This window comes from Apium graveolens, chromosome 9 (genome assembly GCF_009905375.1).
Source record: "Apium graveolens cultivar Ventura chromosome 9, ASM990537v1, whole genome shotgun sequence".
Taxonomy (NCBI): domain Eukaryota; kingdom Viridiplantae; phylum Streptophyta; class Magnoliopsida; order Apiales; family Apiaceae; genus Apium; species Apium graveolens.
The window spans coordinates 261864173-261927813 of record NC_133655.1 but is presented as its reverse complement, the minus strand read 5'-3'; the positions used below and the strand labels follow the sequence as shown (position 1 = coordinate 261927813).

Below are 63641 nucleotides of genomic sequence, written 5' to 3'. Positions count from 1 at the left end.
AATACACGCAAGTATACGAGTTCGCAAGTAGTATAGAATCTTTTCTAGTTCGTTCCCACATACACTGACTTTGGTTAACTAATTAATTCACGCACTTAAGCAACAATGTATGGTTATTATTCAATGATAAGATGATAGCAAATTGAGGTTGTTTATAACTAAGAATTAAACTAACAATTATAACTAAGAGAATAAGATTGACTGAATTAATATATATGATAAACATGTGATTCTAACTTTATTAAATAGTTCATTCAATAGCCTTATTGTTCTTAACCTTAACATGCAATGGTGATGACACTAATCAGATAACACGAAACTGCTAAACGCCAACTTTCGTTGCACGAATAACATACCACCAGACATCCACAAAAGAGATAGAAGTTGAATAGACACCAATTATATTGAGACCCTATGGCTATATGTCTATAGAATTTTACAACATAATGATTTAAGCACAAGTTATCTATCTTGATTACATAGGGCAAGTAAGATGGTTAAAATTACCTACGAATCATGCAGAACAAATACATGAACCTATGCTAGCATGGCAAGTTCTAAATCCTTAAATTCACTTTCGCTTTATTAAGAATTAATATATTATCTTATAAGTTCGCGACGCTCATAAGGCGAATAAGCACAACCAACCAATACTCGGTTATCATACAATCACCACATACTAAGGCATCGAAATAAATTAACTAAAGAAATCCATAAATAAATCTGTTAGAACCCCACGATAACGATTAGGCCATAATCGGACTCATCATCAACGTGAGTTCCGATGAAAGCATGGTATAATAAACGTAGTCTTTATAACGAATAAATAAAACCAAGTACGAAACAAAAGTAAGGTTCACAAATAAAAAAACTAGTATCCAAGTTACAACTTAGAACAAAGATTCACAAGTAAAAATAAGATCTTCTTCTTCTTCGTTGAACGGTGCTAACACGTTCTTACAGCTCTCCTTGATAAGTCTATGGCTTAATATCTTATTAAAAATGACCTAAAGTTATTTATATAGTAGCCCTGATCAGCAGAGAAGTCCAGAAATCACCCTTCTATTCAAAACAGGATTCTTGAAACCCGACCTGGCGTGGCCGCGCGCGCGCTGGCTCTCTGAAGTTCGAGCGCGGCTGCGCGCTTGATCAGCGCGGGCGCGCCGGGCTTCTGCCAAAACTTGACTTCTTTCTTTTTCTTACAGATTTGAGCCGGTCTTCACGAGCTTTATTCCTTAGACACCAACCTAACACCATATTAGCATCAAATCAATGCTAATTCACCTGATTCTCAGATTAATGCCTGAAATGCAAAAATACTATAAAATACATTAAAACACCAATAACTTGACTATAAATACACCAATTCAAAGCTTATTAGAGCATTATAAAGTGTCATAAATGCCACTCAACATACCCCCAAACTTGAATCGATGCTTGTCCTCAAGCATAAACAAACTCAAAAATAAAACAAGAAATAAAAATGCATGAATGCAACTAAATGAATGCAACGATCCCCATAGAATAACTAAACCAATCAACAAGCAACACTTCAGCAAATGCAGTTATTCACATAAATATAAATCAAATCTCACAAATCAACCTACAAACCAGAGACGTGCGTGTCTGTAACTGCTTACAGATATACTATCGCAACTAGATCAACAATTATGACTCTCTACTTATCAAAATAATTGCAAATTTATAAATAGAATAAAAAGCTAGACTAAAAATAACTTATAACACTTCAATTCTTATATCGGAGTTTAACATGGATTCACGCATTTATTCACAACAAAACAACACAAGTATGCTTATTTGATCGTGCAATGAGTGAGGTCCACAAAAAAATTATACAATAGTACTCATGTAGCGAGCGTTAGGTTAGAGGATCCCAAACTATAAAAGCCTTAGGTCACTAGGCACAAAGTCCCCTAAGAACTTAATAACTCGAGTACTAAAGAGCCCACTCGTGATCAATTATACATAACACTTATTCTTTTTTTTCTTTTTTTCCTTTTTTTTCAAATTTCTGAACGAGTGCGTTTCGCTCCATCTCGCTCAACCCTAGACTACTCATATAAATATGAGCCGGCTACTAGCCATTTGACACCTAGCCACACAACTAGCAATGAAATCCAATTTTCTTCAATTTCTAAATATCCATGTCTTTTATTATTAAGAGAATATCCTAAATTCTAAATATAAATAAACGATTAAACCACGACAAACCAACAAACCATGATCATGATCTAGCACTCTAGCAACCTATAAGACTTAGTGAAATACAATCGTCTCTAGGAAGAAAATTAATTCGATAAGACTTAACATCACTAAATACGACATCATTACACTAGCATCAATATCACAAGTCAACAGGAAAAATCATCTAAGGGATCATGTTATAATGCACATGCATGAAACTAAATGAACAAAATATCATAAAACTACCAAAAAAAAACTACATGGAAAAATATGCAAACTATATGTACTAAACTATCATGAATATGCAACTATATGTGACTCACACAAAATATATTCCTTCAACTACTACCTCCAAACTTAAAATATTCACTGTCCTCGGTGAAGATAATAGTAAGGAATTCAAGCATACCTACTGCGAATCAGAATCCTCACCCTCAACGGGTGGAGTGTCAGGCGTGTCTGGAGGCGGATACACGGAATCCTCACCAAATACTGATCACTGAATCTCAACACCGTTGGCTCTGAAAGCTGTCCCAGGTGCCTGGGTGAGATCATGTGCAAATCAACTATGGATGTCGTACATCACATCCATTCTCCTCGCTAGACGCCTATACTGCGTCGAACTCAAACTAGCTCCAATATCTGCTCCTGCTGCCTCCTGCTGCTGCGACGAACCAGCTTCTTCTCCTAACTGAGCTCTCCAAGCTGGCTTACTCGCTTGTTGCGTTCCACCCGCATACATCTGATCACGAGGCCTCCCACCTGGTAGATGGTCAAAAGAGTAACCAAACCCCTTCAAATCAGGATTACCTCATCCCCACTCCTGCATACTCAACAGTACAGAACTGTCAATAGGAGCATTGGGAAGCTGCAACTGCTCATGTGTGGGCCAATGAACACCAACTGTCACGCACAACTTCGTCACAACGGACGCATACGGAATAGCACATGTAGTACCTCCTCTCAAGAATCTAAAAATCCCCTGATAAATAATCATCCCCAAATCAATGTAATCACCCTGAAGAATACCCCGTAGCAGACGAGCACGCTCCACAGTAATTTCATGCATATGCGAAGATGGTATGATGTTAGCACAAATAAACGAGTTCCAAGCCCGTGCAAACCTGTTCATGCACGACGCAGGGAATGTGGAGTAATCATTAGTGCCCCTCTTGAATTTCCAGTGAGTCTCAGGCACATAGAGAGTCACAACGATCAGAACCAAGTTGAAGTCCTCGGGAGTCTTATCGTTCCAAGTGTCCTGACCGGGCTTTCTCGCGGGCTGCTCAATCACCCTCATAATCGCATCAGCACTGTACTCTACAGTCATCCCCCTAACCACCGTGAAACCATTTTTCTCCGCCTTAGCGTTAGCATAGAACTCCCGCACAACACTCATGGGCACAGCAGCAGGAGCCTCACAAAAAGGAACCCAACCCATCTCAAGAATCATCTCCAATAGCTTACCATCCTCCCTGATGGAAGAATACCCCGCTCTTTAGCAATAAGCTTCGAGAGAAGCCTCGTGTACTCCTCTTCAGCCTCAGGAGTAGAAAACCTCGGCCTCACACCACCCGCAGATGAAGAATCGGTGGTGCTGCTGCCTACTTGCATTCTTTGTCTCTTCGGTGCCGTTGGGATTGCATAAGAGAAAATAAAAACTAAGTGTTTGAGAGAGATTTGTGTTTGAGAATTTGTGAAGTGGTGGAGAAGTTGTGTATAAGTGTGTGTATTTATAGGTGGAGAGGTGAGAATTTGATATGGAACAGAAGTGGGAATTAATTATGGAAATCTTGGGAATACTGGTTTTGATTGGGAGAAGGAGTTATGGGATGTGGAAGAGTAAAAATCGGGTTGGAATTGATTTTGGTGTAAAAGTCCTGATTTTTCTCTTTTTTCTGTTGTTACTATTTTTTTCGAAGAGGGACCCGGCGCGCGCGCGCGCTTGGACAGCGCGGGCGGGCTCACTCTCTGGAAAACCGGCGCGGGCGCGCGCTAGATCAGCGCGGGCGCGCGCTAGATCAGCGCGGGCGCGCTTGATTACTGGAAAAACAGAGCGGCCGCGCGTCTGATCAGCGCGGGCGTGCTTTGCTACTGAAGTTGTCCCCTGAATTTTTTTTTCTTTTTCTGATTTTTTTATATTTTTCTCCTTTCTTCTTGCTTCCTCTACCTACTAATGTACAACAAACTTGGGTTGCCTCCCAATAAGTGCTTCTTTTACGTCGCTAGCTCGACGTAGAACCTCGAGCTCAAATGGACAATAGAACGACACTAACCACCTCACGGTTTGCCGTGTCACTATAGTAATGCTTCAACCTCTGACCATTTACCTTGAATTCTTGGTCCGGATCATTCTCAAAAATTTCCACCGCTCCATGTGGGAACACAGTTTTGATTATGAAGGGCCCTGACCACCTTAACTTCAACTTTCCAGGAAAAAGACGGAGACGAGAGTTGAAAAAAAGAACTTCTTGCCCTGGCATAAATGATTTGAGCACTATACCCCGATCATGCCACCTCTTAACTTTCTCCTTGTACATTTTGTTGTTCTCATAAGCTTGAAGTCGAAACTCGTCGAGTTCATTCAATTGAAACATCATCTTCTATCCAGCCGCATCCAAGTCAAGATTCAATTTCTTCAAAGCCCAATATGCCTTATGTTTGAGCTCCAAAGGCAAATGACACCCCTTACCATAAACCAACTGAAACGGCGACATTCCCAATGGAGTATTAAATGTTGTTCTATACGCCCAAACAGCTTTATCAAGCTTTAAAGACCAATGTTTCCTCGATGGACATACAACTTTCTCTAAAATATGCTTGATCTCTCTGTTAGACACCTTAGCTTGACCATTTGTCTGAAGATGATAAGTCGTGGCAATGTGATGATTCACATTATACCTTCGCATCATAGCAGTGAACTTGCGATTGCAAAACTGCGACCCCTCATCACTGATTATGACTCTTGGAGTTCCAAACCTTGTGAATATCTGCTTGTGAAGAAAATTAAGTACCACTTTCACATCGTTCGTTGGAAACGCCTTAACTTCAACTCATTTTGACACCTAATCAACCGTCAACAAGATATACTGATTGTTACATGATGAGACAAATGGCCCCATGAAGTCAATTCCCCAAACATTGAAGACCTCAACCTCTAGAAGCACATTAAAAGGCATCTCATCCCTCTTAGACATATTACCCACACGTTGACATCGATCACATTTTAAAACGAACTGGTGAGCATCTTTAAACAAGGTTGGCCAAAAGAAACCTGCTCCAAGAATACGAGATGTTGTCTTTTCTCCACCATAATGTCTTCCATAAGCCGTTGAGTGAAAATCTCGCAAGATTCCCCCGTTTCGCTGTAAGGAATACATCTCCTGATGATTTGGTCAGCTCCTTGTCGAAAAAGAAATGGCTCATCCCACATATAGCACTTTACTTCATGTAGAAACTTCTTCATTTGAGCATAAGATAAGTTGGGAGGCATGATATTACTCACAAGGTAGTTCACAATGTCTATAAACCACGGTTCTTCTTCTTCCACTCCAAATAGCTGCTTGTCGGAAAAAGGCTCATTTATCAATGTCTTATCCAATGAAGTAGTATTAGGATTCTCTAAACACGAGAGATGATCAGCGACTTAATTTTCAGTTCCTTTTCTGTCCTTGATCTCTAGTTCAAATTCTTGAAGCAAAAGGACCCATATAATCAATCTAGGCTTCGAGTCCATCTTTGAGACGAGATATCAAATTGCAGCGTGATCAGTGAAAACTGTCACCTTAGTCCCAAGTAGAAAAGATCGAAATTTCTCAAAACCATCTTTCTCCGTAGTAGTATAATTTAGTTGAGCACCATTTAGGGTCTTGCTAGCATAGCAGACCATATGAAATATGATGTTCTTCCTCTGCCCTAGAACTGCTCCAACTGTATAGTCACTTGCATTACACATCATCTCAAAATGTTCATTCCAATCAAGTACAGTTATGACCGGTGCCGAGATTAAACTCTTTTTCAATGTCTCAAAAGCTGCAAGGCACTCATCATCAAACTTGAAAGGGACATCTTTCTCTAGCAAACTGCACAATGGCTTTGAAATCTTAGAGAAGTCTTTGATGAAACGCCTATAGAAACCCGCATGACCAAGAAAACTGTGAATTCCCTTAACAGAAATAGGTGGAGGAAGATTCTCAATGACCCCCACCTTGGCTTTGTCCACCTCAAGACCCTTACTAGAAAACTTGTGCCCGAGAATAATGTCCTGTCACACCATAAAGTGGCATTTCTCCCAATTGAGAACTAGATTGGTCTCAACACACCTTTTGAGAACGTGTCCAAGATTTTGCAAACATTCATCAAAAGAATCGCCAAATACAGAGAAGTCGTCCATGAACACCTCCATATTCTGGCCAATCATATCAGAAAAGATAGCCATCATACATCTCTGAAATGTGGTTGGCGCACCACACATACCAAAAAAAATCGTCTAAAGGCGAAAGTACCAAATGGACAAGTGAAGGTAGTCTTTTCCTGATCTTCTGGAGCAATACAAATCTGATTATAACCCGAATAACCGTCCAAAAGACAGTAGTACTCATGACCGGCCAATCTGTCAATCATCTGATCAATGAAGGGCAAAGGGAAGTGATCCTTCCTAGTGGCTGTGTTCAACTTCCTGTAGTCTATGCAAACTCTCCACCGCGTGACTGTTCTTGTAGGAATAAGCTCATTCTTATCATTTTCTACCACAGTAATTCCACCTTTCTTTGGCACACATTGAACTGCGCTTACCCATGAACTGTCAGAAATAGGATAGATGATCCCTGCATCTAGCCACTTAAGAATTTCCTTCTTCACTATTTCCTTCATGATTGGATTAAGTCTTTTCTGTTGCTCGACTGTAGGCTTGCTACCTTCCTCTAGCAGAATTTTATGCATGCAGTAAGAAGGGTTGATTCTCTTGATATCTGCTATAGTCCAACCATTTGTCGATTTAAACTCTATCAGAATCCTCAGAAGTTTTTCCTTGTCACTACCTGAAAGTTCAGATGCAATAATAACAGGCAAAGTAGATGCATCACCTAAAAATGCATACCTCAAATGCTCAGGTAAAGGCTTAAGCTCAAGAGTGGGAGCTTCCTCAATGGATGGCTTGAGGCGTTTAGGAGCTTTGTTCAATTCCTCCATTCTAAATTATTCAAAAGGCATATTAATCTTCCTATTTTAGGGAGAAGCATTTAAATATTACAATTATTCTTCACCTTCGTCATCTTCACTCTCTGAATTTCCAAATAAGGCTTTTTCTAAGGCATCAGACCTTAGCAATTGATCAAGTTCTGAAGTAACCACAGAATCGACCAACTCCACCTTTAAGCACTCCTCATTTTCCGTAGGAAATTTCATAGCATTGAACACATTAAAAGTTATATCCTGATCCAACACGCGCATTGTGAGCTCACCCTTCTACACATCTATCAACGTTCAGCCAGTTTCCAAGAAAGGTCTTCCCAAGATAATGGGAATCTTCTTATCCTCCTCAAAATCAAGAATTACAAAATCAGCAGAGAAGATGAGTTTATCAACCTTGACCAAGACATCCTCCACAATACCTCGCGGATATGTAATAAAACGGTCGGCCAACTGCAAGGTCATATAAGTCGGTTTTGGATCAGGTAAGTCCAACTGCTTGAATATTGACAAGGGCATCAGATTGATGTTAGCTCCCAAGTCACATAAGAATCTGTCAAAAGATATTTTTCCAATAGTACACGAAATAGTGAAACTTCCTGGATCTTTAAGCTTCGAAGGCAACTTCTGTTGCAGCACATCACTGTATTTCTCCGTGAGAGCGACAATCTCTAGATCATCTAGCTTCACTTTCCGAGAGAGAATACCTTTCATAAACTTTGCATAACTAGGCATCTACTTAAGAGCCTCAGCGAAAGGTATGTTGATATGAAGTTTCTTGAACACCTCCAGAAACTTCTCAAATTGCTTGTCCAGCTTTTTCTTCTGTAGCCGCTTAAGAAATGAAGGTGGAGGATAGATCTGTTTCTCCCTGTATTACCCTCAGGAGGAGTGTGCTCAACAATAGTCTTCCTTGGTTCCACTTCTACTTCCTGTTGCTCTACTTCTTTCTCAGTCCCAGCTTCTTCAGTCAACGCTTGAGTTTGTTTGGGATTCACAACCTTTCCAGACCTCAAAGTGATTGCCTTTACATGCTCCTTAGCTTCCCTCTTTCCTGGAACTTCAGTGTCACTAGGTAGTGTACCAGGCTGACGATTTAGCAAGGTATTGGCAATTTTCCCGATTTGATTTTCCAAGGTCTTGATAGAAACATCTTGACTTTTACAATAAGCTTCAACTCCTATAATTCAGATTTTTCATTAGCTTGTTGTAGTTGGAGTTGTTGTCTTGGTGCATACTGCGGTTGCTGAAAACCAGGGGGTTGTACTACTTAGCGGGATACTGCTGATAAGTCTGTTGAACCGCATTCTGCGCGTTGCTCCAACTAAAATTAGGATGATTGCGGTTGTTGGGATGATAAGTGGCTGGCACGGGTTGCTGCGAACGCTGAAAGTTGTTCACGAACTGAGCTGATTCACTAGAAATTGTGCACTGATCAGTCTCGTGGGCACCAACACAAAGCTCACAGACACTAGTGATTTGATTAACTCCATAATTAGCCAAAGTGTCCACCTTCATCGTCAAAGCCTTAAGTTGGGCAGCTATAGCAGTTGCTGCATCCAACTCCAGAATTCCTGCTACCTTTCCCTGAGTCAATCTTTGGGAAGGATTCTGGTACTCATTAGCAGCCATCAGTTCAATAAGTTCATAAGCTTCATTGTAGCTTTTAGCCCACAAGATTCTTCCTGATGTTGCATCAAGCATGGGTATAGAAGTAGCACCCAATCCATTGTAGAAACAGTTAATAATCATCCAATCAGGCATGCCATGGTTTGGGCACTTCCTTAGCATCTCCTTATATCGATCCCAAGCCTCACACAGAGATTCTCCAGTTTGCTGAGCAAATTGAGTAAGAGCATTCCTGATTGCAGCAGTCTTTGTCATAGGGAAGAATTTAGTGAGAAAATTTTAAGCAAGATCTTCCCAAGTGGTGATAGACCCTGCTGGTAGAGAATGTAACCAACACTTAGCTTTGTCCCTCAGAGAGAACGGGAAGAGTCGCAGCTTGATAGCATCTTCAGTCACATCATTGAACTTGAAAGTGTCACAGATCTCGATGAAATCCCTGATGTGCATGTAGGGGTCTTCTGTAGGATAACCCCCAAACTGAACTGAGTTCTGTATCATCTGAATCGTACTTGACTTGATCTCAAAAGTGTTAGCCCTGATGGCTGGCCGGATGATGCTAGACTGAATGTCATTTATCTTAAGCTGAGAATAGTCCATCAAAGCCTTAGGATTTTCTGCTTGATCACCTATCTCTATTAAAGCTGGTTCCTCGGCTTTCTAATCTTCTTCTACCTTCTTTTCTTATTCAAAAACTTCCTTTCGAACTACCACAACTTCTTCCTCGACTTTATCCAGTGTTCTCGTACGAGTACGCGAACGCGTATGCATACACCCTCGCTAGAGTACCTTAAATAAGCAAGGAAATGAATAAGTAACAATATCCGAGTCAATGAACTTTAACGACCACTGATGGAAAGCACATAAACTAAAAATTAACAGTGGAGTCCCCAACAACGACGCCAAAAACTTGTTAGTCGCTAAACACGTGTTAATAATACACGCAAGTATACGAGTTCACAAGTAGTATAAAATCTTTTCTAGTTCGTTCCCACATAGACTGAATTTGGTTAACTAATTAATTTACGCACTTAAGCAACAATGTATGGTTATTATTCAATGTTAAGATGATAACAAATTGGGGTTGTTTATAACTAAGAATTAAACTAACAATTATAACTAAGAGAATAAGATTGACTGAATTAATATATATGATAAACATGGGATTCTAACTTTATTAAATACTTCATTCAATAGCCTTTTTGTTCTTAACCTTAGCATGCAATGGTGATGACACTAATCAGATAATACAAAACTACTAAACGCCAATTTTTGTTACACGAATAACATACTACCAGACATCCACAAAAGAGATAGAAGCTGAATAAACACCAATTATATTGAGACCCTATGACTATATGTCTATAGAATTTTACAACATAATGATTTAAGCACAAGTTATCTATCTTGATTACATAGGGCAAGTAAGATGGTTAAAATTACCTACGAATCATGCAGAACAAATACATGAACCTATGCTAGCATGGCAAGTTCTAACTTCTTAAATTCACTTTCGCTTCATTAAGAATTACCACACTATCTTATAAGTTCGCGACGCTCATAAGACGAATAAGAACAACCAACCAATACTAGGTTATCATACAATCACCACATAGTAAGGCATCGAAATAAATTAACTAAAGAAATCCATATATAAATCCGCTAGAATCCCACGATAATGATTAGGCCATAATCGGACTCATCATCAACGTAGGTTCTGATGAAAGCATGTATAATAAACCTAGTCTTTATAACGAATAAATAAAATCAAGTACAAAACAAAAGTAAGGTTCACAAATAAGAAAACTAGCATCCAAGTTACAACTTAGAACAAAGATTCACAAGTAAAAATAAGATCTTCTTCGTCTTCATTGAATCGTGCTAACACATTCTTACAGCTCTCCTTTATAAGTCTCTGGCTTGATATCTAATTAAAAACGACCTAACGTTATTTATATAGCAGCCCTCATCAACAGAGAAGTCCAGAAATCAACCTTCTATTCAAATAGGATTCCTGAAACCCGACCTGGCGCGGGCGCGCGCTTGATCAGCGCGGGCGCGCTGGCTCTCTGAAGTTCGGGCGCAGCCGCGTGCTTGATCAGCGCGGGCGCGCTGGGCTTCTGCCAGAACTTGACTTCTTTCTTTTTCTTACAGATTTGAGCCGGTCTTTATGAGCTTTATTCCTTAGACACCAGCCTAACACTATATTAGCATCAAATCAATGCTAATTCACCTGATTCTCAGATTAATGCCTGAAATACAAAAACACTAGGAAACATATTAAAATACCAATAACTTGAGTACAAATACACCAATTCAAAGATTAATAGAGCATTATAAAGTATCATAAATTCCACTCAACATACCCCCAAACTTGAATCGATGCTCTTCCTCAAGCATAAACAGACTTAAAAACAAAACAAGAAATAAAAATGCATGAATGCAACTAATGAATGCAACGATCCCCATAGAATAACTAAACCAATCAACAAGCAACACCTCATCAAATGCAGTTATTCACATAAAGATCAATCAAATCTCACAAATCAACCTACAAACCAGAGACGTGCGTGTGTGTAGCTGCTTACAGATATACTATCGCAACTAGATCAACAATCATGACTCTCTACTTATCAAAACAATCACAAATTTATAAATAAAATAAAAGCTAGACTCAAAATAACTTATAACACTTCAATTCTTATATCGGAGTTTAACATGGATTCACGCATTTATTCACAACAAAACAATACAAGTACGCTTATTTGATCGTGCAATGAGTGAGGTCCATAAAAGACTTATACAATAGTACCCATGTAGCGAGAGTTAGGTTAGCGGATCCCAGACTATAAAAGCCTTAGGTCACTAGGCACAACGTCCCCTAAGAACTTAATAAATTGAGTACTAAAGAGCCCACTCGTGATCAATTATACATAACACTTATTTTTTTTTTCTTTTTTTTTCAAATTTCTGAACGAGTGCGTTTCGCTCCATCTCGCTCAACCCTAGACTACTCAGGTGTATTGGGTTCCCGCTTTTGATGAATTATGATGGGTTACCAGTCCCATGCCCAACATCAACTTAAGGACTACAGCATGCTCAAGCCCCTTAATCAGCGAATCAACTATATTATCTTGAGTTCCTATGAACTATATAGCAATAATCCTATCAGACACAAGACTCCTTATAGACTTAAGTCTAACTTGGATGTGTCTCTTTGTTTTAGCATTATACTTAACACTTCTGATCTTATCGATAGTAGTACGGCTATCACAATGAACAGAAATGGCAGGAAGTGGCTTGCTTACTACAGGTAACATTCTCATAAGTCCATGTAACCATTCAATCTCTGTCCCCGTGGCATCAAGTGCACAGAACTCAGCCTCAAAAGTAGACCGAGTAATCAAAGTCTGTCTAGAAAACTTCCAGGACACTGTTCCACCCGCAAGGGTAAACATATATCCAGTCACTCAATTGGAACCAGATTTCTTAGCTATCCAACTTGCATAACTGTACCCCTCGAGTACCCCCTGGAAATCTCCGGTAATGCAAGTCAAGGGAAATAGTTCCCTTGAGATATCTAAGAACTCTATCCAGTGCCTTCCAATGAGTCTTGTTTGGACAGCTTGTATATCTAGCTAACTTAGACACATAATAAGAAATATCCAGTCTAGTCACATTAGTAAGATATTGCAAACTCCCAATAATCTGAGAATACCTTAACTGAGACACATGAATTCCTGAACTATTCTTGACTATGGCAACTTTTGAATCATATGGTGTACTAGCGATTCTATAATTTGAATGATCGTACTTCTCAAGTATAGATTTCTTTATATAATAAGATTGTGAATAGGGCTGCACATGGGTTGAGCAAACCGACCAACCCGACCCAACCCAACCCTTTTTAACCCGAAAAACCCGACCCAACGTAAACTGAATGATAGATTGGTTGTTTATTGATCAACCCGACCTAAATGGGTTGGGTACAGGTTATAAATATTATTACCCTAACCCAACCCAACCCGATTCATTAAGATATTTTTACACCTCTTCTCGTATGTTTTCACGTAACTACTATAATATCTTAATTTTTTAAGTTTGATATGTGTCATATATTTTTACGTAACTACTACAATATCTTAAATGATTTGTGTATTTTTTTCCATCTCCAATATCAAATTAAGATTTCTAAGTAATATGATAGAATTTTATTTGTTCAATTTATATTTGCATATTCATTTTCGTTTATAAATGTATGGTTAATTTATTTGGGGATGCATGTGATTTATGATATGATATACATTACTAAAACTATGATGTTAATCAAATTTTAATATTAGCACTATAATTATAAGTTATATCCATTTTATTTTTATTTAAATTTTCAAAATGAGAGATAATAAATAGTATTGAAACTTTTTGTATCAGATCATTCAACCCATCCAAATCGACACAACCCAACCCAATCCGATGTACGACGGGTAGGGTTGGGTTACAAATTTATATTTTATGGGTTGGGTTAAAAAATTTCAAACCGATTTAATTGTGTCGGGTTGTAAATCGCCTCTAACCCGGCCAACCCGACCCATGTGCAGCCCTAATTGTGACAATGTTATTCCATCAATTGACTAAGTCAACTTAATCCCAAGAATCGCACTAGCCTCACCCATATCCTTCATTTTAAATTGCCTCTTCAAGAAACTTTTTGTCTCGATAATAATCTCAATATTGGTTCCAAAAAATAGGATATCATCTACATACAAGCACACAATCACACAATCATTACCTCTAACCTTATAGTAGAAACACTTGTCACTTTCATTAACTAAAAACTCGAACTCTAAAACAGTTTTATCAAACTTTTTATGCCTGTCTATAGAAGCTTGTTTAAGGCCATAGATGGACTTGTCTAGTCTACATACATTCATCTCATTACCAGAGGCAACAAATCCCTTAGGCTGATCCATATAAATCTCTTATTCAAGGCCACCATGAAAAAAGCTGTCTTTACATCCATTTGATGGATGATAAGACCATGTACAGAAGCTAATGCAATCTACATTCTGATTGTTGTCATTGGGGTAACAGGAGAGTATGTATCAAAATAGTCAATTCTTTCCCTCTGCCTAAAGCTCTTAGCAACTAGTCTAGTCTTGTACTTATCTATTGAGCCATCAAGGTTTACTTTCCTCTTGAAGATCCATTTACATCCAATAGTAGAACACCCAGGAGGGAGATCAACTAACTCCCATGTTCTGTTAGAAACAATTGAGTCAATTTCACTCTTCACAGCCTTGACTCCGAAGAATCCATGGTTTGACTAAAAGTTAAAGGCTCATCCTCGACATTGTAAGTAATGAAATCACTTCCACAGTCTATGACTACCTTTCCACGCTTATTCCTTCTAGGTTCCTCTACTTCATTAGGAATAGAGCTACTACCAGGATCCACCCCCACATTTGTCATCTTTTCCATATGATCAGGAATAGAACTCGATGTGTGAGTGGGATCATCCTCAGAATTACCCACAGGTATACCAATCTTCATAAGGAATATTTCCTCAAAAAAAGTTTCATCACGAAACTCAACTATTGTATTCACCACAATACCATCTATGTCAGATTTTAATATTAAAAATCTCATAGCAGTACTGATTTCAAGATAGCCCCGAAAGATACAATCAACAGTTTTTGGACCTAGTTTCTTTCTCTTGTGTTCAGGGACAAGCACCTTAGCAAGGCACCCGCACACACGAAGATAACTCAAACTTGTCTTACGCTTTTTCCATAATTCATATGGTATCTTGTCCATATGTTTCAGAGGGACTCTATTCAGAATATGGCAAGCCACATTCAGAGCCTCTCCCCACATGTACTTAGGCAACCCAAAATTAATTAGCATATTTTTAATCATATCTTTAAAAGTTCTGTTTTTTCGTTCTGCCACCCCATTAGACTCGGGTGTGTATGGTGGAGTAATCTCATGAACTATACCATTGTTTGCGCAAAGTTCATTAAACAAGGTACTCGTATACTCACCACCTCTATCAGACCTCAAATGTTTAAGTACCTTTTCATTTTGTGTTTCAGCTTCATTTTTATACATAATGAATTTATTTAGTGCTTCATCCTTATGTTTAAGCAAATATACATAACAATATCTACTACAATCATCTATAAAAGTAATAAAATATCTACAATGATCATTAGTCAACACACCACCGAATTCACATATGTCCGAGTGAACTAAATCTAACAAGTCTGAATCCCTAACAATATTATGAAAAGGTTTCCTTGTTTGTTTAGCAGTTACACACACTTGACACTTAGATTTATTATCAATGACATGCTTTGGAATCAACTCTAAATTCATCATATTTTTTAGAGCACCAAAATTTAAATGATCAAGTCGTAAGTGCCACAAGTCAGATGATTCTACACAATTAACAGAAGGTGCAACACTAGCATTAATAAAACCACCTAAAACGGGTTCAATATTTATTAAAAGTAAACCATCAGGCAAATAACCCTTGCCAAAAAATGTACCAGTATGTGTAATAACTACTTTATTATATTTCAAAGAAAGTTCAAAGCCGTTTTTATTATATTTCTACGAATAGAGGGAACATGATGTACTCTAGTGAGAGATAGAATCCGCTCGGAAGCAAACTTCAGGTCCACGTTTCCTATTCCAAACACTTATGCAGCACCAGCATTCCCCATCATCACTGTCACTCCATGACTCTGTTAATAAGATATAAATAAACTAATATCAACACAAATATGCACATTAGCTCCGGTATTAATCAACCACTCATGTGACATATAAGTGGAAAGTAGTATAGGGTCGTAAGTAACATACCCGTCATCAGTTCCAGAGACAACAACCTCACCAGTGGCCATGTTAGCTACATGTCCACTAGTGGTTCCAAGTCAAAGCACAGTATTTGTTTGAGCTACCACTCCAGCTTTCTTACTTGGACAATCCTTACTCCAATGACCAACCTGTCCACAAGACCAACATGGTTTATTTGCCTTTGGTTTCTTAGCCTTGTTCTTGTCAAGATTAGTGTTAGCTTTCTTAGTGACTGCCTTTCTTTTTTGTCCTACAGTTATTACATTCACCTTCAATCTCCCATGTTCCGCAAGCATCACATGTCCTTATTTGGACTTGTGCTGCTCATGCACAGAGATGTCCAACATCAAGCTAGTCCAAGTGATCTCTCATTTCTGTCTTTTCAGGGAAAGAGAAAACTCTTCCCAAGACTTAGGGAACTTTTCAATCACAGACATCACTCGAAACTTCTCAGGAAAGACCATACCGGACTCACCCAAAACATGAACTAATGTCTCAAACTCATGAACCCGTTCAGTCATGGATTTTCCATCCACCAGCTTGAAATCAAGAAACCCAGCCACATAATACTTCTCAAGTCCTTGAGAATCAATATTATGGGTTTGGTCCAACTTATCCCATAAAACCTTAGAAGTATATACATCTGATGAATAAACATCGAATAAGGTGTTCTCCAAGGCTGCCAAAAATGGTTGCTTTAGCCACCCCATCCTTCTCAGCCCATAAAGCATAAGTCTTAATAAATTTAGCCTTCTCTTGATCCAACACATGAGGATCAAAGTGTACCACTGGCCATAGACTCTTAACCGTTAACCAGAGCTTCATCTTTTTCTGCTAACGAGAAAAAGAAACTCCACCACTGAATTTATCAGGCATACCCGATAAATCAATTGGCCGGGAAAAACGGTACGAAGTCCAATCAATGGAAATAGTACCACCAGAACCAGAACCCGTTTCAACAGTCTTAGGAACATCTTCAGTTTCGTTAACCATCTTGCTAATTACAATATAACACATATAATCTCTTCAAGATTGTTGGGTATTATTATACACTACGCGTAACAATGAGACATTTATATAATCATGTATAGCAAGAACAAACAATTAAACCAAATAACGAAATAAAGCACGAAGACAAAAAAACAAGATAAATTAGTAACTTAATTGACAAAGATCGAATAAAACACTTAGCTCTCACATAAGCTTTATGAAGTCTGAAAGAACTATGAACAGTTGAGGCGCCTAACCTTCGAGAAGTCTAGACTGTTCTTGAAGAGATTATTACGCCTTCGAGAAGTCTAGACTGTTCTTGAAGAGATTATTATCCCACTTACGCTGTGTTGGGTTGCGGCAATATCACTTGCAGGACACAACAACTCAGAGTACTTCGTCCACAGATACGTAGCACTCAACAATGACCTGTACCTCAGTTTGCCCAGAAAACCTATGCAATATTTTGTATATTATGGAGGTGAGAAATAGAGATATGTAGCAGTTAGGGTTTCACGATTCTGCGTTTTCAATATTAGTCCGACTAATTACATACGTTTTGTTTAGTACATATATAACCCAAAACGTAACTGAATATATTAAAATAAATATTCAGACTTAAATTGCAGCCCATCAGGATTTGAACTCAGCATCAACGAATAATGCACTCAGCAAATCCTAATCCAGCGGTGTTAGGATCAGTCATCAACGGATAAACAGTTCAGTGCATCAACGAATAATGCACACTGTCCATCAACGGATACTCAGTTCAGTGCATCAACAGATAATGCATAACTAATCCTTATTGTTATACAGATTCAATATTAATATTGAACAATATAATAAGTCAATAAATATTTTAATTAAATATTAAATAAAATTCCTCGTCCAGGTCATCTCGCGTACGCGAAACGCCGAGACATTCGCCCTTCGACCTGACCCGACCAGTGGCGTGGGGTGGCGAGGCTGCAGCGCATGTGCGGCGCACGAGGCACATAATAATATCATGCACAACCACGTGCCTTAGCAGTGGGTATACTACTCTTACATATGATACTATATAAAATATTACACCCTTAATTACTTAATCAATGTGAGACAAATCCACACTACCATTTTCAAGCTACTAACTTCAACTCAATTTTTTTATGAATTACACAAAGAAAACAAATTAGATCCAAACATGAAAGATTAAGTTCTAATTATAAGGAATAACCTCCAACAATTAGTTTTAAGAAATTACATCAAGAACATGTGTAAAATATAGCTCAAATTTTTCAATTTCTAACGGTAATAAAATTGAGTATCAAAATATATGCAGCGAACACCAAATTTCTAATATTTTGTACAGAGAGAATGCGCGACGACATAAGAGCTTGTTTTTCATATATACAATTTTGTTATAAAAAATATTTTTAAGAATAATTGTTTCTATAAATGTAAGATGGTAACATATATTTTTCATATTTTCGTCGTGCATCCGAAAAAATTCACCACCCTACCAACTAAGAATAACTGAATCCTATAATCATAAGAATAATCCTCGACCCTACCAATTAAGAGTTTCATTTAAAAACGTGAATTAAAAATATTAATATAAACAAGTATAAATATAAAAAATTTGTTTATGCATAACTAATAATTAATTAATGACCATTCTCGTTCTCTTAATGAGTGGAAACACCGGGCTGCTGTAACTTGATCCACCACTCAATCTTTATCAATCAACTAATTTAATATTGGCGAGGGTTCCTTGATGGTTAATTGTGTCACGTGTATTCACTAATTTTTAGTGGAGTATATTATATTTCCATGGTTCGTGTTCACTGATACATTGAGTATATATTATTGACGTCTGCGCATGTATTGATAGATATCGTTGCACATGAAATTAGCAATTTTTAAATTTACACAAAAAACAGTTAAACAAGAATAAATAATTTTCAGAGTATTGGTATATATTAAAAAGTTATCTAACACAAAAAAATAAATAATATTTTTTCAGTACATTACAAGGATTAACTATCATACAAATCATACTCTTTCGTATATTATATGCATTATATATATTTATTTATTTCCGGAAATATTTGAGCTGTGTGAGCTTGGATATCCGGTAAAATAGAAGAAAAAAACGTTCAAACTAGTAAACTAATTTTTTTTTTATTTTTTTGCCTAAATATTTAATAACTACACTTCCCTTTTCTTAATTTAACATAATAATATTAGCTCCGTCCCACCGAATTATATACGTTTACTATTTACGCGTATTTCGAGTCTTTTATAAAGTATAATTTCATAATATTTTTTTTGAATAAAAGTTTAAATATAACATTTTTATTCAAAAAAAAATTATTTTTTTTAAAAAAACAGAATTATATTTTAAAAAAGTATTGAAAAGCGTGATTAAAAGTAAAGTATATAATATAACGAGATAGAGGGAGTTCCACGACTCGTACTACGTCGACAACATAATCCGTACAGGAAAAAGAAGAAAAGTAGTAGTAAAGAATAGGCGGCACGGCAGATTTTAATTTTCGTTTATTTAATATTTGATCTCATAACAATAATTCATATTTAACCCGCGAAAACAAGTGAAGAGATGACAAAAGAGGAGAATTGAAATATTATTGACAGAAATTGATAAAATAATTCGATTTCAAGTGAATGTGGCAACTTAAATTGGAGTGCGATGCCGTACCGTAGAAATTGACAAAAAAATGTGACATTGTGCCTATAAATATCTGTCATTGCACACATGGAGCTTTTGCTACACTGATTGGTTCTCAACTCATCTTTCCTCTTATAGTTTCCTTTCTCCTCCTCTCACAAACACTGTAAATTGCTGCTACAGTGCTAGTGAAACATATAAAGTTAGAAAAGTTATTCAGTTAATAAAATTTTATGGGGTATTTCAAGAACCAGCTGCTAGTATGTGCCACATTAGAAAGTGAAAGCATTGAAGAAATGGTTTCATCAATGGAGAAAGCTAAAGCAGAAGGAGCTGATCTTGTTGAGCTTTCTATTCATTCTTTGAATTTCTCACACATTTCTCAGCTTCAACACCTCTTGCAACACAGACCCCTTCCTGCCATTGTCTCTTTCAGGTCTGTGTACAAACATCTCATTTCATTTTTACTGTCAACAGTAAAAAGTTTATACAATGCATTTGCCTTGTTACCCAACTGTTGAAAAGATCATTTAGTTAGGTGGATCATTTCAAATCAAGCTTGCCAAAGTCAAGTAGAATTTTACCATTAGTATATTAGTCACCATTTTCCGTGCATGCATTCATCACAGTGTCAAAACCAGTATTTTACTATTTTGAATAAATCACCAGTAGTATATTTAAAATACAATACTATTCATAGTACAAATAAACTTCTATATTATTTTTTGCATTATATTGGAATTGGTATTTTACTGTATTTTGGAAGAGTAGCTAGGGCCTGGACTCATTTTGGTTGCTCCCCCCATTTTTTCACCTACTCAACCAAGGAATTGCCCACCAAACACAAACGAGTATGTGTGGTGGTCATTGATAAATGTAAATGTAGATATGTCTCTGGCTTATCTTTTCTTTACTTATTCAAAGCGTCGAAGAATATTAGATTCTGTCTGGGCTTTTCTATACGACCTTCAGGTTTTGGAGCGGCCAATTACTTAAAAACTTAAAATATGTTAAGACCTTTCTCCGACACCTTTAAGATTTTATAGCGATTGTACCAAGTAGAACCAGAAGATGCATATATAGAATTGTAGAACTGCACGGGGGTGTACATTGACTGGTAGAGTGGTAGGTGGCCAGCCAATACATTTTCCTATCCAAATAGTACTTTCTTTCTTTATCAGCATCTTATCATGCATTAAATTTGGTGTAGAAAAACAACATAATTGGTAAAGGGCTAAAATCGAAATAATAAATGTTGTAAGCGCAACTTACAAATTATAATTTCGATGAATTTGTATTAACAAATTTTACATAATTTGTGTTTATGAAAGGTCTAGTGCAGTGAATAATTCGAAAACTGAAGACTCGAAGAAGACATGCTTGCAAGTTTTGAGACTGGCCGTTGAGTTAGATGTGGAATTTGTTGAGATTGAGCTTGAGGTTGGTTACTTGTCTGTTTTATGGCTCATCCGTTTGACATGTCACATAAGGAGCTTAATTGTAACATATACGTAACCTTTTATGGTGACTTGATGATACATGTGGATTTTGGTTGTGTTCTGATTTTCAGTTGTACAATGACACTTGTAGGTGGCTTCTGATACTTTGATAAGTGAACTTATGGACAAAAGGTCCAACACCAAGATCATTGTATCGAGCTATGTGAACGGTGGGCATCCATCACTAGAGAAACTTGGCAATCTAATTGCATTCATGCAATGTACAGGGGCAGATATCATCAAAATTGTCATCGATGTTGTTTACATTACTGACGTTGCACCGATTCTCCATATTATTACTCATTGTCAGGTTTGCCATTGCCTGATCGAGGAGAAGGCCTTAATTGTTCGGCTATAAAAAAAATTTGATTAATTTCTTCAAATGTATCCTTACTAAGAAATCCCAGTTTTGACCGATATCTAAAAACTTGTAACTCTAAATTCTTTAAGCCTTCATATGGTTATTATTTACATGTGTTTGCCTTTTTATGTGCCTACAGGTTCCAGTAATTGCAAGAGCTGCTGGCGACAGAGGTCTTATAAGCCAATTATTGGGGCCAAAATATGGGTCTTTCCTAGTGTTTGGTTCTTTGGGAGGCAAATCCATACCTGGATTACCATTTGTAAAAAGCATTAAACAAACTTATAAGTTAGAAAATGTGAATGCTGATACAAAAGTATTTGGTGTGGTCTCAAATCCTGTTGGTCACAGCAAAGGACCTCTCTTGCACAACCCTGCATTCCGACATTTAGGATATAATGGAATTTATGCTCCCTTGCTTGTCGACAATATCAAAGAGTTCTTTCGTGTATATTCTGGGAATGACTATGCGGGTTTCAGGTAGGTGCTCAGTTCTAACAAGAAAAAAAACAGGATTTTCCCCTTCTCTGAACATAATAATTTTGTTATTTGCTATGTTTCATTGTGATAGTTAACTATGATCTATTAGCTGTCAAGTGCGTCTTTCTAATATGCATTTGTTTTCCCCATTGTGTACCTGCAGTGTCGGACTCCCACATAAAGAAGATGCAGTGTACTGTTGTGATGAAGTCGACCCCCTTGCAAAGGTATTAAAAGAAGTATTGAAAAAGTAAAACAAAATAATTTACATATAAATAATATCGTGTAATAAGGACTAAGATTTAAATTTCTAATCTTTTATTTCATTTCTGAATCAGTCCATAGGAGCTGTAAATACCATTGTGAGGCGGCCTACTGATGGTAAACTGGTTGGCTATAACACCGACTGTGAGGCTTGTATAACTGCTATTGAAGATGGGCTCAGAGGTAGAATATATAGTTCATTCTGCCACTAGTACATCATATATACTTCTTATTATGCTTGGAAGTCAGACAGATGAAGTTCCACCTGATTGTAAATGTATAATACTAGCACGACGAAGGGATCTTAATATTTGGGAGGACATAATTCGATATATGATGAGGTTAAAAGTCGAAACTTAAGGGAATGAGGTATCATTACTTATATATAGTGCATTTAATTATTCAAAGTTAACGATTCTGTTATGGTGTGAACAGAAAGGCAAATTGCAAACGGGGAAGCATCACATGCTTCTCCATTAGCTGGACGAGTGTTTGTGCTAGTTGGTGCTGGAGGTGCTGGAAGAGCACTGGCATTTGGTGCAAAAAGCAGAGGGGCACGGGTTGTCATTTTCAACCGCAGATTTGGTAACTATCTTTAACTATCCAGTTTAAGTTATGGTGTCTTTGCTCTTCTTCTGACTTGGATCAAATTTTATGAAGAGAGGGCAAAGGCTCTTGCGCAAGCAGTTTCTGGTGAAGCTTTTCCAATTGAGTGTTTGGACACGTACTGCCCTACGAATGGAATGATTCTTGCAAATGCTTCAGCCATCGGCATGGAACCAAATATAGATGCAACTCCTTTACCCAAGGTGGTTTTTGAGTGCATTTTGTAGATTTGTTTCTTGTTTTTCCTTGTTCACAGAAAGAAAGACGCACTAATCAATATTTTTTTGGATTTTAGGAGGCATTGAAATCATATGATCTGATTTTTGATGCTGTTTACACACCTAGAAACACCCGGCTTATGCAAGAGGCTACGGAGGTTGGTGCCATGGTGGTGAGTGGCGTTGAGATGTTCATCAGGCAGGCAATGGGCCAGTTCAAGTTGTTCACGGGTGGATTAGGTACTCGTTGTCTTTCCTGTTACATTAGTGATTTTTTTCTCTGAAGTCTGTGTTTTCTTGATTAAGAATATCTTAGTTTTCTATATGTTTGCCAGTGCCAGAGGAATTCATGAGAAGGACTGTGATGGAACATTTCTAACGGATCCTTTCAGCAGAAGTAAAATTATTCACGGGTTCTGTGACGTTAGTACTACACAAAATGACCAAACCAAGAAGTGTTTCAGCCTTTTATTTCATTGCTTAGGTTGCAAACTCATATACACATCAAGGTATCTGCTTGTTTAGCTATGTTAATGACGCGACAGACTATTGGATCTGGATGAAGAGAAGGTGTGCTCCAGACCAGGCTTTGCTGCTTTGATTTGCGGAAAGAGGAGCAACTCACCTGCTGCTTCATGTTGACGAAAGATGATGAAGAATAATGTAAAATGTTATGTATTCCACTGCCAGTGTTTTTGTGTAAGATTTAAATTAAATGATTGTAAATAGTACATTTCATTGTGTGGAAACTCACTGTTAGCATAACGCATTCTTTCCTGTATTTGCACCATGGAATGCTCATAAGTTATAATGAAGTGATTGTATGAATGTCATCCTTCCAAGTTCTATCAATTTTCAATTATCAGTTCTCCAACTAGCAAGATAGTAAACATAACCATTAACTCTTTCAAAAGGAAAAAAGAGCCAAATTTAGCACTAAAAAAATATAAAAGAAAAATAAGGGGCATTCCGAGAATTGAACTCGGGACCTCTCGCACCCTAAGCGAGAATCATACCACTAGACCAAATGCCCAGTTGAATATAATTTCACAAATTTGGTTTAAATATAATAAAACAAGAAACTAAATTTTCCCTCCAAAACAAAATTTTGTGTTTCCCCCTCTATTAATCTCCCCCAATTTCAATAGAGGCTACTACATTGAACGTAATTAATCTGTGCTAGTATGATGACTAATCGAATTTCAAGTTTCTAATTTGTTTTAATCATTATAATTATTTATTATGCTAATTGATTACTCTTTTATTTATTTATGCAGCTGATGATATTAGCTAGTTGTTGTGACTCAGTTCCAGAAGCTTCGATGCCAGGTACATCGCAATTTCTCTGCAATTACATGTATATATGATACATGATGTTGATGCTTTTAATTTGATTTGTGAGTAGTATAGGCATTTTCGTGTCAAAATTGATCGTCATATGCTTGAATGTTTACGGAGTTGATGAAATTAGTGTTATCGTGTTTCGGATTAATTCTTGTTGATGTATATGTTTTAATTAACTTAGGGTTTGGGAAATTTTGCATTGTGCATTTTTGTGTGTAATGTAGGATGTTGAGATGAAATGTTATGCGATTCCGTCTAATTATTAAAACTATTGTTATAAAGTTTAAGTTGAATTGAATGGAATGGAATGGAATTTACATTCGAGTGGAGTCAAGTGGTTGGATAGCTTATAAGCATGATTCCGCCTCTAAATGGCAGACGTTGTATTGCTTGTTGAACTCGATTATTGACGCTTTTGAATCGTGCAGCGTACACTTTGTTATTACGGTAAAAGAGCTCGAATGTTTTTTACTAGTTAAATTGGACTAGTTGGTGTATAAATATTTTATTTCCGAGTTCAAACTGTGCTTTACGATTATCTATGTGATGTGTTCTTGTTTTGAAATAGGCATGACGGAGGAAATGACAGACGGGGACGAATATCAAGACACTGTACCTTTTGATGACATTATTATTGCGGATAGTCCGTTGTCAGAAACCGAACTGGAAAGTATTCATGTTGATACCGAGGTTTTAGATATTGATATTGATAAAGAAGTTGTGCTGGACAGTGATGATGAAGAAATACAAAGGAACGAGGCGCTGTGTTTGACGAATAAGCTTCCTTCTGGAAAAATAGATACAAGCCTGGAAGGGGGGAAAGGAATTACAGGAAAGAAACAGCTCCGTCCAGCTACTAATCAATCTTATGTAGGTTCGTACCTATTACTACCGTTGAACATGATTGTTGATTTAGTCTGACCTCAATTAATATCTATGTATGTATTTATTCTTTCTTATCTTCTTTATTTATCCATTCACTTCATTGGCATTCACAGCTTATAATCTAAACACAATTTAAAAAATTTTAAGCCTTAGTATCTTCATAGTAAACTTGTTTTAGTATTAACTATATCGATTCAACAACTTTTTAATCATCCTCTTATTTTCATATTGGTATTTCCATCGAAATATCAAGAATATGTATTTCCATATTTTGGTCATGTATTAGTAGCAGTACTATTTGTGGAATGTATAATAGGTGCTTCTTCGTGGTGCGAACTGTAAAATTCCTACAGAATATGTGAAATGAGCCAAGAGATGATTAGAGTGCTTTAGGAAAAACATTAAGGACTACCTCGGTTTAAGAACTTAGTTACTTACTAAGAGCGGCAAATTGGTAAACTGGTAATAAGTTGATAAAATGAAGACTCTATTTTACCTGGGTTAAACACTCTTTCTTATTTTACACAAATTCTCAGAGTTCGGGGTAGTTAAACTGACTTGGGTATTATAATTTCTGTTTATCTTAGGATATTTCAGGAGACGAGGTAGCAAAATACAATGCTGTTCAATATTTAAAGGAAGTGATACTGGGCCTGAATCCATCTATGCAGAGGCCACCTGGAAGAAACAACATAATATTAAGGGTAATGAAAATGGAGGAGAGAGTCAAGCAGCAATGAATGGAAATGTAAAGGACGGTGCAGTAGGTAATAGAAACCGGGATTGTGATGGTAAAATAGCTTCCTCTGTTGATGATAGGAGGAACAACGATGTGGACATGAACATTTCCAAGGCAGATGTTCAGGCTGAAATGGAGGTGCCTGTAAGTAATTGTGAGGCTGCTGATGGGAGAAAAGCTACTTTATTGATAACTGATCATGATCATTCAACCCTAAGTTACATCGACTCTCAAGAACCTGGAGAGCACTCACAGGCTAATGCATTGAGTGTTGTGGATCACTATCTATCAGGTATTGATGTAAGCCTGTCTCCTGATGTTGAAAGAGGAAAAGTTACTAGGATGGTGTCGGCCCCTACTTCTTTTGGAAAGGGGTCTCAAGCTTTGGCAAGGCAAGCTAACCTTAGAAACACCCATGGAGAGTTTGGAAGGTTTGATTGGTCTGGAAACAAAGCTGAAGATTCACCGGGTTTTCATGTGAAAAAAAGAAAGGAAGGTTTTTCGGGTCGCAAGGACGACAGACAGGAACCTGTTTCACCATTTCAGCATTTTAGCAATCTGAAATTTCAGAAAGACATTGATTTTGGTAGAAAAAAGTTGCAGATGACAATAGCAAATAATGAACATAAAGATTCAACAGAAATGGCAGTCAACATTGATGAAACTTCTGAAATGCTGCAAGCTACTGAATTGAAAAGTGATACAAATTTGGCTAACCAGTTGGATAAAAAAGTTGATTTAGAATCCTTCGAGCAGCTGCAGGAAATGGATGTGATAGATAGGCATGAACGTGATCTATTTGATATTGGCTTTGACACTCAGTTGGCTGCTGAGGCTATGGAAGCTTTAATGTTTGTCTCACCACCGAGTATGAATATTAGTTCCCTTCCAACTATGCAAAACTTGCCTGAAGATCCATCAAGAGGTGAAATGTTGAATGGAGCATTAAAATGTAGTGCCTTTCGCATGGGGAATGGTTCAGAAGTCATTTCCAAGAATACAAAGAGAACGGTCCGGTCTCTAGAAAAATCGAAGAAGATTAATTTTTCTCCATCAGAAATTGAAGCAAATGAAAAGAAGTTTGGTCCTAAGTTAACAAGAAGGAAGAATTTAACGAGTCAAATTTTTCCAGTAAGAGGGAATAAAATCAAGAAACCTGGGTCTTCAAAATCCGCTAAACGTGACTCACACGTAGTAAAACGTAGAGGGAAGGTCAACGGTTCTTCTCCTTTTACCCCCTCTACCAGGCAGGCTTTGTCAGTGTCATCAAAACAGAATGTCGAGGGTCCACTATGTGATTCTAGAGAAAGGTTGAACTTGAACTGCATCGTTAAAGAGGTGGATTGCCTTGCAGGAGGAACAAAGAGGAGGAAGCTAGATTCTGTTGATTTAAAAGCTGTGGGTCTGAAGAATAAATTACCAAAGACAAATTCTAACACCCATTGCGGAGCTACAAATTGCAATGTGAAAAAACAAATGCCAACTGATTCATCTGTAGCTGTCACTAACAGCCACTTAAAGCTAGATACCTGGACCTATCCAAAAAGGAAAAGAACACATCCCAAGGTACTAAACCACTTACGAAAGGCTAGTAATCATTTAGCTTCATCTGAGGCAGTGCATGCTAACAATGGCATTACGCAGTCATTTGAAATTCCTCAAAAGTCAGAAGCAAATTTGGGTGCCAATCATTTCATCTTACAAGCAGTCAGGAAACCACGATCAATTTGTCAAGTTCAGCCGTTGTCAGAGAAGAAAAGTGTAGAAGCCTTTTCCAGGGATGATTCAGGTGAGCATCTGATAAATTTTAACTGTAACTCTCCTCTAAATCTTAAACATATTGTAATCCAATCCAGTAATTTAGATGAGGAATTCTCATGTATCAACTGTTAATGCAATGAAGACTCTAATACCTGATGTGTTATCAGTTGCTGAATACGCTCATGGGGGTGCTGGTGTTGGCAACCAATTGATCAAGAAAATCTCCTCAAGATCGCCTCTTATGAAAGAGCTTAGTCGACTAGGGTTTTCAGAATCGCTTCCGGACTTTGTGTCCAAAGATTTGAGAAGGCGAAGGAACATGGCAAATGTTCAAGTCTTGTTCAGCCAAGGCTTAAATGACGATATTAGAGAAAAACAAACAAAGGTTCTTGATTTTCCTTTAAATTTCTTTGTCTCTAATTATATTTTGTTTAGGGTCAAATATTATTACTCTCTTTAATTTACAGATCCTGGCACGACTAGGGATCTCTGTTGCTTCTTGCTGTTCGGAGGCTACACATTTCATAACTAACAAGTTTGTCCGGACAAGGAACATGTTGGAAGCCATTGCTCTTGGTAAACCAGTGGTAACACCTTTATGGTTAGAGAACTGTGCAGAAGCTGCTTGTTTAGTTGATGAGGAAAAGTATATCCTGAGGGATACAGAGAAGGAGAAGGAAATTGGGTTTGATTTATCTACTTCACTGACTCGTGCTAGACACCATCCCCTTCTTAAGGTACATGCTTGTTTCTTGTTGCTTGCATCTTAGTCACTATCAGTATTCGAATGTTTATATCTGGTTTAGAGTCATGCTATGACACTCTAATTTCCATCTCCCGACAATCTTTTGCTACTGATCACCAGGATCAAAGAGTCTTAATCACTCAAAATGTCAAACCTTGCAAAGAAATGATTGAAAGCTTGGTCAAGTCAGTTAATGGTCAGGTAAGGTACACTGTTTACTTTTTACAATTTAATTAATGGTAGTTCAGCTAATTCTGAAGTTCTTTAAGGTGACACTTGTCAGTTATGACTTCTAAGGCAGCATACAATACATAGTATGAAAGAACATAATTTAATGTGAATGCAGCTACATTCATAATTGGAAGTTAGCTTTAATTATGAGCACATTCAGTCCCATCTGTTGACTGCCCGAATTTGATGAATTCTACTATCTAGCTTATTGGTTGCAATGTTGCTTGCATGAATTAAATATCAATCTAATATGAGGCTCTAATAATTTATTCCTCAGCCAGTGGAGAATATTCTGGTAGCTGCAAGGGATAAATTTATTCGAGAAGATTTATTGATCCTTTCATGTGAAGAAGATTATACTACTTGTGTGCCATTCCTTGAGAAAGGTAGAGAATCGTTCTCCATTCTGCAATTCAAAATGGTCATGGATATTTATAAAATGTCGCAACTTTCATATCTGTTTGCAGGTGTGCATGTATTCAATTCAGAGCTTCTACTAAGTGGGATAGTTACCCAGAAACTAGAATATTTGAGGTGAGTCGACAGTACAATAATATATTTTATATGTGAACCTAGTTTACCATACTTGTGCTTGAAAATAATATCCAGCTGCTTGCTTGCAACAATAGTTTTTATTTCCTAGAAGCATAACTTTTGGATTGCAAGAGCAAGTTTGTAATGTTGAGAAACTCACTAACAAGTATAGCAACATAGAGTCAAGTGTATAAAGAATTTAACAAGTTTAGGCCAAGACCACAGTTAACAAAACAAAACATGCAGGTAAACAAAATCAGTAACTGAAATAACGTAGAGAGAAAGAAAGATGTACCCGAAATCATAGCTTACAACAGTGATTGAAATAAAGGTTTACAGATACAAAACGCCAAGAAAATGATTACAGCTGAGTCACCAGGCCTTGCTCGAAGTCCTGGCTGCTCTTGAAGAGATTATTGCCCCCTACCTGCTGCGTTTGGGATGTGCGCAATATCTCCACCAGGATAAAACAGCTCGGAGTTTATGTTAACAGCAGCAACAAAACCTCCACTTCGACCAGCACTTCAGTCGCCGGAAAATATCAGCACTTCAGTTCTTGTGGGAGAGAAATGCAGAGAGGTTGAAGAGAAGAGATGAGAATGTAGTGTGTTGTTTTATTTATTCATTCAGTTTAGCCTCTATTTATAGGAGAGGAAAAATGAAACTGTCAACACACTTAATGTCTGAATTAAACTGCTTCATTAATAAAAAATAAAAAACTGATCAGATTTTGAATTCATTAATGAAAAAATCAAAACTGATCAGCTTTTGAATTTAAATTATTTGTAACAGTTTTTCACATTAACACCCACATTATTATCAGAACTTAAGTTAAGTTCTGATTTAACTCATCAGTACTTAAGTTCTGATTTGACTCATCAGTACTTAAGTTCTGATTCTGATATCAGAACTTGTTAAGTTCTGATTTTATTCATCAGTTCTTAAGTTCTGATTCTAATATCAGAACTTGTTACAGATCAGATTATTTGCAGGTTCAATATATTTAGACTACTTAGCCTATTTCAGAACCCAGCCCAATAATCCAATCACCGATAAATAAATTCGAATTAAAATAATTCTCAAATAAATAAAATCCTCGCCCAGGTCGCCTCGCGTACGCGAGACGCCGAGACATTCGCCCAAATCGCCCTTCGACCCGACCCGGTCCGGTGCGGTGCGGTGCGTGGCGGGGCGGGCGCGCGCGTGTGAAGCACACAACAACACAATGGACCATCACACACCTTAGTAGTTGTATACTACTCATGTGGGTAATACCATATAAAGCACACAACCCCCTTTATTTATTTCAATGTGGGACAAACATTCTCAAATTTTCCAAGCTTTTCCAAGCTACTTTCAACTCTCATTTCATATGGATTTCATTAAGAAAATTCTTAAAACCATACATAAAAATTTAAGTTCAAATATCATTGAACAATTTCCAATCATTAGATTTTAGGATTAACATCAAGAACATAATTAAATTAAGCTCTAAAATCCTAATTTTCTAACAATCCCCCACAAATCCATACAGAAATGTGATCAATTTCCCATCATGACTTGTTTTTCAGAGTCGGTACCCTTCCGGGTTTGAACCCTCCTAATTCCTCTACTTCAATGGCTATCGGACTCAGATGGAATGTTTCACCTTGAATCTTAATCCGTTTAGTATAACCATATTCCATAGACGACGACAAGTCAAAGGTTATGGTGCCAATCTACGGCTTTGAGACATTAATGGTCATGTCTCGATCCTGTTCGTCGAATGCTTCAAGGATTAACCCTATCCTCTAATTGCGACCACACAATTACATTCGCTTAGCTGGGCATCTCCAGAGATATACTGCCTCTATCTCGTCAAATGACTTGATCCCATTCAGAGTTTTAACACTCTTGCTTTTCTGGCAGTGTCAGTACCTTCTAGGTTTACAGGGGATAGACTCAGATACTATAGTATCATCTATGTAGCAAAGGTACTACCAACTCATCCTTACAGCTTGTTATTACCCATTGAATACACTTCGAGGGATCTCCTCTCATGTGTATTGGGTTCCCACTGTTGATGAATTATGATGGGTTGACAATCCCATCCCCAACCTTGACTTAAGGACCACTGCAGGTTCCAGTCCTTTAGTAAGAGGATCAGCTATATTATTCTGAGTTCCTATGAACTCTATAGCTATGATCCTATCAGTCACTAAACCCCTTATAGACTTGAGTCTAACTTGGATGTGTCTCTTAGTCTTAGCATTATGCTTTTTACTGCTAATCTTGTCGATAGTTGTTCGACTATCACAGTGAATAGCAATAGCAGGGAGCGGTCTGCTTACTACAGGTATTGCAGACATAAGTCCGTGTAACCATTCAGCCTCCGTCCCTGTGGCATCAAGTGCACACAACTCAGCCTCAAAAGTAGACCGAGTAACAATAGTCTGTCTGCTTGACTTCCAGGATATTGCTCCACCAGCCAAGGTGAACACGTATCCAGTCACTCCATTGGAACCAGACTTCTTAGCTATCCAACTTGCATCACTGTACCCTTCAAGCACACCAGGAAATCTCCTGTAGTGTAAACTAAGGTACATTGTGCCTTTTAGATATCTAAGTACTCTATCAAGAGCATCCCAATGAGTTCTGTTTGGACAGCTTGTATATCTCGCCAATTTAGACACAGAATATGAAATATCTGGTCTAGTACAGTTAGCAAGATACTGCAAGCTCCCAATAATCTGAGAATACCTTAACTGAGACACAGGCACTCCTGAAGTATTCTTGACAAGGGCAACTTTCGAATCATAAGGTGTACTAGCGATTCTACACTGTGAATAACCATATTTCTCAAGTATAGATTTCTCTATATAATGAGATTGAGTCAAGGTTATTCCTTCAGTGGACTGAATCAATTTGATTCCAAGAATCACACTTGCCTCACCCATATCCTTCATTTCAAAATGCCTTTTCAAGAATTCTTTAGTCTCGTTAATAATCTCAATATTGGTTCCAAACAATAAAATATCATCCACATATAGGCACAAGATAACACACTCATTACCTTTAACTTTAGTGTAGACACACTTATCACTTTCATTAATCTTATAACTGAAAGGCAATATAGTTTCATCAAACTTTTTATGCCAATCTTTGGGAGCTTGTTTCAAGCCATAGATGGACTTGATCAACTTACATACTTTCCTTTCATTGCCTGATGCAACAAATCCATCAGGCTGATCCATATAAATCTCTTCCTCAAGTTCACCATGAAGAAAAGCCGTCTTTACATCCATCTGATGAATGATAAGACCATGGACTGAAGCCAATGCTTTAAGCATTCGGATTGTTACCATTCTTGCAACCGGAGAGTATGTATCAAAATAATCAATTCCTTCCTTTTGCTTAAAACCCTTAGCTACCAGTCTAGCTTTGTACTTATCTATTGAGCCGTCAGGGTTCAACTTCTTTTTAAAGACCCATTTGCACCCAATAGTAGAACACCCAGGAGGGAGATCAACCAACTCCCATGTTCCATTGGAAACAATAGAGTCAATTTCACTCTTGACAGCGCCCTTCCAGTGCCTTGACTCAGAAGAATCCATAGCTTGCCGGAAAGTTAAAGGTTCGTCCTCGATATTGTAAGTGATGAAATCACCTCCAAAATCCTTGACTATTTTTGCACGCTTACTTCTCCTTGGTTCCTCTAATTCCTTAGGAATAGAGCTACTACTAGGTTCCGCCCCCACATTTGTCATCTTTTCCACATGATCAGGAATAAAACTTGATGTGTGAGTAGGATCTTCCTCAGAAGTCGTTTCAGGTATTCCAGTCTTCATAGGGTAGACATCCTCAAAGAATGTCGCATCTCGAAATTCAACTATCGTGTTTGCCACTATACCATCTATGTCAGATTTTAACACTAAAAATCTCATAGCTGTAGTGGTTTCAAGATAGCCCAGAAAGATACAGTCAACAGTCTTTGGACCTAGTTTCTTTCTCTTGTGTTCAGGAACAAGCACCTTAGCAAGACACCCCCACACACGAAGATACTTAAGACTAGTCATCCTGCCTTTCCATAACTCCAAGGGTGTTTTATCCATGTGTTTCAGAGGGACTCTATTCAAAATATGGCAAGCCGTATTTAGAGCCTCTCCCCACATGTATTTAGGCAACCCAGAGTTAATAAGCATACTATTAATCATATCTTTAAATGTTCTGTTCTTTCGCTCAACAACCCCATTAGACTCAGGTGTGTATGGTGGAGTAACTTCATGAACTATACCATTATTTGCACAAAATTCATTAAAAGCATTACTCGTATACTCACCACCTCTATCAGATCTCAATCTTTTAAGTAACTTACTAGTTTGTTTTTCTACTTCAGTTTTATATATAATGAATTTACTAAGTGCTTCATCCTTATGTCTAAGTAAATAAACATAACAATATCTACTACTATCATCTATAAAAGTAATGAAGTATCTAAACTGGTCCTTGGTCAACACACCACCAAATTCACAAATATCAGTGTGTACTAAATCTAACAAGTCTGAATCCCTAACAACGTTATGAAAAGGTTTCCTTATCTGTTTAGCAGACACACATACTTGACATTTAGAATTCTTTTCTATGGTATATTTTGGAATCAACTCTAAGTTCATCATGTTCTTAAGAGCACCAAAGTTTAAATGACCTAGTCTAGCGTGCCATATATTTGAGGATTCAATACAATTAACAGTAGGAATAACATTATTATTCAAACTTCCCAAAACGGGATCCGCATTAATAACAAATAAACCATTTGACAAGTAACCCTTGCCAAAGAATGTACCAGTGTGAATAAGAACTACTTTATTACACTTGAACGAAATTTCAAAACCACTAGAAACTAAACAGCTTCCACTTATTATATTTCTACGCATGTCGGGAACATGATGCACTCTCGTCAGAGATAGAATACGTCCTGAAGGGAACTTCAGATCCACGTTTCCAACTCCATGTACTTGAGCAGCACTAGCATTCCCCATCTTCACAGTCAGACTATGACTCTGTTGATAAGATACAAATAAACTAATATCAGCACAAATATGTACATTAACTCCAGTATCTATCAACCATTCATTTGACAGATAGGTAGAAAATATCACAGGGTTGTAGGATACATACCGGTCAACGTTGGTTTCAGAAGCCGTAGCCTCACCAACAACCATGTTCACTACAGGCCCACTTGCGGTTCCAAGCACAACATTTGCTTGTGCTACCTCGGTTTTCTTCGCTTTCTTCGTAGGGCAGTCCTTACTCCAGTGCCCAACCTGCCCACAAGACCAGCATGGTTTGTTTGCCTTGGGTTTCTTGGCCTTGTCCTTGTCACTCTTAGGTTTATTACTATTAGCTTTTTTAGCAAAAGCCTTCCTCTTTTGTCCTACAGTTGCTATGTTTACCTTCGAGGTACCGTGTTCAGTTGGCATCACATGTCCCTGTTTGGACTTGTGTTGTTCTTGTACCGAGATGTCCAGCATAAGGTTGGTCCAGGTGATCTCTCCTTTCTGTCTTTTCAGGGAGAGAGAGAACTCTTCCCAAGACTTCGGGAGTTTTTCAATCACACTCATCACCTTGAACTTCTCCGGGAGATTCATTCCAGACTCCTTCAAAGCATGCACTATCATCTCGAACTCATGCACCTGCTCAGTCATGGACTTATTGTCCACCAGCTTAAACTCGAGGAACCTTGCCACAGAATACTTTTCTAGACCTTGTGAGTCAGTATTATGTGTCTGGTCCAGCTTCTCCCATAAGAGTTTTGCAGAGTAGGCATCAGAAGAATAGACATCAAACAAAGTGTTTGTTAGTGCCGCAAGAATGGCCGCTCTAGCCACTCCATCCTTCTCAGCCCACTTCGCAAAAGCCTTAACTGTGTCAGTCTTCTCTTGATCCACTACTGGTTTCTCATATTCAACAACCGGCCACAGACCCTTTATAGTCAACCACAGCTTCATCTTTTTCTGCCAGCGAGAAAAGCCAATGCCACCGTTGAATTTCTCCGGTAAACCGGTTAGTTCAACAGCCTGTGGGAAACTATAGGTGGTCCAATCAATGGCCCCAGCAGTTACACCCGAACTGCTACCACCACCAACGATAACCTCACTTTCGTTAACCATTATGCTAAATTCTAAATAACCAATAATCTCTTCAAGAATGTTGAGAAACTCACTAACAAGTATAGCAACATAGAGGCAAGTGTATAAAGAATTTAACAAGTTTAGGCCAAGACCACAGTTAACAAAACAAAACATGCAGGTAAACAAAATTAGTAACTGAAATAACGTAGAGAGAAAGAAAGATGTACCCGAAACCATAGCTTAAAACAGTGACTGAAATAAAGGTTTACAGATACAAAACGCCAAGAAAATGATTACAGCTGAGTCACCAGGCCTTGCTCGAAGTCCTGGCTGCTCTTGAAGAGATTATTGCCCCCTACCTGCTGCGTTTGGGATGTGCGCAATATCTCCACCAGGATAAAACAGCTCGGAGTTTATGTTAACAGCAGCAACAAAACCTCCACTTCGACCAGCACCTCAGTCGCCGGAAAATATCAGCACTTCAGTTCTTGTGGGAGAGAAATGCAGAGAGGTTGAAGAGAAGAGATGAGAATGTAGTGTGTTGTTTTATTTATTCATTCAGTTTAGCCTCTATTTATAGGAGAGGAAAAATGAAACTGTCAACACACTTAATGTCTGAATTAAACTGCTTCATTAATAAAAAATAAAAAACTGATCAGATTTTGAATTCATTAATGAAAAAATCAAAACTGATCAGCTTTTGAATTTAAATTATTTGTAACAGCTTTTCACATTAACACCCACATTATTATCAGAACTTAAGTTAAGTTCTGATTTAACTCATCAGTACTTAAGTTCTGATTCGACTCATCAGTACTTAAGTTCTGATTCTGATATCAGAACTTGTTAAGTTCTGATTTTATTCATCAGTTCTTAAGACATTCGCCCAAATCGCCCTTCGACCCGGTCCGGTGCGGTGCGTGGCGGGGCGGGCGCGCGCGCATGTGTGTGTGCGCGCGTGAAGCACACAACAACACAATGGACCATCACACACCTTAGTAGTTGTATACTACTCATGTGGGTAATACCATATAAAGCACACAACCCCCTTTATTTATTTCAATGTGGGACAAACATTCTCAAATTTTCCAAGCTTTTCCAAGCTACTTTCAACTCTCATTTCATATGGATTTCATTAAGAAAATTCTTAAAACCATACATGAAAATTTAAGTTCAAATATCATTGAACAATTTCCAATCATTAGATTTTAGGATTAACATCAAGAACATAATTAAATTAAACTCTAAAATCCTAATTTTCTAACATGTAATACTACGTAGCTTTACTGAAAGCACTTTTGTTTTTCTCCATCAGACATCAGCTTTTCCCAAATTATGCCAAGAAGAATTGCACGAAGGTTTATTCGAGAAGAGCGAGGCAAGTCTAAGAACTCATGTTGATGCCATGTACAAAGGACTTTCTGCTTATTGCAATCTAATGTACATAACTACATAATGTTTATTTGGTTTCTTCTCTGGTTTTAGTCATAGCGGTGGCAGCTGGGGCTTCATTAATCATTACTGCCACCTCGTGGCAAGTATTGGTGGGAAATGGAGATAATTTTGTAAATCAAATTCTGTGTAGTTTCTGTTCAGCTGTTCTTAATAACTATATTTATGTTACATTTGCTGTTATCACTTATATTTACTTGGGTAACCTTATTGTTTCAATGTTGCTCCTGATACAAAACAAGTAAAGTATAATTACGGCCACCTTTACTAACAAAAGAAGATTCTAGGGATCGTCAGTATAATTACGGCCACCTTTATTGAATTTGTTGGGCAATGGTTAACTAATAAGATATTAATGGATGAACCTAGTTTAGGAAAAAAATCCGAAAGTTGAATAAACTTTTGGAAATTAGAATGTTAGGAAAATTTTCAGAAATAATAATTTGATTTTTATATGAAATAAATCGAATCCAACTAAACCCATAAAAACAGTAATTTGCGGTTTGCAATGAAATAAAAAATTAATGGGATGATTTTATCACTTTTTGCTCTTCAAAATAGAAGTTAAATAAAAGAAAAGAAATGGTTAAAACTTCACATAAAGAGTGAAAGTACAGGAAGAACACTAGTTGTGTATTGTGTACACAACTTAAATTAGCAATAAACGAAGATGATGTGTTTGAAAAGATTGATTGGGTCAAGAAGAGTGTTGTGGAGCTTAGAAACCACAACACTATCATTGTTTTCGGTTATAAATTCTGTAGAATTTTTTTAATGTGCAATACTGTTTCAGGTGGATGGTGCAATTGTTTGCAAATGCAAACTTCTCCGAGCTGTACCGGTCATTTTAAATTCAAAATAGTAATTTCACTTTACAATATTTTTCCATTTCATAAATTTTCTATCAGAATATGCTTAGAATGATTATGCTAATTCATAGAAAGATTTTTTTTTGCTAATTAGGCAATCCATAGAAAGATTGATACTTTCTATAATGCAAAAGACTACGTATTAACATAAGCCTTCTAAGTTTGACTAAAATAGAGTTTGTCTAATGAATTTGAAGCGGTTCTCTTATTTCCCTAACCGTTTCTGAAAAGATCATATCAGGGTAAATCTCAATTTTGTTTTATTAAATAAATTGTTATGAGTATACAAGCACCCAAATATAAAATTTCTTAATCACATATTTTTGTCATATGTCGGATAGAAGTAGGGGAGTAACTTGAAAGTGATTAATTTGTACTATAATTCTCTATTTCCCTACAGTGTGAGAAATTATAAATTATCACATTTATGAAGGATTTCAACAATTTAAAATGTGTCAATGTTTTGGCCTTCGAAGTTAGGAGGAAGCATAAAATCCGGGTCTAACACAATCTCTGCACGTAAATTCGAAGGAACTCGCTTATTCTAAATTATTATTATTATAGGACCATATGTTAACACTGCTTAAGAATGATGTCCCTAAACTTATTTCCCCCCTAACCTATTTTCTCCTAAAAAAACTCATTGCGAATGAATTCAAGTTTTTTCTTAGTTTTTCTTTGAAAGATTATCGATATTACATTAAATTTTTGTGAAAGCATATCCATTAAAATATGAAGCAGTACATAAAATTATGTCACCACTGTTTTAATAAAATAGATATTAAATAAGTGGTTGTGCATACAATAGATATGGAACCTAATAACTTATTAGTAGAAATTTCTTTAAGAAGTTGCTCCGAATACTTATCCCTATTGTACCAAAAAAAAATTATATAGATTATAATTATCTTTCAGGCAATTTAAAAAGTCGTGATACTAAAGCAAATACATGTTAAATGTTTTCTATATTACAAGTTATGGATGAAATCATAACGATTGAAATTATTTATAAATTTAAAACAATTCATCGAAGTTTTGTTGACCTATCTGAAAGTATAAAATTCGTGTGTTGTAAATGAATTTTGGGAAAAAAAATTTACTGGGTTATCTACAAATTTAAAACTTGCCCAATTATAAATTTTTATGTCGAAAAAAAATTAAAAAACAGTGTCTACACTTGAAAAGATGGGAGTTAAGTTAAGAAATTGATGATAAAAAGTATTTGCGAAATCTTATTTATCCGTGAATTTCAAATTAAGGGATTGAATTTATTCGAGTGTTGAGTTTGAATTACGAAAAATATTTGAAATTTTGAATAAAATACTTAATTATTTTGGGATGCGAAATTGTAATCAATTGCAAGTCTCATTTGAAATAAATGTAATACAGTTAATGTGAAAGAAAAGGAAAAGGGAATAAGTGAAGGTATAATGTGCACAAGTTGTCGAAATTTTGATATAATTTATGTTTTGCGATTGATCGACTTGACTTGGCATGTTTACTTATTTTTTGTATGTAGATAATTATGAAATTCCAGTCAAACCTAGTTGGAGGTTTGAGGAGAATAATGAAGTATTGGACAGATAAAGTGCACCGCGAATTGGTATATGAGGCAGACGTGCCTAGAAATATTAGTTACCGTAAAATATGATATTGATTAAAATAATTCAATTTCGGGACACTGATTTAATTTTGGCAGAGTTAAAATTTGGAAAGTAAGAAATAAATTTGAAAAACTTATTTCACAAGTGTTGTTATTGAAAATATTTTTGGCAAAAGGTATTCATGTAAGTTGTTGATTAATGTGACTTACAATATTCTACCAGAGAAGTTGGAATCTTAAACCAGAAATAAGTGAGCATATTTTATTTGGATGATTCAAGTAATTATAAACCATATCATAAGTGGAAGCTATATATAAAAGTTATTTGACCAATACATTAAATGGGAGATATTGTATTTGACTTAACTAGCATAATAACCCGTGCGAGATACGGGTCATTTTCTAGAATTTTTTATGCATGCAATTATAATGTTTTTAGTTATATTTTTATTTGTAAATGTTGTATAATGTCTAACGTATTTATCTGTGTATCATTTTCATACAAGATATTATTAAATTACACAACGTTTCCAATATAGCTTATTAAGAAAAATATATGTATTCTTGTTTGTGTTGTATAATTGTATTTAATGAATGAATATAAACAGGGTAGTCAATGTACGTTTAAGATGAAACAAATAAACTTAATATGTAGAATGTCGTTGGTATATTTATAAAGAAAAAGTTAAAAACTAACATATATGTTGAATACAGAGTTGACCAAAAATTTTGAATTTCATTTAAATAAATTATATAACCGGTCTATATTATTACTGAGTTCTCCACTAACTTACAGTTAACTTACTCAATTTAAAAAGATAAAAAATAAATAACTGAATTTAGAAATACTTGCAATCATAATATAAAATAATATAAAATTTACACTACTGTTAATATAAAAGTCGATTTTAATGAAAAATGTTAGTTCATGAAATTTAACGTATATATGTTTGGAAAAATATTAGTTTTTTTACACTACTCTTAACAAAATAAGATTAAGTTATATGTGTCTATGTTAGCATTTTAATTATCGTATGTTACATTTCTTAGAAAATTACGATGGTTTCAATTATTTATATGCCTAATATCTGATTTATGTACATGTATAATCATTATTAATATCTAGTGAGACAATTGATTACTTAAATAACATGTATTTATAGTTATTCAAAAATTAAAATTATGTAATAAATAAATTGTAATAATTTATATATGGTATTCACATTATCACCGACAAACAATCCATATCTGTTTTTTACGCGACCGAGTATCAATCATGTAACATAAAAATAAATTATATATTGTAAGACTTATTATTGATGTTCATGATTTTTTTTCAAGAATTTGAAGAAAAAATTGTAATTATATTGTTATTTAAACTATTTTTAAGTTTTTTCATTACAACTCTAATATTTCTTCATATAATAATTTGATAATATTGTATACTATTTTCCTAAAATTAAATATTTTTCAATTCGATAAAGTTATATAAATATTAGTCGAACTGATTAATTTCTTCAAATTATTGAACAATATATATATTTTTTAAATAGTATAAAATGTATTGAATCAAATGCTACAATATAGTATAGATATGACTTGTATTTGAATAATTCAAAATATTAAAATAATTCAAAATATTAAAATAATTCAAAATATTTGTACAATATTATCTTGATCAATAAATATTGTTTATCTAAAAGAATTCTTTTTAAAATACTAGTTTTTTTAAAGTGAAAAATGAAAAATAAATCGATTTAATATATCATCGTAGTTTTAACAAATCTCGTGAGATCTCATATCAAATTTCAAATATATTTAAAATCGGGACAAGTCCCAAAACACTATTGCGCTATCAGTGAAGTTAGTAATTTTAATACAAATAATCAATTAACTTGATCCTATAAATACCTCAAACACATTAATTTATATTAATATAAGATATAAAAAAAATCACATTATTGGTACGATATTCTTGTCGAACTTGTAATTTAAATTTACTAAACATAGAATGTGACAATGTTTTTCGGCTAGTCATGTAGTCAAATTTTGAGTATTTTTTGAACAATGGGCCAAATTCTGATTTCAAATTCAAAATAAACTAAAATTCATTGACTCATTATAATTCGAACTTATCTAAATATTTAATACCAATCTAGATTATTTATATATAGGCGATTCTATTTTCAATATTTTCTTTAGAAATTATATATATATATTAATTACTTTTTATATTAATTTTTTTTTTAAAATATATGAGATATATTTTCAAACTAAATAATAATAATAAATAAAATAATAATCCATTTATGTATTATGCCTAACTTTATATTTGGAATTCGGTTCTTTAAAATTAATTGTACAAATATTTAAGTAACTATCATTTTTTTTGTGGAATTCAAGTAGCTATTTTTAAAGTTAAATAAAATATTTCTTTAGCACACTTACATATTATGTGTATGATAAAATGCACATGTGACAATATTGTGTGGTGGTACGAGGTTGTATAGAATAATAAAGCAATCCGAGTTCGATTCCCACAAAACACAACTTTTATATATATATTAAAAACAGGAGTAGTTTAGTCTTTTCAATGAGACTTTTTAATCTCACAATATTATCCCCTTGTTGTGCTATTATATATATAGAAGAGATTTGTCAAATGAAATAAAAGAAAAGGTAAATACATGAATAATGTGTTTAATAGATATAAATTGTGTGATTACTAATGTGAGTTACTTCAAATAATTGTATTGATGGCCATTATTATATATATTTATTATCGTGGACATTTACTTTTTGGGATGAAGAAAATATTTAACATATATATATAGGGTTTTGGTTCACAACCCCAAGTGGTTGTAGTAACCACCTGGTGCCCGACATTATTTCATTGCAGCAGACCTCCAGCAATGAGACATTGCGGGAGGTACCTACCACAATGAAATAATGCGGTATGATTACTGTTTTTATTTAATTTCTAAAATAACAAAAAAAAATATTTTAATGAATTAATTTTTTTCGATAATAGCGGAGTTAGAAAATATATAATTAATTTTAACAACCATTTGTTCTATATTTTCTAATTTTATTACTACTTCCCATTTATTATCAATTGTATAATGAGTTAAAAATTTAAAACTAAATTAGATATATAATCGGAAAAATAATTAAAATATTAGTTTTAATGAAAAAAAATAAAAAATCTAAGATAATAAGTGAAATGTATGAATGGAGTATTGCAAGTATGATTGTTTATTGATCGAAATGTGTCGTCTTTTCTAAAACTTTTTTGAGTAAATTCTAGTCAAACTATTTTAATTTAAATTTTAAATATGTCAAAATTATGTATAATAACACATTTGTACTCCTTAATGAAGTTATGATGAATTAAATAATTTTTATAAATAATTTTTAATTTAAAAAAAACAAATGAGAACAAAATAATAATAAAAAAACCATCCCGCAATGAGTCATTGCGAGAGGTGTTCAGCCCAACCCCAACATATATAAAATATTGCGGCGGGTGGTTAAAGAGCCACTTACAACAATGTTTCATTGCACTAGCCGCAATGAAACAATGCTTAGGTGGCAGATGGTATTTTTTTTTATTTGTTACGAAAAAATATTTAACATTCTGGGGGCTGAGTTGTTTTATATTTTTTTATAGCTAACGAAAAATCGATAAAATTTCATTTTTTTTAGTTTTCCACTTTTTCAATTTTTAGCATTATATTCGTTTACTATAAATTAAAAATTGATAAACTAAATTGGACAAGAACAAGAAAAATAAAAAAAAACATAAAACTCACATTATTAAAAAAAATATAAAACTCACAATATTCTGTTATAATAAAAATTCGAAAATACTATTTCGAACAAATAATTAAAAAAATATTTTTTCACTCAAAAATTTTAAGTTCAATAATAAATTTAAATATTTTGGTTTAAAATATTAATTTAAAAATATCAAAATATAAGTTCGAAAAATTATTTAAAAATTCATTTTTAACAAAAAAAATAAATTAGAAAAATAAAGCGAGAAAGAACCGTTACATTTAAAACAACGTCCTCCAACAATGTTTCATTGCACTAGCCGCAATGAAACAATGCTGTAGGTGTCAGAGGGTATTTTTTTTATTTGTTACGAAAAATATTTAGCATTTCGGGGGTTGAGTTGTTTTATATTTTTTTATAGCTAACGAAAAATTGATAAAATTCCATTTTTTTTAGTTTTCCACATTTTCAATTTTTAGCATTATATTCGTTTACTATAAACTAAAAATTGATAAACTAAATTGGACAAGTACAAGAAAAATAAAAAAAAACATAAAACTCACAATATTAAAAAAATATAAAACTCACAATATTCCGTGATAATAAAAATTCGAAAATACTATTTTGAAAAAATAATTAAAAAATAATTTTTCACTCAAAAATTTTAAATTCTATATTAAATTTAAATATTTTAGTTTAAAATATTAATTCAAAAATATCAAAATATAAGTTCGAAAAATTATTTAAAAATTCATTTTGAACAAAAAAAATAAATTAGAAAAATAAGGGAGGAAAAACCGTTACATTTAAAACAAAGTCCTCCAACAATGTTTCATTGCACTAGCCGCAATAAAACAATGCTGTAGGTGGCACATAGTATTTTTTTTATTTGTTACGAAAAATATTTAGCATTCCGGGGGCTGAGTTGTTTTATATTTTTTTATAGCTACCGAAAAATCGATAAAATTTCATTTTTTTAGTTTTCCACATTTTCAATTTTTTGCATTATATTCGTTTACTATAAATTAAAAATTGATAAACTAAATTGGACAAGTATAAAATAAAAAAAATTTAAAACTCACAATATTAAAAAAATATAAAACTCACAATATTCTGTTATAATAAAAATTCGAAAATACTATTTCGAACAAATAATTAAAAAAATACTTTTTTCACTCAAAAATTTTAAATTCAATATTAAATTTAAATATTTTAGTTTTAAATATTAATTCAAAATATCAACATATAAGTTCAAAAAATTATTTAAGAATTCATTTTTAACAAAAAAATAAATTAGAAAAATAAAGCGAGGAAAAACCGTTACATTTAAAATAACGTCCTCCAACAATGTTTCATTGTACTAGCCGCAATGAAACAATGCTGTAGGCGGTAGAGGGTATTTTTTTTATTTGTTACGAAAAATATTTAGCATTCCGAGGGCTGAGTTGTTTTATATTTTTTTATAACTAACGAAAAATTGATAAAATTCCATTTTTTTTAGTTTTCCACATTTTCAATTTTTAGCATTATATTCGTTTACTATAAATTAAAAATTGATAAACTAAATTGGACAAGTACAAGAAAAATAAAAAAAAACATAAAACTTACAATATTAAAAAAAATATAAAACTCACAATATTCCGTTATAATAAAAATTCGAAAATACTATTTTGAACAAATAATTAAAAAATACTTTTTCACTCAAAAACTTTAAATTCAATATTAAATTTAAATATTTTAGTTTAAAATATTAATTCAAAAATATCAAAATATAAGTTAAAAAAATTATTTAAAAATTCATTTTTAACAAAAAAAATAAATTAAAAAAATAAAGCGAGGAAGAACCGTTACATTTCAAACAACGTCCTCCATCAATGTTTCGTTGTACTAGCCGCAATAAAACAATGCTGTAGGTGGTAGATGTTATTTTTTTTATTTGTTACGAAAAATATTTAGAATTCCGGGGGCTGAGTTGTTTTATATTTTTTTATAGCTAACGAAAAATCGATAAAATTTCATTTTTTTAGTTTTCCACATTTTTAATTTTTAGCATTATATTCGTTTACTATAAATTAAAAATTGATAAACTAAATTGGACAAGAACAAAAAAAATAAAAAAAACATAAAACTCACAATATTAAAAAAAATAAAAAACTCACAATATTCTCTTATAATAAAAATTCGAAATAACTATTTCGAACAAATAATTAAAAAAATATTTTTTCACTCAAAAATTTTAAATTCAATAATAAATTTAAATATTTTAGTTTAAAATATTAATTCAAAAATATCAAAATATAAGTTCGAAAAATTATTTAAAAATTCATTTTTAACAAAAAAAATAAATTAGAAAAATAAAGCGAGGAAGAACCGTTACATTTAAAACAACGTCCTCCAACAATGTTTCATTACACTAGCCGCAATGAAACAATACTGTAGGTGGCAGAGGGTATTTTTTTTATTTGTTACGAAAAATATTTAGCATTTCGGGGGCTGAGTTGTTTTATATTTTTTTATAGCTAACGAAAAATTGATAAAATTCCATTTTTTTAGTTTTCCACATTTTCAATTTTTAGCATTATATTCGTTTACTATAAATTAAAAATTGATAAACTAAATTGGACAAGTGCAAGAAAAATAAAAAAAAACCATAAAACTCACAATATTAAAAAAATATAAAACTCACAATATTCCGTTATAATAAAAATTCGAAAATACTATTTTGAAAAAATAATTAAAAAATAATTTTTCACTCAAAAATTTTAAATTCAATATTAAATTTAAATATTTTAGTTTAAAATATTAATTCAAAAATATCAAAATATAAGTTCGAAAAATTATTTAAAAATTCATTTTTAACAAAAAAAATAAATTAGAAAAATAAAGTGAGGAAAAACCGTTATATTTAAAACAACGTCCTCCAACAATGTTTCATTGCACTAGGCGCAATAAAACAATGCTGTAGGTGGCACAGAGTATTTTTTTTATTTGTTACGAAAAATATTTAGCATTCCGGAGGCTGAGTTGTTTTATATTTTTTTATAGCTACCGAAAAATTGATAAAATTTCATTTTTTTAGTTTTCCACATTTTCAATTTTTTGCATTATATTCGTTTACTATAAATTAAAAATTGATAAACTAAATTGGACAAGTATAAAATAAAAAAAATGTAAAACTCACAATATTAAAAAAAATATAAAACTCACAATATTCTGTTATAATAAAAATTCGAAAATACTATTTCGAACAAATAATTAAAAAATACTTTTTTCACTCAAAAATTTTAAATTCAATATTAAATTTAAATATTTTAGTTTTAAATATTAATTCAAAATATCAAAATATAAGTTCGAAAAATTATTTAAAAATTCATTTTTAACAAAAAAATAAATTAGAAAAATAAAGCGAGGAAAAACCGTTACATTTAAAATAACGTCCTCCAACAATGTTTCATTGCACTAGCCGCAATGAAACAATGCTGTAGGCGGCAGAGGGTATTTTTTTATTTGTTACGAAAAATATTTAGCATTCCGGGGGCTGAGTTGTTTTATATTTTTTTATAACTAACGAAAAATTGATAAAATTCCATTTTTTTTAGTTTTCCACATTTTCAATTTTTAGCATTATATTCGTTTACTATAAATTAAAAATTGATAAACTAAATTGGACAAGTACAAGAAAAATAAAAAAAAACATAAAACTTACAATATTAAAAAAAATATAAAACTCACAATATTCCGTTATAATAAAAATTCGAAAAATACTATTTTGAACAAATAATTAAAAAATACTTTTTCACTCAAAAACTTTAAATTCAATATTAAATTTAAATATTTTATATTAAAATATTAATTCAAAAATATCAAAATATAAGTTAAAAAAATTATTTAAAAATTCATTTTTAACAAAAAAAATAAATTAAAAAAATAAAGCGAGGAAGAACCGTTACATTTCAAACAACGTCCTCCATCAATGTTTCGTTGTACTAGCCGCAATAAAACAATGCTGTAGGTGGTAGATGTTATTTTTTTTATTTGTTACGAAAAATATTTAGAATTCCGGGGGCTGAGTTGTTTTATATTTTTTTATAGCTAACGAAAAATCGATAAAATTTCATTTTTTTAGTTTTCCACATTTTTAATTTTTAGCATTATATTCGTTTACTATAAATTAAAAATTGATAAATTAAATTGGATAAGAAACAAGAAAAATAAAAAAAACATAAAACTCACAATATTAAAAAAAACATAAAACTCATAATAATCCCTTATAATAAAAATTCGAAAATACTATTTCGAACAAATAGTTAAAAAATACATTTTCACTCAAAAAATTTAAATTCAATATTAAATATAAATATTTTAGTTTAAAATATTAATTCAAAAATATCAAAATATAAGTTCGAAAAAATATTTAAAAATTCATTTTTATCAAAAAAAATAAATTAGAAAAAATAAAGCGGGTGTCCTCCAGCAATGTTTCATTGCACTAGCTGCAATGAAACAATGCTGAGGGGTTGCCGCAATGTTTCAATGCGGAGGTGGTTGCTAGAACCACCTGAGGCTGTGTAAGGGCACCCATATATATATATATATATATAGAGGGCTACTACAATAGAAACAAATTTAGAATAAAAACTAGAAACCAAATAATTTTTTTTTAAAATTAACTCGAAATATAACACATATGGTATGCAAATCGATCGTTTAGAGATATAGAAAAATACAGTGAAATCGGATTTTAAAAAAAAATTACGGCTTGACAGGAAAAATCAAATTAAAAACGGAGGGGAAAAACTGAAATTGGGTGTGGGAGGGTGTAGATTAGTTGGGTGGGGTGCTTTGGGGGGACCATTAGATTAGGTAGATCTAATGGCTTAGATTGGTTCTGTTATGGATATAAAACTAAGGTTATTATTTGCTGTATTTATTACTAAGATTCGGGAGCTCAAGGCCTTTAATGGCTGCTCTCGTGCTTCGTGGCTCGATCTGCCTTTACGAGATGCCTACGTATCTCTGTGAATTAGAGAATCAAGCCAAAAAACGTAGTTCTGATCTGTGGGGTGAGGCCCCTTATATAGATGTTGGGAGTCCTTGAATTGGACTTGGTATAGGAGACTTGATGGGCAAGTCTCATAATTAGAATGGACTTTGGAGTCCTAGATAGTAGGAAACTGATTCCTTATCCTTTTAGGTCCCCTTGAGGCTAATCTATAAGGATTTATATCCTTATCGGGACTCTTCTCAATAACTGATTTTTCCCTTATTAATTAATTACGAAATTAATTAATAATCAGGGTTTTTGGGCCTTTTTTATTCCACCAGGCCTGATCTGGTCCATCAGACTTAACCTTTCTGGTCTGAATATCATACATCTTCTTATTGGGCCTAGCAGCCCATTAATTATAAAATCAGGACTTATTTATCCCTATCGTTTGCCCCCCAACTTTTGGGAAACATTGATTAAGTTTCGCAGAAGTTAAATCTATTCGTTCCCTTACAGGGTTTCGTTTTTGCGTAAAGTGTGGAGCGACCTACACATTTATAAGCGACCTACACATTTATAATGAATCTTCCTTTTATTCAGAAATTTTCCAGGAATTTTTCCCTAATTTTCTGGGATTTTCCCTAATTTTCTGGGATTTTTCCCTAATTTTCTGGGATTTATCCTTAATTTCTGGATTTTTCCCTAATTTTCTGGGATTTATCCTTAATTTCTGGATTTTTCCCTTAATTTCTGGGATTTATCCTTAATTTCTGGATTTTCCCTTAATTTCTGGATTTTTTCCTTAATTTTCTGGGATTTATCCTTAATTTCTGGATTTTTCCCTTAATTTCTGGGATTTATCCTTATTTTTCTGGATTTATTCCTTATTCCTGAAAATATTAGTATTTTTCAGAAATTATTTAAGGAATTTCCTTATTTTTCAGAAATTATTTAAGAAATTCCTGGTCGAATTATCCATCACTTTACCCTAGTCGACAGCCTTTCGAGCAGGAGCATTTCGAGCAGAAGTCCTGGTCGAATTTCGTCCAGGATTTCTCCTACCCCCTTTTTCTTTTTCGAGCAGGGAATTTTCGGTCAGAATTTTGGGTCAGAATTCCTTGTTTTGACCGAATTAGCCACCTCTTGTTGCCCAGGTCGACGTAAATTCGGGCAGGGTCCATTCGATCAGGATTTTACTTTGCTTCCTGGTCGACAGGGTCAAAAAACGTTCTGGCATTCTGGTTGAATGAAACAGTTAGTTCCCCTTTTCGACCAGGAATTTCTGGTCAGGATCCTTCTCTTGACCGAAATAGCCCCTTTTTTCAGCCTTGGTCGAAGGAAAATCGACCTCAATGCAATCGACTAGGATCTTGGTACAGGTTCTGATCGAATTGGGTCAGGCTCCTTTTTTTTTATATTCTTGGATTTTGGGCCCTTAATGCTGGGCTAAAACCTGGGCCTATTATAACCGGGCTTATTTTCTTATTGGGCCTACCCTTAATTCTGGGTTTCAATTAGAAAAACCTTGGGCCCATTTTTCTTGGTCCAGTTAGGCTTTGCAATTGGCCCATTGTAAATGGGCTCCCTTTCCACTCCTTTTTTCTTAAACACCATTAGGGCCTCAAACAGGGCTTTTTTTTTTTTGAACTGGCCTTTTTTCTAAGCCCAAATTCCAAATTCTTTTGGGTTTTTCTGGATTCTTCCAGATTCTTCCAAAACCCAAGTTTTTCTTTTTTGATTTTTGCTAGAATTCTCATGAATTTTCCAGGAATTTCTTGGATAATTCCAGAATCTTCCAGCTTTTGGGCCCAAATGGGCTTTTTAAGGCCCATTACCCACTTTTTCTTCCTATATATAGGTGGGGGGGAGTGTGCATTCTCTTCACACTTTTCACTCTTCACTCTTCCCTCTTATCTCAAAATTTCTAACCTTCTCCTCTCTCAAATCCCCTCCTTTAGCTTTCCAGGCCTTTTCTAGCTTTTCTAAATGGCTGATAAGAGTTCCGAGAGGGCGGCCAAGATAGCCTCGGCTTCAAAACGAGGTAAGGATATCGAGATCCGTTCTTCGTATATGTCTTTAATCGATATGATTAACACTAGGGGGGATGAATATCCCTCCACTGCACATCTCGATTCTTTTAATCATTGTAATACTTGGCACAACATAGATTTCAATAAACTAAATGCTCGTTATAACGTCCTTCCTCCTTTTAGATTAGTTCCAGTCTCTGGTGGTGACCGTACTTGCCACTGGAGACCCGACACTCTCTTCATTTACACAGATGCCCTTAATGCTGGGCTTAGGTTTCCTTTTCACCCTTTTATTCCTCATCTTTTGGCTGATTTACAAATCAACCCGTGTCAGCTTCCTCCAAACGTCTGGAGGAACATTCTATGTTTTATGGTTTGTTGTCTTAGGGAGGGCTTTCCTCTTTTTGTAGCTGTTTTTAGGAAGGTCTTTCAGTGTTATAATAGTTCCCTCCAGTATCTGTGGCTGGGTCTATGTCAAGCAAAGGCCCAAAAGCAAACATATCTTTAACAACGCCTCTATTCCTGATAATAATCAAAATTGGAGGAATAGTTTCGTTGGGTTACGTTGGGAGAATGGTGACTGGGGCACACTTTTTCGATCTTCCTTCGGGAAGGTCAGTGATGGTAGCCTCAAATCCATTCACTTAACTCCTGAAGAAACTATTATTTATAATGGGCTTACTCAGGATGATGGCACCACCACCAGCTGGACTCTCTTAGAGGAGTTTTCCCTGATTCATGTGGGACTATCCTCTGTTTCTCAACAGGGTATTTTTCTTTCCTTCTCAATTTTACTTCATTTCATGCATTATTAACATCACTTATTTTGTCCTTTGCTTTGTTTCAGCTGCTAAGGAGATTAACGAGGACAATGTTCCTTTGGTTGAGGAGACAGCTAGGATGAAGAAAGCTCGGCTCGCAGGCCTAGACACCCGGGGAAAGGCCACGGAGCCTATCTTTTTGAAGAAGCACAAAGAGCCTATAGGGGAGGCTTCAACTGAAGGAGCTGGAGGCCATGGTGCTCCTATCACTGCTGCTGCCCCTACTGCTGCTGCCACAGGCGCCTTTCAGCCTCTCTGGGGATTCCGCCGAGGGGACACCGTAGTTGGTTCCACGAAACATGCTTGGGATTGGTCCTACCATAGCGTGACTCCCAAGGACTTTACTGATGTGGTGGCCACCCCTGATCTTGAGAGGATTAAGCTCATGGGAGCTCAGTCTCTGGCTTCGGTATGCCTTCTCTTTTTTGAACTTATCTTTCGTTCTTGTAGCATTTTCTTGCCTTATACTTTGTTAATTGCTTTGTTTCAGTCTAACGCCTACTTTCAAGGCGCTGTGAGGCAAGCCGAATCATGGAAGCGGGCTTCTGATAAGGCCGATAATGCCCTCAGGAGGCAACAGAAGAAGTATGCTACCCTGGAGAAGAAGCTCAAGCGCAAGGAGGAAGAACTCGGAGAGTCTAACGCCGAGCTGGTGGTACTTCGGGCGGAGAAGGATAAAGCTATAGACAACTATCTGGACTCGGAGGAGTTTGCCCAATCCATGAGGATTAGGGATGATTCAGTCTTTCTCGGGTTTTTTAGGACTGGTTGGGACACGACCCTTGGGACCGTGAACGAGGCTTGTCCTGATATTAACCCGGCGGACTATATCTGCCCTGATGACGAGGCTTTGCTACAGAGGTTTCGTACCCGAGTAGTTGTCTCGGACCATATTCCTCGGGATCCACTCCTTCCTCCTCCCGAGTCTTCTTCCAGACCTGCTGAGGACGACAGCTTTTCCTCCTCCTCCGAGACGACAGAGACATCCAGCGAGAGTGGAGAGGACGATGATATGGATGCCGAGGGCACCTCAGCTCCTTAGAGCTTTTTCAGCCCTGCGTGGCTTGTCTTATTTTCGAGACTTTTTTTTATCAAATTTCTTGTAATATTTATCTGATCTTATTTTATCACCTTTTATGCTTGCATCCATGCATTTGGTTTTTATTCGTTAGGCCACAAACATACTTTGAAGAATTCATGAATTTCATAAAATTGTCTGGGATTCGTCCCTTACACAAGTCTTAATAAACTTCGTAATAAAACTAAAACATATAAATCCTAAGCAAGCAAAGCTTCAAGGTGCTTTTCAACCTACTCGCCATCCTGACGAGTGAGAATCGTATCCGGCTGCCCTATACATGGTAAACCTTCAGGTTTTGTGCATGCCAAGTTCTGGGAACTTCAAAACCATCCATAGTCTCTAGCTTGTAGGTTCCTCTACCTTGAACACTCTTGACTCTGTACGGTCCTTCCCAATTCGGGGCAAGCTTCCCTTTTTGTCCTACACCAGATGCTTCTATCTTCCTCAAGACTAGATCGCCTTGTTTAAAAAACCTTTCTTTGACCCTTAGGTTATAGTAGAATGAAGCCTTTTTATGATATTCTACTATCTTTGCATGTGCCCTATCTCGCACTTCATCGATCAGATCCAGGGCTAACCTTTGCCCTTCCTCATTTTCTTCTGCATTGAAAGCCTGAATCCTTGGAGAGGAATGTGATATCTCTACTGGAACTACTGCTTCTGCCCCATATGCCAACATGAAGGGAGTTGCTCCTGTCGTGACTCTACAGGTAGTCCTGTAGGCCCATAATATTGGAAGTATCTCATCTACCCAATTATTTCTTGACTTCTCGATCCTCTTCTTTAGTCCATCCAGGATTATCCGATTTGCTACCTCTGCTTGCCCATTGGCTTGCGGGTGAGCCACAGAAGTGAATCGTAACTCAATTTCATTTTCTTCACAATACTTCTTGAATTCCTCATTGTTGAATTGTGTTCCATTATCAGTGACGAGGATACGGGGAATTCCATATCGGCACATAATGTTTTCCCACAGGAATTGTGCAACCTGCTTAGTAGTGATTTTGACCAAGGGTTTGGCTTCGATCCACTTGGTGAAATAATCAATGGCTACAATCAGAAATTTCCTTTGTGCCGTGGCCATAGGAAAAGGCCCTAGAATATCCATCCCCCACATGGCAAAGGGAATAGGCAAGTTGATAGAGGTCAGCATCTCGGGGGGTTGTCTAACAACTGGTGCATGCTTCTGACAGCGATCACACTTCTTCACATATTCTTTGGCATCAGCCATCATTTCTGGCCAATAGAAGCCTAAACGAGTTATCTTATGAGCCAAGGCCCTGCCCCCCAAGTGTTGTCCATAAATACCTTCATGCACTTCTTCAAGAGCCAAGCGTGCCTCATCGGGCCTGAGACACCTCAAATAGGGAACCACGAAAGATCTTTTGTAAAGAATCCCATCTATCAAAGAGTACCTTAGTGCCCGAACAGTTAACTTCCGTGCTTCAGTTGCATCACTTGGCAACCAACCGGTCTGAATGTGAGCCTTGATGGGATCAATCCATGACGTCCCCAAGCCTATGGGAGCCACTAGCTTAACATCTATGCTTCGTGTCTTCAAAACACGGAAGTACACACTTCCTGAACTTTCTTCAATCTCAGACGAAGCGAACTTTGATAGCACATCTGCCTTAACATTTTCTTCTCTTGGAATGTGTTCAACATGGCATTCATTAAATTGGGTCATCACAGCCCTTACTAGGCGGACATACTTAGCCATCGTATCATCCCTTGCCTCAAATTCTCCCTTTACCTGGGATATGATCAGCTTCGAGTCTCCACGGACCTTTAAGTTTTTGACTCTAAGTGTCCCAGCTAGACCAAGGCCAGCTATCAGGGCTTCATACTCTGCCTCATTGTTTGTGGTTGGAAAATCTAGCTTCATAGCATACTCAATTAAGAACCCATCAGGGCTTTACAAAACCAACCCTGCTCCACTGGAATTTGTTTTTGATGCTCCATCAAAATAGAGAACCCAATATTCTTTCTCCTTGTCCCCATTGTCGACTCCCTTGTCTTGAGATATGGTATCTTCCTTCCCCCCGACTTCTTGGTTGGGTATGGTACATTCCACCACGAAGTCAGCTAGTGCCTGGGCTTTTATGGCCGTACGTGGCTTATACTTGAGATTGAACTCTCCCAACTCTATTGCCCACTTAATCAGTCTCCCACTTGCCTTGGGACTGTGAATGATGTTTCTCAGTGGCTGATTTGTTAGCACTTCAATCTGGTGAGCTTGAAAATAAGGACGCAGGTTTCTTGAAGCCATTACCAAGGCTAAAGCGAATTTCTCAATAGTTGAATAATTCAACTCTGCACCATGCAAGATTTTGCTGACATAGTATACGGGTTTCTGGACTTTCAGTTCCTCCTTAACCAACACCGCGCTCAAGGCGCTCTCTGAAACAGCCAAGTACAAGAATAAAACTTCACTCAGAACTGGCTTGGCCAACAACGGGGCCTGGCCCATATACTTCTTTAACTCTTCAAATGCCTTCTGATTTTCCTCACTCCATACAAAGTCTTTAATGTTTTTTAATGACTTGAAGAATGACAAGCACTTGTCTCCTGACTTGGAGATGAATCGTCCTAGCGCCGCAACCCTTCCTGTGAGCTTCTGAACATCCTTGACAGTTTTTGGTGGTTCCATATCCAGGATTGCCTTTATTTTATCGGGGTCGGCCTCAATTCCCCTCTTTGAGACCATCAATCCCAAGAATTTTCCAGATCCTACTCCGAAAGCACACTTCGTTGGATTCAACATCATCTTGTGGTACCTTAGGACCTCAAAAGCTTCCCTCAAATGGGTTATATGATCAGTCTTTACTAGACTCTTGACTAGCATGTCATCAACATAGACTTCCATAGTCTTCCCAATAAGATCCTTAAAAATTTTATTCACCAACCTCTGATAGGTGGCTCCTGCATTCTTGAGACCAAACGCCATAACAAGATAACAATAAACACCAAAGTCAGTGATAAATGATACCTTTGGAATGTCATCTTTATGCATTTTGATCTGATTGTATCCGCTAAATCCATCCATGAAACTCAGCATCTCATGTCCAGCAGTGGCATCAATCAAAGTATCAATTCTAGGCAGCGGGAACAGTCTTTGGGGCATGCATCATTCAGATCAGTGAAGTCTATACACATCCTCCACTTTCCATTAGCCTTCTTCACCATTACAGGGTTTGCTAACCACTCCGGAAATTGAATCTCCTCAATGAAACCAGCCTCTAAGAGCTTTTCTACTTCCTATTTTATAGCCTCTTATCTTTCCGGGGCAAAATTTCTTTTCTTTTGTTTCACTGTCTTCCGGCTTGGATCCACGTTTAGCTTGTGAGTAATTAATTCCGGGTCTATGCCTGGCATATCAGCTGCTGACCATGCAAATACATCACTATTTTCTTGCAAAAATTTCACTAACTTCCCTCTAAGAGGCTCCTCTAATGTGGCTCCAATGAAAGTCATCATCTCAGGATTCTCGGGGTCTAAAGGAACCGAAACCAATTCTTCTGCTGGCCTTCCTCTATTCTCATCATTTTCTCGAACATCCATATCTTCAATAGGAAGAACCTGCCCCCCGACTCCATCTGCCCTCAAAGAGGCCACATAACAGCTTCTAGCCATTTTTTGATCTCCTCTCTCTTCTCCAATCCCGTTTCGGGTGGGAAACTTCATGACTGAATGGTAGGAAGAGGGGACTGCCTTGAAGGCATGTATCCCTGTTCTCCCCATGATAGCATTATAAGTTGAACTAGCCTTTACTACCACAAAATCCAGCATCTGCGTTGCTTGCCTTGGTTCCGTACCTATGGTGGTCGGCAATTTGATTATCCCTTCCACAGGACATTCTACTCCAGCAAATCCATATATCGGCATGTCGGTTGGTGTCAATTGGGAGTCGTTATACCCCATTTTTAGAAAGGTGTCGTGGAGCAAGATATCCACAGAAGCACCATTATCCACAAGGACCCTCTTAACCGGGCTATTTCCTATTATCGGTGTTATGACCAGCGGGTCGTCATGGGGAAACTTCACGCCCTCTAGGTCAGAATCATTAAAAGCCAATGTTACTTCTGTTCTGGCCCTCTTCGGGGGTTCTCCAACAATATGCATAACCTCCCTAGTATATGCCTTTCTGGAATTTTTGGACAATCCAACAGCAGTTGGACCTCCAAAGATCGTGTTTATCACAGGCCCTCGAGGGCGTCGCGGTCCTCCAAAAATTGCATTTATAACCGACCCTCTAGGTTGGGGATTCCGCCCCTGATCGTCTTGGTCCCTCCTACGATCTTCAAAGTTCTTCCTTCCATTATTATTTCTGTCCCCTCCATCTCCTGTATACTTGTTCAATCTTCCTTTTCGAATCAAAAACTCAATTTCATCTTTCAATTTCCTACACTCATCGGTGTCATGGCCAACATCCTTGTGAAACCTGCAATACTTGCTCTTATCTAGCTTGGCGGGATCAACCTTCAAGGGCTTAGGCCAGCGAATATCTCTATCTTTCTCAATCTCCATCAAAATCTGACTTCTAGGAGCACTCAGCTTAGCGTATTCAGTGAACTTTTGCCCAGGTCCTCCCTTCTTGGGGGTTGAATCAGGGTTTTTTTCGGTTCTAGGATATTTGTCCTTAGCGATATACTCCAGATCAGTTTTTCGCTTCTTGCCTCCAGTGGGCTCATTACTTACTACGGTCTTCCTCATGCTTTCTTCAACCTTGATATACTTCCCTGCCCTCTCTTGGAGTTGCAACATATTTTCAGGGGGTCGTTTGGCCAAAGACATCTTGAAAAACTCATCCCTAGTTCCTTGTTGCAGTGCTATCATGGCTACCTTATCATCAAGGTCTGGGACTTTTAAAGCCTCCTTTGTAAAACGATTCAGGTAATCTCTCAAGGATTCCTTAGCTCCCTGCACAAGACTCATAAGAGATGCTGAACTTTTCTCATGGACTCTTCCACTGATGAATTGCTTAATAAAAGCCTGACTTAATTCTCTGAACGATCCAATAGAATTTGGGGGCAGGCGACTGTACCATCTTTGAGCCATACCCGACAGGGTTTGAGGGAAGGCCCGACACTTTATAGCATCATTTACGGGTTGCAGCAGCAGTGCATTAGAGAATGTCCTAACATGATTAGCGGGGTCTCCCGTGCCATCATAGGCTTTGATAGTGGGCATCTTGAATTTCCTTGAGATATGGGCATTCATTATCTCTTCTGTGAAGGGTGGAGTTGGATCATCAGGATCTCCAAGGGGAAGGAGATTGCTTGGATCAGTTCTTGGGACAACAGCCCTTCTTCTTACCGGACCATCCAGGTCTATGACAGGAGGAGGATTTCTCCCCCTAGGAGGTATCTGGGGTCTGGTGGCCTGGTGAGCCTCCAAATCACGCCTCAGCCTTTGGATTTCAGCCTCATGAGCCCTGATCCTTTCCTGCACTTCTTGGGGATTCGCCCCTGGGGTGCTTTGGGGGCGTTGCCTTCCATCGGCCATTGGCTCTTTTCCAGGACGCCTCCTTCTCGGGGCCACTTCATCATCCGAAGATTCGGAGTCTCTCTCAGTGTAAGGACCAGAAAATTCCCGATCCTCAGGAATAGGACCCAATCCTCGTATATAGGGGGGTGACTGCCCTCGTGCTTCGCCTCGCCCAGCATATCCGCTTCCTCCAACCTCAGGGCGAAGGGGCATCCCATAAGGGGGGTAGTAGTAACAACAGTTGAATATTCATACCCGACGGGTCGAGAATACACAAGTATATGTACTTGTTGAACTTGAGGATTCGTACCTTGAATAATCGAGGGAGTTGTCCCTTGTGGCTGAGGTTGAGTTCCCCCTATCTGGGCATCCCCCTGAGTAGATGCATAAGTAGAATGGGGCGGAACCTCCACGGTTGACGAAATCACCTGAGTTGTCCCTGATGGTGTTCCTTCCTCCAGAGCTCCAATTGTTCTCCGTGTTCTCGCCATGGTTGTTGTTGTGCTTTCCCACAGACGGCGCCAAATGTTATGGATAAAAAACTAAGGTTATTATTTGCTGTATTTATTACTAAGATTCGGGAGCTCAAGGCCTTTAATGGCTGCTCTCGTGCTTCGTGGCTCGAGCTGCCTTTACGAGATGCCTACGTATCTCTGTGAATTAGAGAATCAAGCCAAAAAATGTAGTTCTGATCTGTGGAGTGAGGCCCCTTATATAGATGTTGGGAGTCCTTGAATTGGACTTGGTATAGGAGACTTGATGGGCAAGTCTCATAATTAGAATGGACTTTGGAGTCCTAGATAGTAGGAAACTGATTCCTTATCCTTTTAGGTCCCCTTGAGGCTAATCTATAAGGATTTATATCCTTATCGGGACTCTTCTCAATAACTGATTTTTCCCTTATTAATTAATTACAAAATTAATTAATAATCAGGGTTTTTGGGCCTTTTTTATTCCACCAGGCCTGATCTGGTCCATCAGGCTTAACCTTTCTGGTCTGAATATCATACATCTTCTTATTGGGCCTAGCAACCCATTAATTATAAAATCAGGACTTATTTATCCCTATCAGGTTCCTAGTTTCTATTTTAATTTTAGTTTGTATTTGATCATTTCCCTATATATATATAGGGCTACTCCAATAAAACCAATTTAAAATAGAAACTAGAAACCAGATAATTTTTTTAAAAAAAACTAATTCGAAATATAACACATATGGTATACAAATCGATCGTTGAGAGATGTAGAAAAATACAGTGAAATTGGATTTTAAAAAAAATTACGATTTGACGGGAAAAATCAAATTAAAAACGGAGGGGAAAAGCTGAAATTTGGTATGCGATGGTGTAGAGTAATTGGGTGAGGTGATTTAAGGGGGGACCATTATATTAGATAGATCTAATGGCTTAGATTAGTTCCTAGTTTCTATTTTAATTTTAGTTTGTATTTTGATCATTCCCCTATACATATATATATATATATACACACACAGATATATATAAGCACCATCAAATGGAGAAGAAAAAGCTTATTTAATATATTTTCGGACTCCGAAAATTATTTCCTTACTCTATATTTACTCTTTTATATTATCTAATATATATATATATATATATATAGTTGAGTTCTGTGGAGACCCATGTATATTGGAGACCCTGGAGACTTCTGCTACAACCAACTGTTATATTGTTTTATAATCATGTGACAAATACTAAAGTATAACACTTTCGATCTTTCTATATTAGTGTGTTGAGCCAATGAATAACCAACCCAATTGTAACTAGAGGAAATTCAAATAAGCATTCATAAATAGTTTTATTGTGAATAGAATTGAAGAACATTTTTATGCAACAATGAAAAATTAATCGAGTGCCAAACATTTTAAAATGGGTCACAGGAGTGAAGGTGCAATATTACAGTTTTCATGGGAGGAACATAATTTTATGAGAAATTTGTAGTTTTCTTCAGTTCAACTACAATGTTTAATTTTCTATTTTTACGTTTTTTGCATAACATAATAGTTTCTTTGAAAAAATAATTATTTGTTTGCAGAATTCTGACTCTTAAAAAACGATTACAGAGCTCGAGTTTTTTCCACAAATATTTTTCCTCAACTATAATTATGTTTTATTTCTATTAAAAATAATATAATAAAAATATGTGAAATTATTCATTTGGGCAAAAAAAGATCCACTTAAAAAAATTATAAAGTTTGTAGATAAATATTTTGTGCAGAATCGAGAATCAAAGTCTTAAAAAAATATAAATATGTTGTGATTTTATAAATATTTTGTTGATAACATTTCTGTTAAATAAAATATAAAATTTTATTATAATAAAGAAAAATTATTAAAATGTAAAGTGTACATATATATACAAATTATGAGTTTTTAAATTTTGCTTTCATAATCTTTTTTTATTACATTATGGACTACACTTTTTATGTTTTCTTATCTATAATTTTATTTTTGAATGTAGATATTCAACACCATATCATATTCTTAAGATTATTTATTTAAATGTATTAAAAAATATTTAAATGGAGGAAAATGGAATATATAAAAATAAATATAATATTTTTCATCTCTTTTAGTTCCATATAAAAAATTCTAATGATAAATTTCTTTTAATAAAATTTTGCAACACTTTTGAACTTAGTGTGCAATACTTGTTTTTTTAAATCTAGTACTTTGTCGTGTTCTATACATAAACATGGTTTGCATTATATAAAATATATTTTGCATCATTCTACCTTGCATACACTTATTTGAAATTATGCAAATTTGTGTTGTGCACTTTTTTTGCATTGTACAGCAGTACCTTATATCCTGCACTCGGTTATACAAAATATGCAGTGTAGAACATAGTATTTTTACTATGTATAATGTATTATGCATTACATAGAAAATGGTTTTAATCAGTTTATAAAGTGCATCACAATGATATATATTATCCAGGAAATATATATACTCACCATGACAAGTTTAAATAAATAAAAAACAAAGAAAAGTGGACCACCGTTTGATCAGATATAGATGAACGGGCTAGCTTTGGTCTCCAGGTCTCCAAGAAAAGAACGGTCTCCATAGAACTTCCTTCTATATATATATATATATTAATTTTTACAGGTTTAAATACATTAGAGATTAATCTGAACTAGAGATTTTTGCCCGCGCTACGCGTGCTAATAAACTTAAATATTTTAAAATATATTAAATAATATAAAGAGAAATGTCTACGTAGCTTCAGTATTAGAAGACAACAATTTATTTATCAAATTGATACATTCAAGACTTACCACTTACAAATACCTCTATGCTAAATAAATTGTACTGTACATATATGCAATGCACACTTTATATTAGAAAACATAAGTATAACAAAATCATACTCAATCATTACTGGACCCAGATAGTCCTGTGGCTAGCAAAATTTATGTCAAGGTATATTAAGTCACTTAGTAACATACCGCTTCCAGGAGTTTTCTTCAAAGTAGACGAAGATAACTTCTTATTTCCTGCTTCTGCTTCAAATAATTGTATAAAATGCTCAAACTGAGTTTTCATGTTAAAAATTTCTTTCTCAATGCCAAGATCAATGGCATCAGGCAGCAAGTCGACAATGTCTTCCAAGTCATCTTTATTATATACAAAAAAAATCATCGTCCTCATGTTACTGGCTGAGCCAGTAGTTATAGAACCATGTCGAGGTTTTCATCAATTGCCACCATTCCGGTGAGAAGTCATCCACTTGACGAAGAGCAGCTGAAATAAAGAGTGGGCCATTTGGATTCAAGGCAGACTTTTCTTTAGAAATTCATTCACCAGTCTTCAAACACAGGTTATATACGTCATTCACCAGTCTTCAAACACAGCTTATATCACGAAGTGAAATAACTTATTTGACAATGGAAACTTATTTTTATCTTACCAATGTTCTCTTTGCCCTGATGCAATTTAGTATGTTGACTGAATTTAGCCGCCTAATCTGAATCTCCAAAGCAGACGCAGTAGTCACATATGGGATTAGTTAAAAAGACGCAGTAAGGATATGCCAAACGACACTAAAATTAAAATTGACTTACGTTGATTTGATTTGGTCATCATTATTTCTCTTGCATTTGGAATGTTCTCTCTGTGGAAAAATAAAACCTATATCTTCACTATCAAAATTAGGCATTTCATCAGCTTCTCCAAACATAATTAGATAGACATGTTTTGTCATAGAGTTATGAATAATAATTATCTTCATCTTCTGTCTTCGCATGACTAATATATGTGCCTTAAATTTTTTTGTTAGTATAGCTGTTGATCTGTGGTCGTGACTCGTGATATAGAGTTGGTGTTAGTATAGCTCTTGAGATAAAAATTTATATAATTTGGATATACAGATGAAACACGATTTGATTTATAGTTTATGTAACTATACTAAAGCACAATCCAATAATGTCTAAAAAATATTGTAGACATAACTATGCTTTATCTGTTTAATGACAATGTAAATTCATTATCTGGTGGAAACGTACTACATTGATCACAGGGTAGTAATTGTACAAACGGATCTAAACATATAGACTGTACAAATTTTAATCTTTAACATTTTGCACTGGCATAAATAATCAGTTTCGCCTAATGTGGGTGATTTGATTGAATACAAACATCATTTTTTACAACTCTAACATGATTTTTGGTAAACATTCTTTAAAGCATCTTGTCAAAATGAGGAGATAATCAACATATTCTTTAAAGACACATCACAAAATTCTAGTAACATGACTATTGAAATCAGAAAAACTAAATAAAATTGATAACTACTATTCGGTTATTCTAAATTGTGGTAACTGTTTAATTGATTAGAAAAGAACTGCCCCAAAACTACTGGACATACTCACACGTATATATACCTTTGGGTATTTTTTACATTTAGATGTATACTACAGATTATAAAATGACTTTACGAAGTGAAAAGAGGAAGAGATGGTCAGGCATAAAGAATGTAGCGGAGCAAGAGTTGTAAAATTTGGCTATAACGTGCGCAAACTTCAATAATGACATGGAAGAAGCAAAGATTTTCTACTCAGAGATGTATGCTACAATGGAAAACAGACAATCTGAATTGTTTGCTCGTTCCGCTGGCCTTGAGGAACAATTCAAATAAATTTAAATGTGTATCTGATTTTATGATTTATATTGCTTTATATTACAAATTGAATGGCATTAGTTTCAATATTTTACAGCGAAATAGAAAATACTCTGAAGAATGGATCAAGGAAAAAATGTAGAGAGTCATCACAAAGTAGTACTGAAATTCCACATTCTTATACAGGGAATTCACTCATATTCCTAGGTGATACATCCACATCTCTACGTGGTCATGAGAAAAACTTCAAACAGAACACGGAAGAAATGATAAGTGCATTTCAAAATTTTGGAGATGGGTGGAAAGAACATCTTAATAATTCGAATGCTCGTGCTGATATGTTGATTGAAGAAAGTGGAAAGTTTCGCATATTATTAGATGATTATGCTTGAAATCTATAAATTATCTTCCAGTCGATATGCTGTGATGATGTATTGTAATTGTTCAAGTTGGAGGACAATAATAAACGCTTTTATGCAAAAAATCTAAATAGGAATGATTGTTTATGTTGGATTACTATCATATTATGTTTATTGTAGATGATTAAAAAGATATATATACATTGAACAACAATTTATACAGTTTATTCTATCTACAAATATATCTTCCTTACATGATCTACATATATTACATTCACATAAATTGATAAATTTTTATACTTGCACAACCTGACCATCGTTTGCTGGTTCGGGATCATTAATTTCAAAGTCTTGAAATCTTGCTTGCTCTGGCCTAATATCTAAATCCATGTTTAGGAAATTCTGTATATCTACAATAGGCCTATCAAGACTCCGAGAATATATAAGCACTATCAAATGGAGAAGAAAAAGCTTATTTAATATATTTTCGGACTCCGAAAATCATTTCCTTACTCTATATTTACTCTTTTATATTATCTAATATATAAATATACATATATATATATATATTCATTTTTACAGGTTTAAATACATCAGAAATTAATCTGAATATGGCACGTAATAACACCACACATCTCAAATTATATGCACATTAGTTTAGACCCAGTAGCCACTTTTGAAGAAACTTAACATGTGTCCTTATAATAAATCACCAACAC

The 63641-nt window shown here is 35.5% G+C and overlaps 2 protein-coding genes and 2 non-coding genes across 9 annotated transcripts; 3 read left to right on the top strand and 1 right to left on the bottom strand.

The window, feature by feature from the left end:
* Positions 1–9157: 9157 nt before the first annotated feature.
* On the top strand, positions 9158–9264 carry LOC141688459 (small nucleolar RNA R71). Its single transcript, XR_012561901.1, has one exon. It is a non-coding gene; the product is annotated as a small nucleolar RNA R71 (small nucleolar RNA).
* Positions 9265–19633: 10369 nt separating this feature from the next.
* On the top strand, positions 19634–23796 carry LOC141686932 (bifunctional 3-dehydroquinate dehydratase/shikimate dehydrogenase, chloroplastic-like). 2 transcript variants are annotated; one of them, XM_074492044.1, is made up of 10 exons: positions 19634–19976; positions 20872–20980; positions 21131–21349; positions 21540–21880; positions 22044–22107; positions 22219–22327; positions 22580–22729; positions 22805–22953; positions 23046–23208; positions 23285–23796. In XM_074492044.1, the coding sequence occupies exons 1-10, from the start codon at positions 19774–19776 to the stop codon at positions 23491–23493; spliced, it is 1716 nt and encodes a 571-aa protein (XP_074348145.1). In that variant the 5' UTR covers positions 19634–19773; the 3' UTR covers positions 23494–23796. The 2 variants fall into 2 exon arrangements, with proteins under 2 accessions (XP_074348145.1, XP_074348146.1); XM_074492045.1 differs by having other exon boundaries at positions 23304–23498.
* A 133-nt stretch (positions 23797–23929) lies between these two features.
* Positions 23930–24001, bottom strand: TRNAP-AGG (transfer RNA proline (anticodon AGG)). The gene has a single exon. It is a non-coding gene; the product is annotated as a tRNA-Pro (tRNA).
* A 156-nt stretch (positions 24002–24157) lies between these two features.
* LOC141683005 (uncharacterized) lies at positions 24158–36961 on the top strand. 5 transcript variants are annotated; one of them, XM_074487695.1, is made up of 10 exons: positions 24158–24297; positions 24881–25186; positions 25785–27502; positions 27581–27725; positions 27865–28082; positions 28165–28434; positions 28563–28643; positions 28951–29059; positions 29141–29207; positions 36633–36961. In XM_074487695.1, the coding sequence occupies exons 1-10, from the start codon at positions 24240–24242 to the stop codon at positions 36703–36705; spliced, it is 3045 nt and encodes a 1014-aa protein (XP_074343796.1). In that variant the 5' UTR covers positions 24158–24239; the 3' UTR covers positions 36706–36961. The 5 variants fall into 5 exon arrangements, 4 of the variants coding, with proteins under 4 accessions (XP_074343796.1, XP_074343794.1, XP_074343795.1 ...); XM_074487693.1 differs by having other exon boundaries at positions 25785–27725; XM_074487694.1 differs by lacking the exon at positions 36633–36961 and adding an exon at positions 29454–29914 and having other exon boundaries at positions 25785–27725.
* The last annotated feature ends 26680 nt before the right edge of the window (positions 36962–63641 follow it).

Coding starts and splice junctions, on each gene's coding strand:
- LOC141683005 (XM_074487693.1), top strand. CDS start 24,240: ATGCAGCTGATGATATTAGCTAGTTGTTGTGACTCAGTTCCAGAAGCT. Junction 28,644..28,950: donor TCAAGTCAGTTAATGGTCAG/GTAAGGTACACT, acceptor TTTATTCCTCAG/CCAGTGGAGAATATTCTGGT. Junction 29,060..29,140: donor TGTGCCATTCCTTGAGAAAG/GTAGAGAATCGT, acceptor ATCTGTTTGCAG/GTGTGCATGTATTCAATTCA.
- LOC141686932 (XM_074492044.1), top strand. CDS start 19,774: ATGGGGTATTTCAAGAACCAGCTGCTAGTATGTGCCACATTAGAAAGT. Junction 19,977..20,871: donor CCTGCCATTGTCTCTTTCAG/GTCTGTGTACAA, acceptor TGTTTATGAAAG/GTCTAGTGCAGTGAATAATT. Junction 22,954..23,045: donor ATGCAACTCCTTTACCCAAG/GTGGTTTTTGAG, acceptor TTTGGATTTTAG/GAGGCATTGAAATCATATGA.